Source organism: Apodemus sylvaticus, chromosome X (genome assembly GCF_947179515.1).
Source record: "Apodemus sylvaticus chromosome X, mApoSyl1.1, whole genome shotgun sequence".
Classification (NCBI taxonomy): domain Eukaryota; kingdom Metazoa; phylum Chordata; class Mammalia; order Rodentia; family Muridae; genus Apodemus; species Apodemus sylvaticus.
Genome location: NC_067495.1, coordinates 54,950,641 through 55,022,545, shown reverse-complemented (window position 1 = coordinate 55,022,545; position 71,905 = coordinate 54,950,641). Strand labels below are relative to the sequence as shown.

Below are 71,905 nucleotides of genomic sequence, written 5' to 3'. Positions count from 1 at the left end.
CCTGGGAGGGAGGAGAGAGTCAGTATCCAGATTTGCTCCAGTGTCTCTAAAACATCCAGTTGTCAACAACAAAGAACAAAACATGCAAAAAACAAAGTGCAAGCATGCGTGTGCACACGTGCACACACAATGGGACCCATGTCCAGTAAATTAAAACAGGCATTAGAAAATTGCCGTTGAGGATTTGCCTTACTCTGTTTTCTTTTCTTATAATGAAAAACCAGAAAGTAGATAATTTACAAAGAGCAAAAGGTTATTTGGCTTCTACTCATAGAAGGTGGGGGGGGGGGGGGCCTGTTCAGGACCATCTGTTGAGGACCTTCTTGTAAAATCCGGTGGCAGTGAGCCTCACATGACAAGACAGAAATAGGTGTCAGCTTAAGCTATTCTAACTCTGATGGGAGGCCTACCCTGATGACTTCAACTAATGCTGATTGACTCCCAGATCATGTGTTCAGGCATTGGATTTCCAGGACAGAAGCACATTGGCAACGCAGGGCCCCCAGAAACAGTGCTTTGCTCCTGCTTTACAGGGTGTCCCCCCCTTGTAACGAAAAAAAGTCAGCAAATGTAGCTACGTGCAGGTAGTTAGGTCTTCCTGGAGTGTCAAGACTTTCCTTCTGCAGATACCATGTTCTGAAGCTCAGGGCTCCCTTCTTTGCAGCCCGCCACCTTTCCTGCTCTGAACTGGAACAACAAGTGCCCCTATCTAAGCTGGCGCCAGCTCTGTATTCTCAGTATCGTTCATCTCTTTCAGAATTCTCTCCCCTCTACCTCTGAAGGCTGCGGGTCCTCGGGGCCTGGCCTTGGGCGAGAGTGCGCAATCATCCCTGGATTGGTGGACTCCGTGTGCTGAGTCCAACATTCCGGAGTCTCTGTGGCTCAGGGGAGGAAGATAAGCTGCCCCAGGCTGCCTGAGGGAAGGGGTTCTGGCCAATGATCTGACTCCCATTATCTCTGTGGCAGCAGCTGCTGCCGGCAGGTAACTGCAATGTGTGACTCACCTGTGACAGGACTCCATGCTTGGGTGGGGTGGGAAGAAAGCCAAAGTGGGGGGGTCCCAGAACCAGCTGCTGCAGCAAGCTGGGGCCTCTCCCTGGGAGATGGCCACCAGGGCAGACCCACACTTAGGCCCAAACCTGGACCCTGTCTGCATTGAAGGAAGCGTGTTTGCAGCAGCCCGCCATTGTGTGAGCATCTAAGTGTCAGAAACTCTGCTCTGGAGCCCAGGCTCCGTGATGTTCTCTTCCTAATCCTTGTTTGTCCACCCAGCCAGTTATCTCACAGTAAAATCTCCAAGTGCCTCCAAAGACCAAGCCATGGACTGCTCGGGTCTCTCTCTCTCTCTCTCTCTCTCTCTCTCTCTCTCTCTTGATTTTCATGTGAACTGCCCCCCCCCAACCCCAACAAGGTGGCACTAACAAAATGCCCAGTTGCCAGGCACCTAGGACTTTTGTATGCAATTCAGACTTCATTGAAATTGTAATTTTGGTCTGTCAGACTCCTGCTGTGTCCTTGGCTTGCCTCACCTTTGCCAGAATTACAAAACTTTTCCACAGTCCTGCCAGCTGTGTCTTCCTGTTTTGTTCTCAGTTTAGGGGTGTTTATTTCTTTTGCTTGATGTCTGTATGCTAAAAGAAAGAAATAAGCAGAAAACATTTGTGGTTCATTCAACACCAGGGCACCATCCAAATTTGTTCCATATGATAGTGCCTAAGAACTCCTGTGTCTTGTAATTAGTGACTTTTTTTGGTCTTAAAGTGTAATGTTTAATCATCACTTATTTTATCCTTAAAAAAAAAAAAAACCCGGAAGCCGGGTGGTGGCGGCAGCGCAGGCCTGTAATCCCAGCACCCTGGGAGGCAGAGGCAGGCAGATCTCTGAGTTCGAGACCAGCCTGGTCTACAGAGTGAGTTCCACGACAGCCAAGGCTATACAGAGAAACCCTGTCTCGAAAAAACCAAATCCAAAGAACCAAAACAAAAAACAAAAAAAAAAAAACCCCAACAAACAAACAAACAAAAACCCCGGGTGTATGTAGCCCTAGCTGTCTTGGAATATGATATGTGTGTAGACCTCTAACTCAACAGAGGTTCATCTGCCTGTCTCTGTTTCTGGGATGAAAGGTATGTGTTGCCCACAGTGCTTTACATGCTGGACTTTATTTTAGCATATTTATTCACTACATCTGATGCCGGGATGGAGGGGTCTTTGTTTAAAGCCCATTTGAATTTTCAAGACCTGATTGGGCCAAAGTTGTTAACAGAAGGGCCGGTATGTGAGTTAGTTAAGCATTATGCTATGCTATGTGCCCCATACAAAGCAATACTCTTATTACCTGTGTAGTTTCTGCAGCAGTCCCAGACACTGGATTCCTTGTTACTAGCATGTGACAAGATGAAAACAGAAAGTGAGATGTCTTTAAAAACTTATTTATTTTAAAGAATTCCCGCTGACCTCAAACTCAGATTCCCCTGGAGTGATATTATATTCAGGAGGTACTTGGTCTCCCCCAATACTGTCTTATAGAATTTGATAAATATTTTATACTGCCATCTCTAATAGTAAAAATTTGACCATTTTCCCCCCAAAATTGAAGTTACTAGTTTACTCTCTGTGTTTTCAGTTATACATATCAAGGGTGCTCAAAAAAGCACAGCATTTGTCCCCCCCAGTCAAGCACTTAAACTCCTGGGTGGTGAATTCCTTGGGAGAACCATAGGTAACATAACAAATGGAATCCTTGGAATCACGCCAACCTAATTTTTGAAAAATGTCATTTGAAAATATTACCTTTCGGGCTAGAGAGATGGCTCAGGGGCTAAGAGCACTGGCTGCTCTTCCAGAGGATCCGGGTTCAATTCCCAGCACCCACGTGGCAGCTCACATCTGTCTGTACCTCTAGTTTCAGTGACCCTAAGTTCCTCACACAGACATATATGCTGGCAAAACATAAATGTATATAAAATGAAAACAAATAAATCATTATACTTTATAAAATATTACTTCTCAAGAATTTAAACTAATGAAAAGTAAATAAGAAAATATTTGCTGGGCAGTGGTGACGCACACCTTTAATCCCAGCACTTGGGAGGCAGAGGCAGGTGGATTTCTGAGTTTGAGGCCAGCCTGGTCTACAGAGTGAGTTCCAGGACAGCCAGGGCTACACAGAGAAACCCTGTCTTGAAAAAAAATCCAAAAACAAAATATTTGCACTCTGGTCAAAACTAATTTATCTTGAGGCTGGAGAGATGGCTCAGCAGTTAAGAACACTTACTGCTCTTGCAGGGGACCCAAATCCAGTTCCCAACACCCACTAGGTGGCTCACAAGCATCCACACCTCCTGTTAGAGGATCTGACACCTTCTTCTAATCTCCATACCAGGCACATATGTTGCACACATACACACATTCAGGCAAAACACTCATACACACAAAAATGAAATAAATATTTTAAAAATTACCTAAACATGCCGGGCGGTGGTGGCGCACGCCTGTATTTCCAGCACTCTGGGAGGCAGAGGCAGGCGGATTTCTGAGTTCGAGGCCAGCCTGGTCTCCAGAGTGAGTTCCAGGACAGCCAGGGTTATACAGAGAAACCCTGTCTCAAAAAAAACCAAAAATCAAAAAAAAAATTACCTAAATGATAACTTTTCCAAAAGTTTATATATTCTATTTTATACAAATCGTGTCTAGTAGATTGGGCTTTTATTTTTTGTGAGAAGACTGACCTAGAACTTGCTACACTTCTTCTACCTCAGCCTCCTGGGATTACAGGCATGATATATCAGACACAGTTTAGATTGGAGTCTGTCTGTCTGTCTATCTATCTATCTATCTTTCCATCCATCCATCCATTTCATCCACCTACCTATCTTTGAGACTAGGTGTCTTAGTCACTGTTGTATTGCTATGAAGAAACTAAGAATTCGAATATATGAGCCTGTGTGGATCATTCTTCTTTAAAGCACCACATTCTCCTCCCTCGCCCCCATAGGCTTGTAGCCACGTCATAACATAGAAATGCATTAAGCTTAACTTCGTAAGTACTCACAGTCTATCACAGTCTCAACCTTGTTTAAAAGTTCAGTCTCTTCTGAGACTCAAGACAATCTCTATACAATATGTAAAATCAAAAAGCACATCACATACTTTAAACATACCCTGGCACAGAATACACATTACCATTCCGAAAGGGAGGAAAGGGAACAGTGAGGAAATAGTGGACCAAAGCAAGACCGAAAACCAGTTGGACAAACTCCTTGTCTGATGCCAAAGCTCTCTTCATATCTGTAACTCCTTTCAGCTTTGTTGATTGCAACATACCTCTCTCTCAAGGGTTGTTTCCAGACTCCGTTAGTAGCTTTCCTCAACAGGTATCCCACAACTCTGGCATCTCCAACATCTTCGGGTCTCCAAGGCAAAAATCACCCTTATAGCTTCATGCAAATGGCTCTCTGGGCTTTCTGAAAGGATTCTCCTGACCCACACCTGGCCTCAGGGGCTTTCCTTAGTCATGGAGGGAGATTTCATAACTTCTTGCTCGCATCCTGGATTCCAAAGCCAAAACCACATGGCCAAACCTTCCCAGTTCTGCTGCTTGCTGGGGTGGAACTTGACCCCTTCCTTTGATTACATCTGCACCAGCTTTCTGCTGTTGATGGTTTCCTTCACTTCTGAAGCTTTCCTCAAATTCTTTCTAACAAGGAATTAAAGGGAATATAATAAGGAATTTCCTTAGCTGGGCGGGCTCTTGGCCTAATGTCACCACCATCTCTTTATTCTATTTAACATCCAGATTTTGTTGTTCTTGTTTTTGATTTTTCGAGACAGGGTTTCTCTGTGTAGCTGTGGCTGTCCTGGAACTCACTCTGTAGACCAGGTTGGCCAAGAACTCAGACATCAGCCTGCCTCTGCCTCCCAAGTGCTGGGATTACAGGCGTGCGCCACCACCGCCCAGCTGGCATCCAGCTTTTCTTTAAACTGTTCATCTCCTTGAGTACTGGACATAAGCTCTATTACATTTCCTGGTGTTCGTTTTGCTCCCCCAAACTATCCATTTTATATTTTTCCTTGTTCAGCTCACTGCTTTTCATTATAAATCTGCATAAGAGCGATCACTAATAACCACATGACACAGTCAATATTAGCCTGTCTTGAAATCCCTGCCAGCATTATTAGTTCAGAACTCTTCAATTTAGCCTCAGATTTTTTAGGACAAGGGCAAAAGGCAGCTGTATTTTCTGCCAGAATATGACAAGAACGATCTCTAGGCCATTTACTAATATTCTTCCCCTCTGAAATCTCTTGAGCTGGGACCATCATAACCTGCATCGCTCTCAGTGTAGTGACAATTTTGTAATTTTGGTTTCTTAAAAAAAGGTGTGTTATATGTTTTAGGTTTTTTTTTTTTTTGGATTTGCTTTTTTTAATCTCAGGTGTGGGATATGGGGCTGCTTCAGATTGTGCACAACATCTGTGATTTGTCTTGTGCTCTAGCAGAAGCATGATTTTTGCCAGCTGCAGATAGTTTCTGTGATTGTGTGACATTTGTGATTCTGAGAACTTTTTCAGAGGGTTTATAAACGCTAGGGCCCTGAGAGGCAGGTGGTCATTAGTTATTGTTGCTTACTGTTGGTCACAGTTTGTTAAGGTATTGTAGTTGCTCAAAAAATTTGATATTCTGACAGTGCTCAAACTTGCCTTAAGGAACTCAGTGCCCCTATCAGCAGGAAGTAGTCTAATGATAATGTCACCCCTTTGTGACCCCTGACTTAATTCAGGAATCTCTCTCCTTTCCTCTCTATCCCCTTTTCTCTGTTTTCTAGGATTAGGGATTGATTAGCATCATCAGGCCTAGCACAGCAATAGCCCAGTCCCTAGTACGACTTCTGCCTTGCTGGAAGGAGACACCGTGACTAAGACAACTTTTATAAAAGAAAGCTTAGTCCATTTCAGAGGCAGGGAGCATGGCAGCCATGGTGCTGGAGAAATAGTTGAAGGGTACAGAGAGAGAGAGAGACAGAGACAGAGACAGAGACAGAGAGAGAAACACAACAGAAACACAGACAGAAACAGACTGACTGGGCCTGGCATGGGCTTTTGAAACCTCAGGAACCCATGCCCAGTGACACACCTCCTCCAACAAGTTCACACCTCACCTCCTAATCCTTAAAATCCCTTCAAAGACTTCCATTCCAGAAGCCTAAGCTTTGACCCTACGGGGGCCATTGTTATTCAAACCGCCACCCAAAGTATCACTGCTATCCCTGCCTGGGCTGAAACTAGTTCTAAAGGCCAGGCAGGCCTTGTTCTCCCAGAGAAATGCCAGCCTGCTTCTGCTACCTGAACTCTAGGATTAAAGGCTGTGCTATCTCCCCTGAGTGAAACAAACAATATAAAACAAAATAAAAAGCCCAGACTTTCACTTAAGATGGTTTGAGCCGGGCAGTGGTAGCGCACGCCTTTAATCCCAGCATTTGGGGGACAGAGGCAGGTGGATTTCTGAGTTCGAGGCCAGCCTGGTCTACAGAGTGAGTTCCAGGACAGCCAGGGCTACGCAAAGAAACCCTGTCTCAGGAAAAAAAAATGGTTTGGTAGCCAATGTGCCAAGTACAATCTTTGGTTCAGAAAAATAAATCATATTTGATATGAGCAATATAAAAACAACCTTGCCCTCCTCTGTTGGGCTCTCTTCCTCCCCACTCTTCCTCTGCTCCGTTCTCCCCTCCCCCACCCTCCCCCTCCCCAGGATCTCTTAATGTTAAACTACTGGGTTCAAGCTATCCTTTGGTTCCAGATTCTCCAGTCTTTGTAATGACATTCATGACATACATATTCTACCATATCTGGATTCTTAGGGACATTTTAAAGCACTTCTAAAGAATGACCAGGTTTTTTAAAAAAAAGAAAGGAAAAAGTTGAGGGGTTCTGTGAGGTGGCTCAGCAAGTAAAGGTGCTTGCCACCAATCGTGACAACTGGAGTTCAATCCTGGGACCTACACAGGGGAAGAAGAGAGCCAACTCCCGCAAGCAAGTTGTCCCGTGGGCTTCCACATTTGTGCTATGGTGTGCATGAGTCTGTCTGTCTCTCCCTGTCCCTTGTCTCTCACATATATACACCCAACACACACACACACACACACACACACACACACACAGAGAAAGAGAGAGAGAGAGAGAGAGAGAGAGAGAGAGAGTTAATTAAACCAAGAAAAAAATTAAAATGTTTAGCACTTGACAGCAACAAAACCCTGTCAAAACCTGAGTGCTGCAGGCGGCTACTAAGGAGGAAGTTACAGTTTTACGTGTGTATTTTAAAGAAGAGAAAGCATTTAGAACATATGATCTGACTGGTCAGAACAAGATGAAATGGTAAGGCTCAGTACTTTTCTCAACGAGTTCTCAAAACCCAGAAATTGAATGCGATTTAACTGTATCCCCATCCCGCAAAGGAATCCTGGGGTGGGGGAAGGTCGGGGTTGGCAGGAATCCATGCCAAACTTGACTGGAGCCTCTTATCTGCATAGCCCAAGTAGCACTGTCAGCCTGCTGTCACGTCTACGCCATCAGGCAATGGAAAAGGTCCCAAGAGAGTGCAGACATCATGTTTTAAAGGGCCCTGAAGAGGCACTTAAGCTGTCTTCCTGGTTCTGTGGGTCCGAGCTTGGTCGGGGAAGGCTGAAGGCCTGCATTCTCAGGCCTCTCAACCTCACAGGCCAAGGAGCTGTGATAAGAATTGAATCTTGAAGTTGTGCTTTATTCGGAGAGCCAGAGATCTGAGAAGGCAGAAGATCAACATGTTTTAAAAAAAAACACACAACCAAACCACATCAACCCCTGCCTTCTATCTCATCTTCAGCCAGCACTGGGTTATAGCGGGGAGGGGAGGCCAAAGGGAGTCAGCAAATCTCTGCAGACCTCAGTTCTGGCCTTCTATTCAGGGGCTTAGCCTCGCTTCTGAGACTCACGCTGTCTGCCCATGCTTCCCTCCTTACCAAGCTGTGTTCTCTTCCCTCAGCCTGTGGATGTCTGGGCACAGGCACTTGAAAGGCTGGGTCTAGCTAGGTTCTGCTGATATCAACCTGGTGCCCCTCCCAGGACATCTGGGTTGGGGGAGGGGGTAATGCAAAGTAAGCCAACAATTAACAGTGCATACTTTCTAAGCTATTAATAACATGTACGTGCAGATTCCTTTTTGTAATATCGAGTACAAATGTTTCTTTATAATACAGAATAGAGCAATGCCCCATCCTTCCCTCCTGCACTATATTAATGTGGTGACAGCTAGTGGCAAAGGGGATCAGGAAGTGTATATTTTAGCTGCAAAGCCCTGGGTCTAATTAAAATTCCCTCATTGTGAAGGAAAAGGAGAAATACTTTGGGGAATAATTTCCATGCATCCATATTCAGAGTATCAAACTCAGACAAGATTGAATAAAAGCACAAGATTGGGGCTAGAGAGACAAATGTTTGAGAGGTTCAGTTCCCAGAGTCAGCTCCCAGCATCCTCCCGGAGCTCACAACCACCTGTAGCTCCAGATCCGCCCGTGGGAGCCGACACCCTTCTCTGGCCTCCTAGTACTCTAGACATAGGCATGGTGAAAAAACACACATGCAGGCAAAACACCCATAAAAAACACACATAAAAAATCCAGTAATAAAAACAATTAAGTTGGAGGCTGGAGAGATGGCTCAGCAGTTAAGAGCACTGGCTGTTCTACCAGAGGACCCAGGTTCAATTCCCAGCAACCACGTGGCAGCTCACAACTGTCTGTTACTCCAGTTCCAGGGGCTCCGACACCCTCTCACAGAAATACATGTAAGCAAAATACCAATGCACATAAAAAATAAATCCTTTAAAAAAAGAATTAAATCAGACCTCGATCCTCTTTCTTACCTTCAGGGTACGTACAACACAGAGAGACTAAAGATGAGTCAAGCCTAAATAATTCCCTCAAGGGTTCTTTTTCTCACAAAGGTCATGTGTGTCTGAGCTTTGGAGCAAAGGAGCAGATTAAGGATCAGATGAGAACAAGGTGTGTGTGCATGGGGGCGTTGCTTTTTGGGAAGCATCTGTGTAAAACAATGGAAACCCACCCGGCTGCCAACTGTCTCCACTCTCCCAGCTCCCGTTTGTATGAAACATATATTAAAGAGAAGAATAAGTCAGGCGGTGGTGGGGCATGCCTGTGATTCCAACACTTGGGAGGCAGAGGCAGGCGGGTTTCCTAGTTCGAGGCCAGCCTGGTCTACAGAGTGAGTTCCAGGACAGCCAGGACTACACAGAGAAACCCTATTTAAAAAAAACAAAACAAAACAAAACACAAAAACAAAAACAAATCCAAAAAAAAAAAAAAAAGAATAGCTAGATGATTAAGTAGATCATGGAAAAACTAGTAGTTTGAGTTTATTCCTTTCAGAGTTTTGAGACCCAGGCTGCCATCCAACTTGCTAGGGAGTTTAGGATGATCTAGAGCTCCTGACCTTGCTGCCTCTACCTTCTGAGAGCTGGAATTATAGGCATGTACCACCATACCTGGCTCACACAGTGTGAAAATTCTAAGTAGTCTACACATTCAATACAGTTTAAAAGGGGGGGGGGGCGGAGCAATCGGGGCTGGAGCGAGCAGGGGCCAGAACAAGATGGAGAAAGGGCAGGGGGGGAAACGGGAAAAAAAATGTATATACCATCCAAGCCAAAGGGTGGTGCACACCTCTAAACCGAGTGAATGGAGATGATACTACAGCGAAAACCTGTATCATTAGTGGAAGTCCAGCAGGGCCTCGAGGGCACCCCAGATCCCTGAAAGCATTTGGCAACCCCAGCCTTGAGTGATTAAGGACCAGACATTCCGCACCTACAGCCTGTCTAGCCTCAGTACTTTTGAGGATTGTTTTAGTGTTAGGATTGATACAACCCTGGGCAAAGGGAACAACAAAGATCAGGTGTGTGCCCTTGGCAATGCCGATGAGGAGGTTGGGGAACAGAAAAAAAGAAATTATTCTTGAAGGTCTGGCATGTTGCTCAAACTGGCAGTTGAGCACGTGAGGACATGAGGCCTGGTGGTGGTGGTGGTGGTGGTGGTGGTGGTGGTGGTGGTGGTGGTGGTGGAGGTATGCATCTTTAATCACAGCCCTGAGGAGAGGATGAGGCAGGAAGATCAGGAATTTTTTGCCAACTTGGGCAAAATTCAGGGCAAAAACTAAGGAGACCCTTGTCTGTCTCCACAAACCAAACCAAACCAAATTATAAGCCCTGAAAAAACTCATCAGGCTGAACTGAAAATTGGATGAGGTATTTTAGTTTATGTGTTTGGGTGTTTGCACCCAAATGCCCCTCAGAGGAGGAATGGATACAGAAAATGTGGTATATTTACACAATGGAATACTACTCAGCAATTAGAAACAGTGAATTCACAAAATTTTTAGGCAAATGGTTTGATCTGGAAAATATCATCCTAAGTGAGGTAACCCAATCACAAAAGAATACACATGGAATGCAATCTCTGATAAGTGGATATTAATTAGCCCAGAAGCTCTGAATACCCAAGGCACAAATCACATAACAAATGATGCCCATGAAGAAGTATGGAGAGGGTCCTGATCCTGGAAAGGATTGATCTAGCATTGGAGGGGAATATAAGGACAGAGAAAAAGGGGGGAGGTGATTGGAGAAGGGATGGAGAGAAGAAGGTTTATGGGACATATGGGGAGGGGGGATCCGGGAAAGGGGAAATCATTTGGAATGTAAACAAAGAATATAGAAAATAAAAATATTAAAAAAAAAAGAAGAAAATTGGATGAGGTATTTTAGTTTATGTGTTTGGGTGTTTGCATGTCTATGCACCATAGGTGTCCAAATCTCGTAGCGGCCAGAAGAGGGCGTGATGTCTCCCACCCCCACCCCCCACCCCACCCCTCCCACTCCCCATCCCCACCCCCCACCCCCCACCTGGAATTATATAGTACAGGTTGTTGTGAGTTTCCATGTATGTGCTGGGAACTGAACCCAGTCTTCTGGAAAAGCAACCAGTACTCTTAACCAGTGAACCATCTCTGCATGTATTTGTTTGGTGATCTGCTTCTACCTCTGAAGTGCTTCAAGTATGAATTCTTCCTTCCTTTTTTTTTTTTTTTTTTTTTTGAGACAAGGTCTTACTATGTAGCCTTGGCTGGCTGGAACTAGGTATGCAGATCAGTCTGACCTCAAGCTCAAGGAGATCCACTGTCTCTCTGTCCCCCCTCCATGCTGAGATTAAAGGCATGCACTACTATACAAGGGTAGATTAGAATTTCTAATGAGACCCTGTCTCAAAAAAAAAAAGCCAAAGTAAAACAAATTTGGAAGCTGGGGACCCAGTGAACTGGGTGAAGTGCTTGTCTAGCGTGTCTGTGAGATGGGCCCCAGGCCCTTCTTCCTCTTTACTGAAGTGATCTCTTACACATTTGGAAAACATTACTGTTTCCTGCCTTCCCTTTTCCTTCCTTCCTTTTTGTTGTGTCTGTGTGGGAGCTTGAACCCAGGGTTTCATGCATTATTGGCATGATAGGCAAGCTTATCATTACTAACTGTGTGCCCATGACTAATGGCTTGCTTAGTAATAAGTAGTACAGTTTTAGTAACTTAACTGCTTGATCACAATGTTCATATGGTCCACAGAAAAGTGAGAAAGGAAGCCATTATATATGTGATGCTTTGCCTACCTCAAAGATGCTTTGAAAGTGGAAGCTAACCCTTTTCTTTGTATACATATGCATAGAGGGTTTAAGTTTTCCATAGCCTCTACCTCCTGGGTGCTGGTTACCTGATTGATTTTTCTCTTCAATTGTTTATAATTTGTTTGTAGACGAAAGTGGACCACTTGTTTTCTAGACTTTCTCAATGATTCCATGTTGTTGGTACATCGCTGGCTTTTCGTCGTTCTATTTCTTTGTCCTCTGTGCTTCCTGTGAATTGGCAGTGGATCTCTCTGGCATGGGGTATACATCTGGTAGGTCTTTTGCTTAGCAGCCATTTACTATTGTTGCCAAGATTTATTATTAGCCTGGTAGTTACAAAATGGTGATAGTCTGATTTTATCATGTATTCTTTGAATATTAGTGGGAATATCTCTAGTTAAAGAGTTCCCTAGCAAAGCATTTGGTTAATTTGAGGAATAGTTCTTATGGGGCAAGTGTTTCCTTTTTCCCTTCACTAGCTTTCAAAATAATGAGTGGGTCCCTTAGCAGTCTCCAAACATGATCATTTTAAAAAAGAAAGATATAATTTGCATACCATCAAAATCACCATTTTAGGGTGGTGAACTTGATAGATAGCATAACCCAGGAGGTAAAGGCAGGCAGGTTGTTAAGTTCCAGGTTAGCCTGGGCTACATAGTGGAACTCTATCTCAAACAAACAAACAAACAAAAAACAAAAGCAAAACAGGGGCTGGGGATGTAGCTGAATTGCAGAATTTACTAGTTCTTTACACTTATACCAAGTTGTGAAAGCATTGCCATTAGCTGATTTTCTGTAAGACATCATGAATTCATGAACATATCCAGTACATTTCAATCAGTAGAAGTTAGTATCCTTCAGATGTTCACATTTTCTGAACTTTAGCCAGTTGGAATCTTTGAACTGGTCCTCTGGACCTTTTCTGCACACAATTATTCAACTCGGCCACTTTCTTTTCTTGCTTTCCTGTAGAAGGTGTTCTGGCTCATCGTGTGCCTTTCTAGTCTTTAGTCATTTCTCTGAGGAGCCCTGAGTTCTTCAGTGGAGGACAGTGGAGGTTGACGGCTGGCACCAGGGTGTTCCTGATTACTGCTGTTTGTTTCTCGGCCACTGTATTGATTTTTCCCTCTTCAGTGGAGCTACTTGGTCTGCTGTGTCCTGTTATTTATAATCCCTGAGGTAGAATTTGGTCATTGGTGAGTTTTGGGAATTATACAATATCTTAATCAACTAAAGATTCATATGAAAAACATTGTTTGAAACATCATTTACTTTTCAATCATTAGTTTACAATTATTTTCCTTGGGGAAGGTACACAACTTGGAGACTTAAAAATTCTTTTTTTTGTTTTGTTTTGATTTTTCGAGACAGGGTTTCTCTGTGTAGCCCTGGCTGTCCTGGAACTCACTCTGTAGACCAGGCTGGCCTCGAACTCAGAAATCTACCTGCCTCTACCTCCCAAGTGCTGGGATCAAAGGCATGCACCACCACTGCCTGGCCAGACAAATGGTTAATTTTAATAGGGCATGCTCAGGTAAAGAGCATTTCCCCCAGGGGAAATTTTAAAAACTTTAAATGTTGGGATACAAAATAAATGCATCATCACAACTTTATTCCAGAAAGTCTATTTTCTTATAAGCCAGAAATATATCATCTTGTTTGGATTCCTACTAGTGACAGTTGTGGAGTGCAAATCTCTTTGCACTAATCTTTTTCTGAGGAATGATCAAAAGGCCTCATGTGGCTTCTGGTTCAAGCACCTATAACTATGTCAGAAATTCTGTTATTGAAACAACCAAAATATGACTGGACATTTTTTTAACATACATGAACAGCTCTGAAGGAACAAATACATTTCAACATACCATCAAAATTCTAATAACTGCTTTGAAATAGTCTGCTCTCAGTTTCTCCAGATAAAATTTCCTCTTATTTTGTTTTTATTTAGCTGAGAAAAATGAAAGCAGTTTAAGACTATATTTTTGTGTTAGGCAATGGTGGCACACTTTGATCCCAGCACTTGGGAGGCAGAGGCAGGCGAATTTCTGAGTTCGAGGCCAGTCTGGTCTACAGAGTGAGTTCCAGGACAGCCAGGGCTATATCACAGTTGAGTTTTCAGGAATGTTTTTGTCATCGTACACAGCCTCCTTTTTACAAGTTCTGCAAGCCAGGCAGTGGTGGCTTGCACCTTTAATCCCAGTGCTCTGGAGGCAGAGGCAGGTGGATTTATCTCTGTGATTTTGGAGCCAGCCTGGTTTAAGAAGCAGGTTCTAGGACAGCCAGGGCTACACAGAGAAACCCTGTCTCGAACAAACGAACAGAAAAGCAATAACAAAAATGTTTTGCCAGGGAAACCTTTGTATCCTTGTTCCTTCTTTTCACCAAGGTTCTCCACAGCATCTTAGGCAGAAGGCAGAGGTGATACCCAAAGCTCTATAGTCACTATTAGAAATGAACTACAAGGTGTCTAAGGCTTAATCATCCAAGGCTCGATTAAGAAATGCTTTTCAGTAATCTCAGGCACGCTAAAGGTTTGAGTACACTTTTGTAAGTGATGCAGTTTTTGGTTTTTTTTAATGATACTTCACTTTCTCTTCCTCCTTTTTGGGTGCAGTGCTGGCTTCCAGATCCAGGGCCTTGTGCATGATAGGCACATTGAACTAGATGCCTGCTCGCTCCCTTTCCTGTTTTGAAAATTTAAAGTAAAAATACAGTTGACTCTATTTGTGTAATCATCAATAGGACTCACATTGCACTTTAGTAGAAATATATCTAATTTAAGCATCAGAAATAGGCCATCCTTTCCCTTTTCCCGTCAGTTTCTTTATATACGACAAGTAATCACATTGGGCTCTTTGACACTCAATACCCAATAACTTGTGTGATCTTGTAAATTGAGGCAGCATCTTTTTTCTTTATTCTCTTTTCTTAAGTGCTTAGCAACTGCTAGAGTAGTTGGTGGTTAAGGAGGGAAGACCTGACTAGAGTGCTGACATTTGGTCTTTCTGTTTGGAACCTGCTGTTTATGGTTGTGTGGCTGATGTACCGTCCCTTCTGGGCAAACCTAGTATTAAGTAGAGGCCCTTAGAAAGTACTTTAATCACAGGTTATCGTTAAAAAAACTGTATTAATATGACTCCATAACTCCCCCCCCCCCATGCTTTTCCGAGGTGAGGCTGGTCTTCAAGATTTAAACTGAAAAGAATCCCTTCCTTCTCAGTTTCTAGAACATGGAAAAATGCAGTGCCTGTGTGCCAACTTTTTTTCCAAGTTTTTTGAGATGGCCTTCCGGTGCAGTCCAGGCTGGCCTGAGCTTTGATTTTCGTGCTTCAGCCTCCTGGGGGCTGAGATTAAAGGCATGTGCCACCCCTGAGCGTTTCTCATTTCCAGACTTGAAGTAATCTTGCTTAGTTTTATTTTTATGTCAATACAGCCTATATCATAGCCTGAATTTCCTATAAATGATGAAGATCCCATTTGTATTTGAAAGAATTTTTTTTGATGGCAGGGAGCTAAAACCCCAACAAGAAAGTGACTATCTGATTACTAGATAGATCTATTAGATATCTAGTAGCTCCTCAGGGGAAAATGATGGACTGCTTTACAGCTTTATGACATCCTCTCCCAGGGACCATGCTAATTTCTGTTCCAATCTAGTATAGATTTTATCTAAGAGAGCCCCCGCTATGTGTGTGTGTGTGTGTGTATGTGTGTGAATCTCACTCAGTAGCACAGTATGGCCTGAAACTTGCCAAAAAAATCCTTTTTGGATTGTGGGGATTACAAGCTTGAGTTATGCCTGTCTCCCTTTTAAAAGCAATTTTATGATTATAAGATGTCTGATGCAACAATTTACATTCTTGGAAATAAAACACATAATTTCCATGTTTAAAGACATTTCACCCCAGTTTGCTATTTGCTTTATCATGTTTGTTGTTACAGTGTCTTAACTATGGGAAAACAGCTATCAACAGTGGCTCTGCTAATAAGTCGAGTTGGGTGTGCAAGCATGTGTCTGTGATCCCAGCACTTGGGAGGCTGAGGCAAGGAATTCAGTCAGCCTGGACTATATCCCCACATAGTCACTGTTTTACATCCCCCAGTATACCACAATAAGTTAGTATGTTAGCGTCTACATTAATGTACAAACTACATGATTTAATGTTTTCCTAGTAACTTTTAATATTGTTTTAGACCTCAATTCAGTGTAGAAATGTAACATACTTGGGCGGTAGTGGCATATGCCTTTAATCTTAGTGTTTGGGAGGCAGAGGCAGGTAGATCTCTTTGAGTTCAGCCTTGTGTACAAAGTAAGTTTCAGGATTGCTAGGACTATACAGAGAAACCCTGTCTCGGGGAAAAAAATGTAATATAGTAATCTGGACTAAGGAAAACACAAAATTCATATTTTTAAGTTTATAAATATTTGTTGAAGCGGATATTTTCTCTTCTCTATCTTAAAGTTTAAGCAACTTAAGGATTTTATGAAAAAAACTTCCTAGATAACTGTAGAATGTATACATAAGTTAGGATTCATATACTTCCAGTGTAACACGTGTAGTTTCTATACCACTAAAAATTTCTATTCCTTGCAGTGTGCTAAAGTCTTCAAAATGTACCCCCAATCCCCTCCCCCCCAAAAGTGACCAATTTGGCTTCCTGACAGAAAGCTTATTCATAGAAAAAAAATTGCCGGGTTTGGTTGTTATTCTAGGTACCCCCCCCCAACACTTTGCCTGCACCATTCAAATTGGCAAGCCCATTTTCATTTTGTTTCAAAGTTGTTTTTTTTTTGTTTGTTTGTTTTGTGTTTTTTTTTTAAGGGAAAGCAGGGGACGGCGAGGGTTGCTAAATTTATCTTCATCCCCAGGCACCGGGGATGAAAACACACACACACATCACACACACATCACACACACACATCACACACACACACATTTACGGCGGGAGGGGGGGGTCTGAGGGCCTGCAAACAACTCGAGCCACTGCCTCAGGCCAGGACCCTCGCGGAGAGGCGGTAGGTCTCCCCGGAGGCCCCCGGGGGTGGTTGCGGCCCACAAACATGGTGGGGGGTGACTTGGGCCTCCCGCCTCTCGACGGGGTCGGCGGACCACGGCCTCGTGCGGACTTTACAGCTGAGGCGGCAGTGGCAGCGGCGTGTGTGTGGCGGCGGTGGCGGGCGGGAGCGCGGAGGTGGAAAGAAGGGGGGCGCTGTCACGGAAACTCAGGCCGCCGGAGACCCCGCTGCAGCGAGGCCACTGGGCTTCCCGGTTGCGGGGCGTGAACGGCACCAACCCGGGGCGTCAGAGGGACCCACCGGGCGGAGGAGGGGGCCCATCTATCCTTCCGCATTTTCCTGGGTCTCTCTCCCCGGCGGTGACGTGACGTGCTGACGGCGGGCCCGTGCCGGGGAGCTGGGCCGCTTTTTGTCAGCTCCGAGCTCGGCCCCTCCTCCCTCCCTCCGCCCGCCCCACCAGCCGGAGCCCGGCCCAGTGCTCCAGAGAAAGGCCGGCCTGCAGCACCCGCCACCGTCGCCGACCGCCGCACGACTGTCCGGTGAGTCCAGGGTGCCACTGCGGCCGTAGGGCCTAGTGCGCGCGCGGCGGCCTGGTCTCGGCCTGGTCGGCGGCCCACAAGGCGCCCTCCCGCGCTAGGCCAGGCGGCGTGGCGCGCGACGCTGAGCAGGCCCTGAGGAGGCCGCAGTTAGGCCCGGGGTGGCGCCCGGGTGTTCAGAACGGCGGTTGAGGCGCGCTCTGTAAACGGGCGGGGGCCGGGGCAGTGTTGCCCGGCGGTTGGGGAGGCGGTTGAGGGGTCCTGGGAGGGCGACGCGGCCGACCCGGAGCACCGTGCGGGGGCGAGGCCTGGCGAAAAGGCTAAGGCTGCAGGCATGAGGTGAAGGCCGCAGGCCGGCCCGGCCGATTTTCGCTATGTAAATATCGGCGAGGGGGGGGAGAGGGACGGGGGACAAGATGGCGGACGATCGGCGCCTGCTGCAGGGTACGACTGAGGGGGTTGCCGGGAGGGGGAGCCGCCATCTTGAAGGCGGCGTCTGAGGAGAAAATTCCGCTACAGCCCGTGAGGGGGTGTGTGAGAGCGGGCAGCGGCGGCGCTGCCTACGGGTACCGGAGCCCGGGCGCGGCGTCGAGTGTGCGCGCAGGGGCGTGTTCGCTCCCCATGGCGGCCATTGCCCTCGTCGCCATGATGAGCACTTGGATTCCAGGCGCTTGGCGGCAGCGCCACCTTCCTGCCCAGCCTCCCACAGCCCCGTGACTGGCTGCTGTTTCCGCTGTGTTTCAGTTCAGCTGCCGCAGGCGGCCATCGCGGCTGTCTGGGCGCCGGAGCCACCTCATCTGTATTGCCCCGGGGCTTCGAGCCTTTCCCTGCCGCACTTCAGGGTGATCTGCAGCGGTGGCAGTAGTGAAGCCGGAGACATTTTATTATTACTTTATTTTCTCAGAGGTAGACATGGCTGTAGGGTGACCCTGGTGCGGTTGTTCTCCGCCAATCGTTGCTTTCACGAGTCTGTGAATAAAGAAAAGTGATGGGAAAGTTCTCACCACTTTTTTGACCAATAGGGGGGGAAAGGTATCCTACGAAAGCGGAAGACTAACTATCGGAGGGAAGTTTTTGTGTTCCTTTTTGTGGAAACAAGTTTCTTGAGAGGCTGCGTTTAAATTTTGGTATATGGCTTTTTTTTAATTGAGGAAAATTAATGGGCAGCAAGCTATTTTTTTATCGAACAATGTAATGTGTGTGACGTATTGTGTAGCGATCGTTTATTCACTGTGGTAGATCGTTTGTGAGGTTTTTAGAGTGGAATTCCACCCCGTGAAAGTTCTTTCGATCTCACCCCGCACAACTTTTCTGGTAATCTCGGCGCCCCGTTCTAGCCGCGCTGGGTGCTAAGAAAGAGTAAGGAGGTTCTTGTGGCTGTGGGCGGTTTGTTGTTCAGAAGTAGACGAGCAAATGCTGAGATGTAAGAAGTGCCGCGCGAAAGCTGCATCCGAGTTGCTGTGGGGTTTCGGAGGAGGCATGGTTTCCATCTGAAGCATCGGGAATGAGTTCCTGAAATAGGTGGCATTTTGAGGTTACAAGCCTGATGTTTTTAGGTGGTGGCCCAGACAGGCAAAGGGCGTTTCAAGGGTGAAGTTTCTTTAGAGAACGGCAAGTATTTACTGTTTGGCTGAAATGGATAGTATAGGTAAAGGCTTGCAAAGGTGGGTTGCGGTGTGAATGGTAAGTTAAGAGCTTCTGCTCTGTGGGAAGCAGTGCGGGAGCCCTCAGATTCGAAGGATGACGACACCCGGATCTGTGCTTGATAGCTATCAGCTCGGTTGAGCTAGGATAAGTTTGAGAGAAGTAGGTTGTATGGTAGGCTGACCAGTGTTTTCATAGTGATGCTAATTACAAAGAGTGGTCAGAAGCCTGATTTTATTACCCCTTTAAAAATGGTTTATTGCGTTTTTTGAATGATCCATTTTTGTTAGACAGCTGGTCCTTTTTTCTATACTCTGCTGTAAATGACGTTTTGCTCAGAGTTGTTGATATTTCTGTGGTAAACAGAGTTTCTTGTGATTTCATTTACCACTGGTGCTCCTTGAAGAAGATAAATGAACCTACAAGTCTTCCCGTGGTGTCTTTTAGGAAGTCAGTTTTGAAAAGTAGTTTGGAAGGATGGTTATTAAAAAGCAGTGGCCTTCAGCTGCCCTTTGCAATCTGTTTTTCTCCCTGCTGAGAGTTTTGTTTGAGAGGCTAACTAAGGTTATTTGCTAAGCAAGCCTTCCTGCATGTTTTGATTAATATTTGACTTATCTAGGTGCTTATGTGGGAAATGTGTTTCACAGTTATATAGTTATTCACTCTCAGTGTCTTCTCTTTCATAGACAGCAACAGGTTGGAAATATTGCTCCTGGAGAGTGGTTTTCCTAGAGGCCATGGCAAGCTTTAATTAAAGAAGTTTTTTTTAAGCTGGGCGGTGGTGGCACATGCCTTTCACCCCAGCATTCAGAGGCAGATGCAGGGGGATTTTTTGTGAGTTTGAGGCCATCCTACATACTGAGACCAAGTCTCAAAAATAAAAGGTCACAAACGCTGATAGTCTGGAGAATTGACTGGTGGCGCACCATTGCTACCTTGTCAGTCTCGGGGAAACAAGATACTAGTTTTTGATTGATGTCCACTTTCTAGGTAGATGGTGATTTCTTTCTTTTGCAGTTTTCTTTTTTCAAAAATCATGCTCATAGATTCTTTCAAAGACATTTCCCCTTCCATTGCTTGAAAATGTTGTCTTCTGACATTGTTGCTGATAGTGTGTTAATTATGTTTATGCAAAGTGGCAATTCATTTTTAAGCTTAAAAAACAATTAGCAGGCTCCTGAAATCCTTCACCCTCATCAAAGATAATAATTTGTGTTTGTTTTGAGACCCAGTCACATTAAGCAGCCTGGCTAGCTTCAGTCCCCTAATTCTCCTGCCTCAGCCTCCTGAGGCATGCGTATCAGCACAGCAGGCTTAGATTCCTTCTTTTATTTTTTATTAACCTAACTGAAAGTCTAAGCAGTTATCTGGTTGTCGGTGTCTCTTCCTATTCTTGATTTTATTTCCGTGTAGGCTTTTCCTGTTGCCTTTTGTCTCTAAGGATTGCCCTATCTCTGTCTAGTCTTGCTGTCTTCACAAACGTTGGCCTGCCTCCTTTGGGATGGAGTTCTGTCGATTCTTTTTGGTTAGTTTGAGACAGAGTGTCCTGGCTGTCCTGGAACTCATTATAGTAGACCAGGCTGACCTCACCTCTGAGTGAAGGGATTAACCTTGCCTAATTTGATCTCCTGCAACTTTGCTGGTTCCTTTCCCTGTCCTTACAGGTATTCTTCAATTTACTTATTGTACAGAAACTTCACCTGTCTTGTCTTTGCTTTAATTTTCCACGTCACCTTTTACTAAATCCAGTAATACCCAAGTCAGGACATTTCTACCACATGCTAATGTTGTCAAGTAAGTGTTCTGTTTCACACTCTGTGCCTTTTCTATCTCCAATGGTAGGATTTCCCTCAAGATTTATCTGCTGGCATCTCTCTCTGGAATCTTCTGTTAGTTCAGTGTCTCTTACCTACTGTCTAATTCAGCATTGGAAGTGTCTAATGTATCATAACATAGCTGAGAACAAACTTATCCAGCACATAGATGATCAGTATTATTTATAGGATTATTTTTAAAGCTCAGGGTCCTCAAACAATTCTCCGTTTCTTACTCTTTTCTGTTGTTAACACCATCAATGTCCCTGAGTTTTTATTTTTTGTTCCATGGAACAATGTGGACATCTTTAGCATTTAATCTTCCGTGTTTTAACGTATGTTTTTATTTTTTGTCTTCTAAATGGAATGTAGACACTAGTTCTCGTTTGTCTTTGTCCCCAAGCAATACCTGGCATGATCATCAACTTCCTAGACAATTATCTAAATTATTGGGCTCAGTAAATTTGATTTAGTTGAATAATTTCCAGCTATTCAAATTCAGTTATCTATCCAGTATGTTCTTTGACCAAGGGATATTCATTTTAAGGCGCACCTATCTTGTTAGGACAGCAGGTCAAACCCAGGTGCTGAGTAACTATCCTTGCCCCATATCTGATTGGAATCGGGCCAGCCTGCTCTTATTCATGCCAAATTGTTTATCCAGACAGCATTTTTAAAAATCCAGGTAATCTTAAAATCTTTTTTTTCTCAGCAGGAAGTACACTTTAAAGAAACTAAATGGCCTTAATGTATATAGCCATTTGTTTAAAGTTTTAAATTATTAAGTATTTCGCTTACTGCTTAAGGATGTCCCTTCAGCCCCATTCCTCTTTTCCACATGCAGCCATTGTTCTGATATGTATGTAACTAAAGTGTTATCAGGTATTGCCTTATGCGTCTTAACTGTATCTATTGTGCATTGTTGTGCATATTGAACATGTTAGGTTTGCTTGTTTTTTTGGTTTTTATTTATTTCTGTTTTTTGAGAGGATTTCTCTATGCAGCTCTGGTTATCCTATAGCTTGATCTGTAGGCCAGGCTGGCCTCAGACTCCCAGATATGCCTGCTTGCTTCTGCCTCCTGAGTGCTGGGATTAAAGGGGGTGTGTCGCCGCCTCCCGCCTACCAAACAATTTATTGGTTTTCCAGTGTGCTACAGGGATTCTTTTGGATTCTTAATGGTCTTATAGGAGGTTGCTGAGGCCAGAATTATCTTCATAGTGCTGTCATTTGCCCTTTTCATCCACTTTCACCTGCATAATATTCAGGTATTAGAGAATACATGATTCATGATGTCATAATTGAGTAAGTGCAGAAACATTTGGGATTTATCTTTCCTCTATGAAGCGAGTCATTAGATTTGCAGAAATAGAAAATAGTTGCAATTTAAAAAAAGTAACATTCTAAAATGTCATTCATGCTTTATATATAATAATATTTTGTTTGTTTTTTTTTCCGAGACGGGGTTTCACTGTATAGCCCCGGCTGTCCTGGAACTCACTCTGTAGACCAGGCTGGCCTCGAACTCAGAAATCCACCTGCCTCTGCCTCCCAGAGTGCTGGGATTACAGGCATGCCCCACCACTGCCAGGCTAATAATATTTTTAATACATTAATTTTTTTAGTTTTTCGAGACAGGGTTTCTCTGTATAGCCCTGACTGTCCTGGAACTCACTCTGTAGACCAGGCTGGCCTTGCACTCAGAAATCTGCCTGCCTCTGCCTCCCGAGTGCTGGGATTAAAGGAGTGTGCCACCACTGCCCGGCATAAATTAATATTTTTAAATATTAAAAAAGACAAGATCTTGCTCTAGTTCCAGAGGAGCCTGAAACTTGTCAGTGTGCTTTTAACCTCTTAAGTCCTTAGATGACTGGACTCTTAATTTAAATTTCTCTAAGTATGAGTAACATAAAAACTTCTTATGCTCCTATATTTTTGAAAGCTTAAGAGTCCTGAAACTAAAAAGTTTGAAAACTACTGTTCATTCATATTATTTGTGGGGCAAGTAGTGGAGCAAGGTCCTTTTGGGTGCTAAGCAAGCTCTCACTACTAATACTGTATTTTAGTATATAAAAACACTGATTATTTTTATGGGGGACACATTAGGCTGTTTGCAGTTTTCACAATTTCCAGCAGTGCTGCCATGAGCATCCTCAAACAGTTCTCCCTCTTGAGATTGTAGTAGGAGTGCAGTTGTTGTGTTGAGGAAGTCTATGCATTGTCAGTTTTACTGGGAATTGCCAAAATGCCAAATTGCATTTCATTTGACACTCTCACCAGCTGTTTCTAAACTTGATTCTCTAGATCATTGCCAAAAGATTAGATTTTGCTGTTTTCTCGATCTGTTGGGTATAAATGCAATCCCCTTGCTGTGTTTATTTTCCATTTCTTTGGTTACTATTGGAGTTGGCTGAATCTCTTCCCTCCAAATTTACTGGCCATTTGAATTTTCTGGGAATTGTTTGTGCATAAGTCCTCGATTAACTTCAGTGTTGGACTATTGCCTTTTTCTTAATATTTGTGGATATTTTTATATTGTAGATCTTAAAGATTTGTAATTATATATGTTGAAAGTATCTTCCTACTCTGTAGCTTTTCTTGTAGCTTTGTTTACTTTTTGTGTTGGAAGTTTTAATGTGAAGGATGCCAGTCTGTGCACTTGGTGCCCCCCGCCCTGTGCGTGCGTGTGCGTGCGTGTGCGTGTGTGTGTGTGTGTGTGTGTGTGTGTGTGTGTGTGTGTGTGTGTGTGTGTGTGTGGTCTCTAGAAATTCTTTGCTTAAGGTAATGATACCGTTCTCTCTCTCTCTCTCTCTCTTTTTTTTTTTTTTTCCTCGAGACAGGGTTTCTCTGTGTAGCCCTGGCTGTCCTGGAACCGACTCTGTAGACCAGGCTGGCCTCGAACTCAGAAATCCGCCTGCCTCTGTCTCCCAGTGTGTGCGCTCACTAGTGCCTGGCTTTGTGCTTTTTCATACACAGTTTATGTGGAATTCTTTCTCTGCTGGGTGATGTAGGGATCTCATTTACTTCGGCATTTCTCAGCTAGTTCAGTCTGTCTCCCTGAGTTATCCATCTGTACATGCTTTATTTGCTTAAACCTTAATTATATTATTTATTTCTGTGTGTATGTGTGGGGATGTGTCAGGAGTCCGCTCTCTCCACCATGTGGCTCCTGGGGATTGAATTCAGGTTGTTATGCTCACCCGCTGAGCCACCTCATTGGCTCCACATCTGCTTTTAGTTTCTGTTTCTGTTTTTATTGACCTGTTGGGCTAGTTCTATCACTGCCGCTTTAATTTCATGACAATAGCTTGCTCACTTTTAAAGGATTATTTTTGTTGTTTTTGTTTCTACTTATTTTAGGGTTAGATTTTTAATTTCTTAGAAAAATGATTGGATTTGTATTTGCCTTTATCTCTATTGGAAACACTAATCTCAATTTATAATCTTTTTTGGCAGTGTGTGTGTGTGTATGTGTGTGTGCGCGCGTGTGTGTTGGTTTCCAGACAGGGTTTCTGTCTGTGTAGTCCTGGCTGTCCTGGAACTGCCTGGCATTCAATTTGTAATCTTTGTTGCCATTGTAAACCAAGTTTTCTTTTCCTTTCTTCTCTGTCCTACCATGAACCCCCTTTGGTGCTACAAGGGATTAAACTCAGTGGTTAATATATGCTAGTATTCTTCTGCCAAGCTGTCACTGTCTCTCTCCCTCCTTTCCTCCCCTTCATATGTCCTAGGCTATTCCCAAACTAGCCATATGTAGCCAAGAATAACTCTTGACCTTTTGATCCTCCAGCTTGTCCTCCAGCCTCTGTATCCATAATGCTAAGATTATAGACATGGACCATTACACCAAGTTCTTTAGATAGCCCTCTTCTCTGCGATGCTTGGGATTGAACCTAGGACGCTAGACCAGGAGACTGACTACATCTCTCCTTAGCCTCTTCAGTCCTGGTTTCTTAATTGTTAATTTTTCCCCACATAGTTGCCCATGTTGGCCTTGGATCATGTTGGCCTTTGATTCACGCTTTAGTCCAGGCTGTACTAGATTTTCATATTTTTCTGCCTTCAACCTCTGGAATTATAAGCCAGTTGTGTGCTACCTGTCAATCCGTAATCTTGTGCATGCTAGGTAGACAAGTGCTCTGCAGCTGTATAAAATACTTATACAAGTTTTCTACCTTTTTGGTTGTGGGGATTCGAGACAGGGTTTCTCTGTGTAGCCCTGGCTGTCCTGGAACTCACTCTGTAGACCAGGCTGGCCTCGAACTCAGAAATGCGCCTGCCTCTGCCTCCCAAGTGCTGGGATTAAAGGCATGTGCCACCACTGCCCAGCGCATAATTATGTTTTGCCATCACTATAAAGAATATGTGCGCTTTGCATATTAATTATTTCTTGCCAAACAGTACAACAGAACACAGAATTGCAAAATGGTTGCCTGCCTTGAGAGAAAAATCCTACAGATAATAAATAGTAAAGCATATTATAAGCACATGCTGAGAGAATAGTTTTGTTAGAAACAATTGAACAAGCTTGAGTTAGAATAGCACCTTACCTTAGAACCCTGAATGTAAATTAGGAATACTCTACTAATTCTTTTATATATAGGTGTGTGCATGCATATGTGTATTAAACTATAAAACCCTCCCCAAATAATTCCAAAAGTTATTTTGGTAAGTCTAAATGAAAGTTTAAGATGATGACCTAGGATATCCTATTAATTGTTTTTTTTTCTCTCTCTCTCCAGGTGCGTATAACTGTGCCCAGCTAACCTTGTAAGATGAATTGGGGAGCATTCCCTCTTTTTTGAAACAGGTCTGTTGCATAGAGTCTGATCATTGAAAGGTAGACAGACTCCATCTGTAAAACTCTACTTGGTTTCTTTTTTGTAGATTGTGGATTCGAATTATTAATAGTTCCCTTTCTCCTGTGGTATATCCATTTGATTTTGAGTTTGTTTTTGTTGGGAGGGGATAATTTATACAAAATAAAGTTTTCTAGAAAAGTATAAATTCTCAAATATTCTGACATAAAATATAAGTTGGGTTTTTCTTGTTGTTGTTCTTGTTTTTTTTTTCCCCTGAGACAGGGTTTCTCTGTGTATCCCTGGCTGTCCTGGAACTCACTCTGTAAACCAGGCTGGCCTCGAACTAGAAATTCACCTGCCTCTGCCTCCCAAGTGCTAGGATCAAAGGCGTGCACCACCACTGACCGGCTACAAGTTTTCTTGATGATTAGAAAAATGACTTTTTTAATTTACATTTTTCTTATGTGTTGTCAGTAACTAGCCTGTGCTAATCAGATTTTTCAAAGTGTTCATTTTATGGATGTTTGGTGTTTCTATTCTTGTCCCTATTATGCCTTTCCTTCTACTTTGTTTCTGTGTGATCTGACATTTAAAAAGAATTAAGTTGGAGGCTTGCTCACTAGTATTTAACCGTATATCTGAACTACATGTATTAAAATTTGGATTTTTTTCCTCTGATAACTAAATCCTATGACCTCAGACTTGCTGCTAGCCGTAACTCTTGATCCTTTTGCTTCTGTCTCCCCTAAGTGTTGACTTTACAGACATGTACACTGTGCCTCGTTCTGGCTTTTCTAACTTTATTGCATCATAGTTGGGGAACATTGACTAATAACAAAACTCAGTTGTAGTTATACCAATAGCAAGCAACTTAAATCAAATTTAGGACAAGGATAATTTATAATAAGATCAAATAACATAGAATAAATTTTAGTAAATCCAAACCACACTGTAACTTTTGTTTTGGTTTTTTTTTTTTTTTTTTTTTTCCTTTCTCTTCCAAGACGGGGTTTCTCTGTGTAGCCCTGGCTGTCTTGGAACTTGCTCTGTAGATCATGCTGGCCTTGAACCCTTGAACCTGCCTCTGCCTCCCAAGTGCTGGGATAAAAGGCCAGGGCCACCACACTTGGCATTCTTCCCTTTTTGATTAAATTTAGCCATTATTTGGCTCCTTCCTTTAGCACTGTAATGATTATATTGTGTTAATGTCTCTCTCTGTGTGTGGTGCATATATACTATAGTGGCTACTTTTTTTTTTTTGAGATAGAGTCTTACTAGGTAGCCCTGGCTGTCCTGCAACTTACTATGCAGACCAGGCTGGCCTTGAACTCAGAAATCACCTGCCTCTTCCTATCCTGTGCTGAGATTAAAGGTGTGCACCATCAAGCACAGCACTATTATTTTTTTTATATGATGGGTCTTATTTACAAATATTTGTAGTTCAAAATAGCAAAGTTTCTAGTTTGGTTAAATTGTTTTATGGTTTTGTTTTAAATGGGAAATTTTGTAGAAATAATGGGTAAAGCTTTGTGTAAATACAGTTTAGGAAAGGTGGGATTTTTTTGAAAGGGTTGCATATAACAATTTTATTTTTAAAAATTTTGTAATTATTAAATTGATTTTCCCTCCCCTTCCTCTCCCTTTCCCCAGTGCTAGGGCTGAGTACTAGGTCCTAGGTCCTCCACATGAGAGGAAGCGCTTCCACACAGCTACTGCCGCCGCTCTGTGCCTGCCACAGTGCTGGGCATTCACATGTCCCCCAGTTGACTTACAGTGTTCTTACAAGTGTTTCCATATTTTTTTGTATTAGCTCCCCATACTTTAATCATTATGTTTTATTGTCTTCATACTTTTAGGGGAAAAACCCTTAGATTATTCCTTCCTTAAAATAGTTGATTCTTTAGTGTAGTTCCAGGGAAAGATTGTACAGTTTAAAAACACTTGTTGACAGTCAGCTCGGAGTATGTTTGTTGCTGGCCTTGTATGGTACATCCAGACTGCTCCTTGTTTAATGACTCAAGGATTTATGAAATTATATATTGCAAAGCCTATTGCTAACTGTATTAATAAAACATCAGTATAGAAACAGACTCTACAGTTCTGCAACTGCCAATTCAAAAACATTGTTCTAGTTATAGAAAGGCCCAGTGTTATATTCTTGCCAATGTTTTTTGATGCGCAGAGACCATTACTTTGTTAGTATAATGTGTTTAGGAATAGCAGTAATAGAAATCATATGTTTATGTAGGTAAGGTCTAATGTGCAGTCACTATTAGTTACTTTTTTTTTTTTTTTTTTTTTGGTTTTTTTTTTGGTTTTTTTTTGGTTTTTTGAAACGGTTTCTCTGTGTAGTCCTGGCTGTCCTGGAACTCACTCTGTAGACCAGGCTGACCTTGAACTCAGAAATCCTCCTGCTTCTGCCTTTCACGTGCTGGGTGCTGGGATTACACGCCCGGCTTTATGTAGGTATTTATACTGGTGTTAGTAGGTAGGACAGTGATAGCAACAGTGTTTATAGTTAGTTTGACATGATGGCACATGACTTTATAGCACTGGGGAGGCAGAAGCAGTTAGATCTCTAGTTCAAGACCAACCTGGTCTGTATAGGAGTTAGAGCCACATAGAGATACCGTTTCTCAGAAACTCAATTAAAAATAATAAATGAAAACATAAATGTTCATGGTTTATATCTGTGATATTGAGTGTAGAACCCAGTTTCAAACATAATAGGTAGCCACTCTGCCACTGAACTATACCCCCAATTCTTAGTTTATAAATATTGATTTTTTTTTTTTTTTTTTTTTTTTTTGGTTTTTAGAGACAGGGTTTCTCTGTGTAGCCCTGGCTGACTTGGAACTCACTCTTTAGCCCAGGCTGGCCTCAAACTCAGAGGAATCCGCCTACCTCTGCCTCCCAAGTGCTGGGATTAGAGGCATGCGCCACCACTGCCTGGCCTATTTTGAATGTTTTAAAAAAAGTACAAAGTGACAATTTGATTTTTAAAACTAGTTACCAGACAATTAAGAAAATAATTAGTTTTAATAAAGTAATTGAAAGTTAGACTACATTAAACTAAAACTGTAAGATAGATATAGTAGTTAGCACCTGTAATTTCAGTACTCAGGAACCTGAGGCAAGAGGATTGCTGTTAGTTCACGGGCAGCCTGGGCTACTGAATTATGAGACCCTTTTCAAAAATTCAAAACCTGCAGTGGTAAATGACTTACCTGGTAAGGATGGCTGCTGCTAAGCCAGAGAACCTGGGTTCAGTTCCTGGAACCACATGGTATAAATAGAGGGCTGACCCAGGCTGCTCGACTTCCTGGAGAATGTGGGTCTTGAATGTGCACGCGTGTGCATGTACTCATAAACAAATAATTATAATAAAAAATTTGAAAACAAAATCAACGAACAACTCAAAGTCCTTTTAAGTTCTAATGTATTGGAAGGGATTTTATTTAGTTTTATTTTGAGAGAGAGGTCCTGGCTGTCTTTGAACTGTAGACCAAATTCAGAGATCCTCCTGCCTCTGCCTCTCCAGTGCTAGATTTAAAGGCATGTGCCATCACTTAGCCTAACTTGTTGGTTTGTTTTTATTTTTTCAAGACAGTTTCTTAGTGTAGCCCTGACTATCCTGGAACTGTTCAGGTTGACTTCAAACCCACAGAGATCTGCCTGCCTGTCCTTCTTTGTTGGGATTAAAGGCAGGGTATATATCACTCATTGAGAGAAGAAATCTGTAAGAAAGGTATTCACCTAACAACTACTGAAATGACTAGGCCAGTGATTAATTAAATGCTTGGTTTGGGAAAAGATTGGCAGAGATTACAGGAACAAAACAAGTGTAAGGGAACCCTTTTTAAATAAAACCGTTTCTTTATCCTGCATTGTATTTGATGGAAAGTGACTTTCTAAAAATTCCACCTATGATAGTTTTATTTCACATATTCGTGTCTAATGTAACTTAAATTCATCTCCACTCTATGTTAGGTTTACATACTGTCTTTATCCTCCTTCTATACACTCCACTCCAGCACACCTACAGCTAAAAACAGACACGTGAGTAGGATTTTCCGTTGAAAATCTCAGAAACATCAGAAAGCAACTTAAAAATCAGTCACTATGAAGTCAAAAAGGGTCAGAGTCATTATATTCATTCCATTATGATAAACAGTAGAATGTTATATGATAACAGTGGATTGATCAGTTACTGTGTACATTTAAAGGACAGTGGTTTTATAAAGAAGAGCTTATTGCTTTATATATCTGAAAACAAGTGCAAAGCCTGTTCCTACCATCAGACTAATCTTAAAAACATCTAACATAGTGTGGAATTGCTAGCCTACAAATATAGCTAAACTCAGAGGATATTTTTGGCAGCTCTTAATCTGAACAGGAATAGGGGCTTTGGAAAAGTAAGGGTTTTAGGTTTGTCATTTTAGGGCCAATTTTTAATAGATTGTGAAAGTTCAGACTCTTTAAGCAAACAGAACCTTGCAATTACCAGTTGGCACAGTATGGTTTTATGGAAAAACTAGTCTGTAACAAAAACTTGGACTTAGTTCCCGAGTGAAACATACAGAAGTTCCAAGAGGTGCAGGCCAAGGAAGGAGGCCCCGCAGCAGGCCTCTGAGGCAGGTGTTGGCTCACACAGAGGAGGGTGTGGGATTGTTTGAAAGTGATGGAATCTGCTTTAATCTGTTCTTAGGGACTAGGGTTTGAACTGATGAGTTACTTATGTCTAAGAATGTTTATTCTGTTGAGTGTTGTATTATAGCGTGTTACTAGTGATTCAGTTTTTTTAAAATGTCTGCCTCCTAGATGCTTTTGTTTTGTTTTATTTACACATTTCCATGCTTTTTGCTTTTTTTCCCCGGTTTTTCAAGACAGAGTTTCCATTTTTTTCCAGCATTCCATATTTTCTATGGTACATATTTTCCAGAGTTTCCAGCATTTCCATATTTTCTATGGTACATTAAAAATCATGGCTTTAAGCCGGGCAGTGGTGGCGCACGCCTGTAATCCCAGCACTTGGGAGGCAGAGACAGGCAGATTTCTGAGTTCGAGGTCAGCCTGGTCTACAGAGTGAGTTCCAGGACAGCCAGGGCTACACAAAGAAACCCTGTCTCGAAAACAAAAAAATTAAAAAAAAAAATCATGACTTTAAATTTAACATAGAATAAATACCAAATACCTTTGCTCTTTTCTTTCAAGATCATATTGAGGAAAAGAAGTAGAAATCCAGAGCCAAGGAATCCTGAAACATACTTTTATTTTATGTGTCTCTTCAGACACACCAGAAGAGGGTATCAGGGATCCCATGTGGGTGCTAGGATTTGAACTCAGGACCTCTGGAAGAACAGTCAGTGCTCTTTTTTTTGGGGGGGGGGGGGTTAAGACAGGGTTTTTCTGTATAGCCCTGGCTGTCCTGGAACTTAGTCTGTAGACCAGGCTCTCCTCGAACTCAGAAATCTGCCTGCCTCTGCCTCTCAAGTGCTGGGATTGCAGGCGTGCACCACCACCACCGCCTGGCTTTACAGTCAGTGCTTTTAACCACTGAACCACCTCTCCAGTCCCTGAAACATACTTTTCATCAGAATATTTTGTCCTTGAATGAAGGAATTTAGAATCTGTCAGGGGATAAAAGCAAAGAGAGTTAGTGAATCTGTGGTCGTATACCAGAAACTGGCATCTTATAAAGGCATTAATGTCCAAAGCACAAAGGGCATAGGAGAAAGAACAAAGCCATGGATGTGGTCAAGTGATTAAAGCTGAGCCGTTTCCCTATCAGTGTAGGTAGGTCTACCTCTGGTGGTCTTGTAGCAGGAAATGATTAAGTTATCTGAGTTATCCGTGGATTTACAAAACAGGTGCTGTGGCAAGAAAGGTCTGGGTAGTGTTTGTTTTGTGATACTGTAGATTGGGCATAGGATCTTCTATGCTAGTTCTGAGCTATGTTCCAAGCCCTCTTTTTGTTTTAATTTTATTTCATTTTTTTTCTAGGTAGGGTTTTCTGTGTAACCCAGGCTGTCCTGGAACTTGCTCTGTAGACCAGGTTGTCCTTGAACTCACAGAGATCCATCTGCCTCTGCCTCCCAGGTGCTGGGATTAATGATGTGCACTACCCTCTTTCTTTTTTTATTTTTTGAGGCCGAATTTGCTTTGTAGCACAGTCAGGCCTCAATGTCCCAGTAGGTGGGATTAGGCTTGTGCCACCAGACCCAGCCAAGGGGGAGCATTTAAGGTGGCTTATAGTCATTCTACAGGGTATGACACTGTACCTGGAAAGTGTAATACTTTTCCACCATTAAAGGAAAGCCTGGCTGATTACAGATTTTGTCTTGTGTACTCATACTAGAAAGGATGTGTGTGGCTGTTAGAACACAAGTTCATTTCTTGGCAAAGCAGAGATTTTCACTGGGGCCTGAGGAAAGTCTCTCAGCTGTCAGTGTAACTAATTTAGCAACTTGTTTGTAAATGTGGACAAGCCAAAGGAACAATGCTTTTGAGGAAAAGCAGCAGTTTGGACGAGGCGTCCAAAACATCCAACTGAGAAATGAAACACTAGGGAAGACAATATAATGTTTGGTATAGACTAACCATTGGGATCTCAGAAGTATCTGGGAAGGCATCTTGTCTACCTCCAAAATTGAATGATTGCTATGGAAAAAACCCTAAGTTATTAGGGACCAAAACAGGATCTCTTGCGGGGTGTGGTGACATATGCCTTTAATCCAGGTGCATCTCTAGGGAGGACAGGCAGAAATAACATAATAGAGAGACCTTGTCTCCAAAAGATCAGATTTGTGATGATGATCAAATTAGCTAGTATAGAAAAGTTAGCAGAAAGGTAAATACACAAAGAGGAAAGTCAGGGGTTGGAGAGCGCTCCATGGTTAAGAGTCCGTCCGATTTACCGAGGACTGGAATTGAGTTCCCACAATGGGTAGATCATTCCCACCTGTAACTTCAGCTACAGAAGACACCCAGCTTCAGTGGGTACCTACACTCACGTGCTCATATCCATGCACAGAAATACATAATTCAAAAGCAAATAAGAGGAAAGTAGTGATAATAGAGGACAGATTTAGGGGTACTTAACTTGTAATAGAAATTCTAATGAGTGATACAGAAGCCACCAGAATGCACTTAGGAGTTTGAGATAGAATTGTCACCAGTTTGAGGCCAGCCTAGCCTGCATGAGTTAAAAGCTAGCCTTTGCTACTCTTGTTTCAAAAAACAAAACGATGGACTACAGAAAATAGAAGGAGCTGGGGTCAAAGCTCAGTGGTAGAGCACTTAACCCTACATGGACTAGTTCTAGCTAGGGTCAGTCTCTGGTTCTGAAGAAATAAAGTATATTGGCAATGTCTGAGAAAAGATAAGAAAATACCTAAGGTGCACTGACTTAGTTGGACCTTATGACATAGATATGTGTCTTAGATAGGGTTTTACTGCTGTGAACAGACACCATGACCAAGGCAAGTCATATAAAGCACAACATTTAGTTGGGTCTGGCTTACAGGTTCAGAGGTTCAGTTCATTATCATTAAGGTGAGAACATGGCATCATCCAGGCAGGCATGGTGCAGGAGGAGCTGAGGGTTCTACATCTTCATCTGAAGGCTGCTAGCAGAAAACTGACTTCCAGGCAGCTAGGGTGACAAAGCCTACACTCAACAGTGACACACCTACTCCCAACAGGGCCACACCTTCTAATAGTGCCACTCCCTGGGCTGAACATACACATTATATAATGCCAGCCACTAGGAAGACTGAGAGGCAGGAGGATAGACAGTTAAAGGTCTGCCTGACATGACAGGGTGGGTACCTTAAAGGCTGGTGTGGACAACTTAGTGAAAGTGCTTCAAGAGGTGAAAAAGAGGGCTGAGATTCAACTCAGTGGTAGGACAGCCTGGTCTACAGAGTGAGTTCCAGGACAGCCAGGGCTACATAGTTCACTGTCTCAAAAATTAAAAAAAAATAGCTGACTTTGAGGGTTAACCTGAGAGAAATGAAAATATTTGGAGCAATGATGGCTGTATATTATTGAACAACACGGCAAGATTTGGAAACACAGTCTAACTTCAGAGAGAAGATATTAATAGCTGTAAATTTCCACCAGTTTAAATTTCTGAAAAAAAAATCTAGATTTTTTTTTTTTTGCTTTTCTTGCTCTTAGTCAAGTTTGAAGCATCTTATCTACCATATATAATACAAATTAGTTCTCTTGAGTGTGGCCGTGAAAAGACTAGTCAGCCATAACATTTTATTAAATCAAGGTTTTTGGAGGACCATAAACAAAAGAAAAAGTGGTTTTGCATATTAGCAATGTAAATATCTAAGAATCCTGTTAATTTGTCTAAGAGTAGTCAAGGAATTGTGGAGGTATACAAAAACAGAGCACAGCCACCTGTTTTGAGTCTAGTCTGGACTGTATTGCAAGACTGTCCTTTTCTTTCCAGAAAGAAAACTAAAGAAATATAAAACAAGTAAATTATCCCAAATACCTAATTTAAGACTTGAAGTCTTGAAGACTTAAATTGCTTTTCCTATTGACTTGGTGGGGGTGTTTATGTTGCCCTGTTTCAAAGATTGGAAGAAAGGAAGTTTGGGGGACATTTCCTGGGTTTCACCTAGTTCAGTATTTCTCTTGTTTGTTTGGTTTTTTGGATTTGGTTTTTCGAGACAGGGTTTCTCTGTGTAGCCCTGGCTGTCCTGGAACTCACTCTGTAGACCAGGCTGTCCTTGAACTCGGAAATCCACCTGCCTCTGCTTCCCAGAGTGCTGGGATTACAGGCTTTCACCACCACCGCAGAGGCAGGCAGATTTCTAAGTTCGAGGCCAGCCTGGTCTATAGAGTGAGTTTCAGGACAGCCAGGGCTACACAGAGAAACCCTGTCTCAAAAATACCAAATCAAAAAAAAATTTTTTTTCCATTCTGAATTCTTTCAGAATCATGACTTTTGTACCGGGAAGGGGATATTTTTCCAAATTGGGGTGACAGCCTCAGAGGTGTTTGAGAGTGTTTATGAAAGGTACTAATAGTCGGGCAGTGGTGGCGCACACCTAGTTCGAGGCCAGCCTGGTCTACCGAGTGAGTTCCAGGACAGCCAAGGCTATACAGAGAAACCCTGTCTCGACAAACCAAATCCAAAAAAAAAAAAAAAAAAGAAAAGAAAAAGAAAAAAAAAAGAAAAAAGAAAGGCACTAACAATGATATTTTTTCATCTATTTCATTGTGGTACTCTGAACCGTTCTATTTGTCTTGCTTTGGGGGGTGTTGGTTCCTGCTCCCCGGTGCACACACTTCTGTATCATTGTTGGCCCACCCCTTTTAACCACTCTTACATGATCCCATTTTTCTAAGTAGTTTCCATTCTAACTGCACAGTTTGATTTTCATTATCAGAGGGAATTAACAAATCTAACCCCAGAGGGATTGCAAAGCCCTAGGTTTAGTCATAAGTACAAATTGTGTTCCAAACTTGACTGAGTTTTGTAATGGCCCTCTTCCATGTTTGCTAGAATGTTAGATTATGATAAGAAGATGAGAATAACAACAATTCTGTCCTGGCATACTGGGTTTCTGTTGTCGAGCCCCTGAATGTTGGGGAGCTGCTAAAGTATTCTGAGCCCAGGGGAGTGCCCTGATCAAAGTGCAGTAGGAGGAGGATTAGTCTTCCACAGATAGCTGTAATGCCTCAGACCTTGCCACCAGCTCTTAGTTGTTCTGAGTACCTAGTCATTTGTCGTGGGAGTGGCAGAAAGAGCAAGACCACTTAAGAGGCTATTTTCATGCCTTAGGGATCAGGAAGTATGAAGCTGAGAGACACAATAAGATTAGAGATAATAAAGACTGGGATGGGTTGCTGAGGAGTCCTGTGGAGTAGTTGACAAGTGAGGAAGAGTGGCCCAAAGAGTCTTAAGTCTTGTGGAAGCAGAGGTGCTGCTCTTAGCATGGAGATTTTGGTGGTCTGTACACACGATACTTGAAACTAGGGGAGTGGAGAGAAAATGGTAAGAGAAAGAAGTAAGCATACCAGGCTGAGGTCTGGCTCTGTTGTAATGTGAAGGGAGTCAGGGCAATTACTGTATAGGGAAGGAGAAGGGAGGCGGGGAGGCCTGCCTGTCTCTGTGTGTGTCTGTCTGTCTGTCTGTCTATCTATCTATCTATCTATCTATCTATCTATCTATCAATCAATCAGTCTTGTTGTGTAGCCAGGTTAGCTTAGAATTTGGCAATCCTCCTGTCTTTGAGTAGTAGATGCTTTAGAGAAATTACATTTGTGTAGTAGAATTACTGATGGCCCTAGTGTGCTGGGGAAGGGTTGTGAATGTGTGGTGGTGAGAGGTATTTGGGAGAAAGTTGGAGGAGACAGCAATGGTGGTTTGAAGGTAGAATTTAAGATAGTATGAGCTTGAACCTTCTTTGAACAGAGAAACGATGCTTTAGAGAAATTACATTTGTGTTAAAATTATCACAAGTGTATAGTATTTACTAACAAAGAATTAAAAGCCAAAAGAAGATGTGTCTAGTAGTTCCATTTAGTTTGGATTAGAAAGTAGAGGCCAAGAAACCAATGAAAAGGTTTCTGCAGTATTTAGAACATGGGCAAAATCTGTGATGTCTCATCAAATAATATTAGGTGGTACCTTACTTGCTATGGTAAGGATTTGTTTGTTTTTGGCTAACATGGAGGCCTTAGGAAGTTCTATGTTCAGGATCCAGAAATCTGTTGCTAAACTTCCTCTTCCTGCTTCATCCATTTTTCTCAGGGCATTAAGTTGATTTTCTTTGTTTCTAAACTTTATTTTACTAGTCTAAGCCAAAGTGGGAAAATGACCTTCCTCAGTTCCTATGTTAGCGGCCTAGACTTGAGAGATGGAGGCAGGCCGAGAGTGAGAGGGATGGTGAAAGGAACAGAGGACTGGGTTTTGCTCATGATTTCAGATTTTCGAGGGTAGAAATTTTATTTTCTTAGACTAAAAATGAACTTACTGTTTTTTTTAAGCCCCCCCCCCCCTTGGTTTTTCAAGACAAGGTTTCTCTGTATAGCCCTGGCTGTCTTGGAACTCTCTCTGTAGACCAGGCTGGCCTAGAAACTCAGAACTCTTGCTTGCCTCCGCCTCCCAAGTGCTGGGATTAAAGGCGTGCGCCACCACTGCTAAGTTTTAAACCATTTCATAGCTAGTGCAAATCACCTTTGGCTAAAAGAGTTAAATACACTGTGAAAATTGAACTTGTATAAATCAGGGGGTTAAGAAAAGTGCTTACTACAATTGTGTTTACTATAATCATGTACTGCACAAAACTTGCGAAGAAATTTTCCATGACAGAATGAATTTGGTTGAACCTTTAAAAAAAAATCAGTTGCTGGGCAGTAGTCATTTATTACCTTTAATCCCAGCACTTGGGAGGCAGAGTCAGGCAGATCTCTGAGTTCAAGGCCAGCATGGTCTACATAGTGAGTTCCAGGACAGGCAGAGCTACAAAACAAGTAGTTAAGTAATCCTGTGAAAGGATGATGCCACTACTCAGATGACAGTGCTAAGGTCCTGAAAATGCTCTATATCTTAATCCTAGGTGGTGACTAAAGGCTTTTGGGGAAGGAGAGGAAAACACATAAAAATCCTGTTAAGTAGCCCAGTTTGGCCTTGAATATTTAGGGATCCTCCTGAATTCTGGGATTACAGGCATGTACCATTACAACTAGGATGAAGGTTTTCCATATATGTGAACGTTTACCAATATGTGTGCATTTAGAACTGTAGCAGTGACTCAGTGGTTAAGATTATTGGTATTTTTCCTTTTCATGATGGGTTGCCCTGATCTGGGCAGTGGTGGCACACGCCTGTAATCCCAGCACTCTAGGAGGCAGAAGCAGGTGGATTTCTGAGTTCGAGGCCAGCCTCGTCTACAGAGTGAGTTCCAGGACAGCCAGGGCTATACAGAGAAACCCTGTCTCGAAGAAAAACAACAACAACAACAACAAAAAAAAAACCAAAAACCCCCAAAACCAAGACAAGTTGCCCTGACTGTCCTAGAACTTACTTTGTAGACCAGGCTGGCCTCAAACACAGAAATCTGTCTACCTCTGCCTCTGGAGCACTAGGTTTTAAGACATGTACCACTACTACACAGCTCTGAATTTATCTTTTATTTATTTAAGGCAGGGCCTCACTAGACATGGTCTTATCATGTAGCTGAGACTTTGTGTAAACCTTTCTGGAACGTTTGTGTAGTCCAGATTGCTCTTGAATTTGTGAGTCTCCTGTCTCAGCCTCCCAAATATTATGATTATAGGTGTGTACTTGGCATGTATCTCAATTTAAAATGAGCCTGAATAAGGCGATCCTTTTGATTTATGTGTTTATGTTAGATAGATGTTCATTTGCTGTATAACTCAAGTTCTTCAGAAATGAAAATGTGATATTAAAAAGGATACCAAAACTAATACTGGCTTCCCTTGATTTAGGTATTCTGGCTGATGAGAATTTAAAGGCCATGGATGAAGATGGACTTGAATTACAACCACAAGCACCAAACTCATTTTTTGATGCAACAGGTATACTTGTATTGCTGTACTTTTTATCTACCAAATTGGGAGGTTGTTATGGCTCCAACTGCTAAACGCTCACATTGTTAGTCATGTTTGGATTTCAGAATCTACAAATGGAAAATGAGCATATTATCACCCCCTTCTTAAAAACTGGGCCTTTTCATAAGGAGCTTTAATACTCTTGTCAGTATAAATTGAGTATCCTTAATCTGAAAATTCCAAATGCTCCAAAACTTAAAAGAGTACTGCCATGATACCACACTAGAAAGAAAACTCTACACCTCAACCTCACGTTATGTCATGGGTTAAAGTAATGGCATGTGCATATGAACAAGCACTGTGTAAAATGACCTTTAGGCCATATATGTAAAGTGTGTATGAAAAAATGAATATCACATTTCTACTTGGATCTCTACCAATGATATGTAATGAATGTGTGAATATTTTTAAAAGTCTGCTATGCTAAACACACCTCAAGCATTTTGTTTTAGTTTTTTGAGACAGTGTCTACAATCCAGGTTGAGCTTGAATTCTACCTCAGCCTCCGGAGTTCTAAGACTACGGGTGTGTGCTATTTGCCTGGCCTGGCCTGGTCTCAAGCATTTTACATAAGGAATACTCAGCCTCAGACAACAGTAATAATAACCTCTTAGTGTTTGTTTTCTTTAGTTATTATCTTCTTGCTCAGTTATCCAGTGAATTCTGTTCTTTGTCTCTTTGAAAAAAAATATTCCTTGACTACATCATCGCCTCTTGATTCTCCTGTTACATAGTCTCTTGTCTCATTATTAGTTGGTAGTGACATCCAGCCCACCAATCAGAATATGTGTCATACATGTAGATTGTGTGTTCTCTCTCACCCAACTGGTAGGAAAAGTCTAGCCCAGGGTCCTCCTCATCCTGACACTGGCCTCCTTTCCCAGCCTTCTTATAGGTTCCCTCAAAGAGTCTTGCTTCAGGAAGACAGTTGTGCTTCACTGCCCAGGATACATAAGGGGAATTAGTAACATTGAAGTGGGTACAGCTGAACTGTATTAGAATTAGTCAGGGTTCTCTAGAGACACGAACTTATGGGTAGTTTCTATATAGTAAGGGAATTTGTTAGTGACTTACAGTCTGTAGTCCAACTCTCAACAACGGTCAGCAGCAGTTGTGAATATTCCAAGGATCTTGCAGTTGCTCAGTCCCATAAGGCAAGCAGTCGAAGAAGAGAATGAACCTTCTTTCTTCCAATGTCTTTATGTAGGTCTCTAGTAGAAGGTGTGGCCCAGATTAAAGGCTTGTGCCACCATGCCTGGATCTGGGACTTGCTTTGTCCCAGGTGACCTTGAACTCAGGGATCTCCCTGTCTTAATCTGGGATTCTTAGCCACTCTGCCTCAAGATCTCCATGCCAAGATCCAGGTCAGAGTTCATTCCAGATACAGTCAAGTTGACAACCAGGAATAGCCACCACAGAAAATATTGACATATTTTTCATTTGTTTCTCAATGATCAGGTTGCAGTATATTAAATAACAATTTTATCAAAAAGTTAAATATTTAGTAGGGACATCATTTTTCATAGGATAGTCTTTCAAGTTTGGTGATTTCATTTTGATAAGGATAGTTTATAATTCTTTATTAGAACATGAAGCATAATTATTGTTCTTGGAAGAGAAACTAAACTCAGGAGAAAAATCTACAGTGTGTATTTGCTCTTACTTTTGACAAGGAAACCTATGAAAGCCTGTTTCATTTTGTTTCTGATTAACACATAAGGTATTTGTTTATTTTAGCAAGTCACTAAATCTGTCAGGGCCTCTGTGTTTATGTCATGATCATAATGAAATATCTCATTATAGTTTTTCAGAACATTGCCCATATGCTCCCCATGGTCACAGTCATGTAAAGTATGCATGGCACATGCTATTCTCATTTTCCTGATAAGGAAATAGAAACTCAGAGGTTCAGCTACTTGCTCAAGGTCACAAAACTATTCATTGTTGTCTAACCCTCATCTGTGATTTACATTTTTTTGCTTGTTTGGTTGATTTTTTTTTTTTTCCTGAGACAGGGTTTCTCTGTGTAGCCCTGGCTGGAACTCACTCTATAGACCAGGCTAGCCTCGAAATCAGAAATCTGCCTGCCTCTGCCTCCCTAGCCCTAGGATTAAAGGCGTGTGCCACCAGTGCCCTGTTTGGTTTTTGGTTTTTTTTTTCTTTTTAATTTGTTCCCCCACCCCCACCCCCAGACAGGGTTTCTCTGTATAGCCCTGGCTGTCCTGGAACTCACTCTGTAGACCAGGCTGGCCTCGAGCTCAGAAATCTGCCTGCCTCTGCCTCCTAGAGTGCTGGGATTACAGGCGTGCGCCACCACCACCTGGCTTGGTTTTGGTTTTTTGAGACAGGGTTTCTTTTTGTGTCTGAGAACAGCTTTGGCCGATCTACCTGTCTCTGCCTCTTGAGTGCTGGGACTATAAAGGGGTGGACCTCCACCAAAGCTATGCAATTTTTTTGTTTGTTTTGTTTTTCTTGTTTTGTTTTGTTATTGAGTGTTTGGGTAGAGATATAGTGATTGAATTAGGTACCTACTTGGTATTAGCTTGTTCTGAAAACCAAGCAGAAGCGTTGATTTACTGAAGAGTGAGTGAGTGAGTGAGTGAGTTAGTTAGTTAGTTAGTTAGTTTCTTGAGACTTGTAAAACTTTCTTTGTTTTCTGGACTGGCAGCCATGATACTGGATTTGTTTTATTTTATTTTGTGTTTCTCATAAGGATGTATAATTTGTTCCATTTGAAGCATTTGTTGAGAGCAATATTAACTGCACATCTTACACTATGCAAACTATGATCTTGGTTAAGTCATTTAATCTTTTTAGACAAAAATTTATTTCATCTTCTGTCACTCTTTTAACTAAGATGGACTCTGGTAGAGTTTCTTGTACTGTGAGGGGCTGCTTTGAGGAGTGAGGGCAGCGAAGTGGCTAGAAAGAATCCAATAGTCTGCTGAGGTTGTGGCTAGGTTCCTTTTACTACCTACCTTTACCCACTGCCGCTCAGCAGTGACACTTCAGTACACTATCTGCCCACAGACATAGACCAAATTTTCTGGTCTTTTTGTTTATGCCCTGGTCTTCTTATGTTCCAGAATAGAGATCAAATTTTAAAATTCTGTAGTCCTACATAGAGAATGTTCATGATGCCGGGCGGTGGTGGCGCACGCCTGTAATCCCAGCACTCTGGGAGGCAGAGGCAGGCGGATTTCTGAGTTCAAGGACAGCCTGGTCTACAGAGTGAGTTCCAGGACAGCCAGGGCTACACAGAGAAACCCTGTCTCGGAAAAACCAAAATCCAAAAAAAAAAAAAAAAAAGAGAGAATGTTCATGATACTGGAGCAAAAGGAGAAGGATGTGAAGGAAATTAAGGGGAAAAAAATGGAGTCATGGGAAAGATGGAAATAAAAAAAAAACAAACAAGTTCAGGGAAGGGAGGTAGAACAAGGAAAGAGGCATCATGAACAAGGCAACTCTTAAATTGGGGACTTGTTGATAGTTACAGAGGTTTAGTCTAGTCGCATCACGGTGGCAGGTGCTGAAGTAGCCAAGAGCTACATCCTGATCCATAGGCTATCCATAGGCAGAGGGTTAGGAGGGTGAGAGACACACATGTGCACGCTTGAATGCACACTAGGCCTGGTGCTTGGCATGGGCTTTTGAAACCTCAAAGCCCACCCCTAGTGACACACACCCTCCAATCTGTTCAAACACTTCTGGTGACTAAACATTCAAATAAATGAGCTTTTAGGAGCTATTCTTTTCAAACTGCCATAGTTATTTATAAGTTCATTTATTTTTTAGGAGCTGGTGCTACACACATGGATGGTAATCAAATTGTTGTGGAAGTACAAGAAACGGTTTATGTGTCAGATGTTGTGGATTCAGACATAACCGTACATAACTATGTTCCTGATGACCCAGACTCAGTTGTAATCCAAGATGTTATTGAGGATGTTGTTATAGAAGATGTCCAGTGTACAGATATCATGGACGAAGCAGACGTATCTGAAACCGTCATCATCCCTGAACAAGTACTGGATTCAGATGTAACCGAAGAAGTTTCTTTAACACATTGCACAGTTCCAGATGATGTTTTAGCTTCTGATATTACTTCAGCTTCAATATCTATGCCTGAACATGTCTTGACAAGTGAATCTATACATGTGTCTGACGTTGGTCATGTTGAACATGTGGTTCACGATAGTGTAGTAGAAGCAGAAATCGTCACAGATCCTCTGGCCGCTGATGTTGTCTCGGAAGAAGTGTTGGTAGCAGACTGTGCCTCTGAAGCAGTCATAGATGCCAATGGAGTCCCTGTGAACCAGCAGGAGGAAGACAAAAACAACTGTGAGGACTACCTTATGATCTCTTGTAAGTTTGGGGGTATAGTGTTTTTCACAGGTACTTCTGAAGGCTGTTTATCTAACTTAAACCAGGGGTGAAACTTTTAAATGTCTATTAAAATGAAATGTATAAAAGTACCTTGTCCAGGTGTGATGATGCACACCTTTAATCCATCACTTGGGAAGCAGAGGCAGGCAGGTCTCTGAGTTTGAAGCCAGCCTGGTCTATATAGTGAGTTCCAGGACAGCTGAGGCTATACATAGTGAGACCCTGTCTCAAACAAAATAAAACAACATACATCTCTGTAAAATGAGTTACTTTAGAGTCTGTAAGGTAACTGAAAATGGTGAAGAGTGAAATAGTTGACTTGTTTCTATATAAAGGTGTGATACAAAGAGGCTTTCTTCAGTTATAGACAGACTGTAACGTTGAAATCATGAAGAATGTCTTTAGGCTATTACCAGCCTTCCTTAGTGTCCTTCAACAACATGGAAAGACACATGACCAAACTACTTATATTCTTATATACTTAGGTATAGGAAACGAACTACTGGTCAGAGAAAGCCTGAAGTCTGAACTTAGGTTCTTGGATGTACATTACTACTTAATAAAGTGCTGTTTATGGAACAAAATGGGAAAGTACATAGTACTACAGCATGATTTCAAGCATGATGAATTTATTAGAGCACTGGGGCAAACTAAGGTGTTTTGGGGACATACCTCCAAATGTTTTAAGTTGTCATCTGGAAGAATAGTTGTCTTCTTATAACATTTCTTGGTACTACTTTCAGATATCAAGTTCTAGCTTAGGTAGACTACAGTTCTAACCCAGTATAAATTCTTACTCATTAAGGCACTAAACTCCCATAAATAAGAACTGGTTAATTATTTATAAATTTGCCTAGTTGTTTTCATATATAAGATTAATATACTATATAATGGAGTCCACCAGCATTTTATAGGAAACCATCTTTTTTTTAAAGTTATTGAGATATTCTCATCCTCCTGTGGTACATGCATACCTGTAATCTCAGCGCTAAACAGGCTGAGGAAAGAGGACTTTACAAGTTTGAAGTAAGCCTGGGCTATAAAATAAAGTACCATCTCAACAAGTTATGATAGGACTTTTGAAATAAATGGTCTTTGTAAAAAGGAAACCTTTATTCAGCATGTATTTACTTGTATTTAACATTATTTATTTGTATGTGTTTACATTGCTTGTAGGTGCTCCAGTTATTGATAAGTCCTAAATACATAAAGTAGAGAAAGCCATTGTTCCTAGGGGGGTGGGGAGGGGCTTATAGTCTACTGTAGGAGGGAGGTTACAGAGTGATGTAGAATTGAGACTGAATTCTTGTGGAGACTGGAGTAGTCCACCTTTGTTAAGGATGAATTTTAGTTTTATGAGATGAAAGAAAGGGTATGGGTGAATGAAAGACATTATGTTTTACAAAGCATTTGGGGACTGAAGGGGGATGTCTCATTGGATTAGTATTTGCTATGTGAGTGTGGGGATGGAGTTTAGAGCCTCAGAAACCGTGTAAAAGCCAGGTAAGCATGGTGGCCACCAGTGATCTTAGATAAGAGGCAAAGAAGCAGGTTCCTTGGGAGCAAGCTGTCTAAGTAGATTAGTGGGATTGAGTGAGCTCCAGATTCAGCAAGATATAAATAAGGTAGATAGCAGTCAGAGGAACATACCTGATACCAACTTTGTGTCTCCACACACATGTGCATCTGCACACACACACTCAACTCACACACTCACTCGCATACATGCACTCATGCACATCACATGTATTATAAAAAAGTAGCTATGTTTCTTTGTGTGCCTATGTTTATTCATGGTATGGTTTCCATCTTGGCCTTTCCTAGAAACTTAAGATGTGCTGACATCTCTACTTCATTCCTTGTAATGAATTTCCAGAAATAGAATTACTGGGTTATATAAATTATATACATTTAGGACCAGTGACATGACACAGCAGGCAAAAGTGTTTGTGTCTTGCTGTACAAGCCCGATGGTGAGCTGAGTTCAGTCCCTGGAAGCCACAGTGGAAGGAGAGAACTGAGTTCCCAAAATTTCCCTCTCTTCCATACATGTGCTCCCTACACATAAACACAGACATACAGACAATAATAAAGATTTAGAAAAGATTATGCATATTTACAAGATTGGTTATATTACCTCAATGTTTTGTTTAATATAAGTCCTCCTGTGTTATGAGATTATCTATTTCAATATTCTAACCAACACAAGGCACTATTTTTCTTTTTAAGTTTTTGCTGGTCTGCAAGGGAATGTGTGATGTAGTTTATTTCAATTTTTAAATTTATTTTGTAAGATAATCCTTGTAGCAGTAGAGATTGAGACTAAGTGAACAAGAGACTAGGGATAAACAGTAGTTGAAGTGGTTCATATATAAGAAAGAGTACCTCAAGTTGGGGTGTGTTAGTGTAGTTATGTAATCCCAGTACTTAGGAAGATTGAGTTCTAGGGCCAGGAAGACCTGTCTCAGAAACAAAACAATAAATATCCCAAAGACTTTAATAGTAAAGAAGATTGAGGAGGCTGGGCAGTGGTTGGTGCACGCCTGTAATCCCAGCACTCTGGGAGGCAGAGGCAGGCAGATTTCTGAGTTCGAGGACAGCCAGGGCTACACAGAGAAATCCTGTCTCGGGGGAAAAAAAAAAAACAAATCCAAAAAGCAGAAACAAACAAAAAAGATCGAGGAGAGCTGAACTCAAGATTAGAAAGTAAAATGGATAAGATTTAGTCTCAAATGAGCTAGGTAGGACTTGGATGGAGAAAGATAATGCAAAGATAATGGGTGTTTGACCCTAAGATTTTTAGATTGTAAGATTGGGTCATGATAATCAAGAAAGGCAGTAGGTTTGGGGGGGGGGATAGGAATGATTTAGGATTTGCTAAAAATATGAGGTGCTTCCTTGTTAGAGACAGGCTTATGCTTGTTTTCTTGTCAGTTGAGAATATAAATTTAACATTTTAAAGAGAGGAGAAATGGGTGAGGTAACAGGAAGATAGGAAGTATCTCATAGAAGTAGTTGGTGTTTTCCAGAGAATGCTTGCAAAAAAAAGTGGTATACATATATAGTGGTAGGTCTTCAGCTGAGAGAAGAATAATTGCAGGGAATTGTATAAAGCTAGAGATTATCTTGTTAAGAGAACTAGGTCAGATTTAGACAAATAACTATGTTTTCTCTCATGCTGACATTACAGATGGAAATTTGTGTGTGGAGTAGATTGTAGGTCATAAAAGTAGAAAGGGAAGGGGTTGGAGAGATGGCTCAGTGGTTAAGAGCACTGACTGCTCTTCCAGAGGTCCCGAGTTCAACTCCCAGCAACCACGTGGTGGCTCACAACCATCTGTAATGGGATCTGATGCCCTCTTCTGGCATGCAGGTGTACATGCAGACAGGGCGCTCATAAATAAAAGGAATAAATAAAAAAGTAGAAAGGGACCATGATAGAATGGGTGGAGGGAAGAGGGCTTAGGGAACTTATGGGAAAAGGGGAACCTGGAAAGGGAAAATCATTTGGAATGTAAACATAGAATATAGAAAAAAAAGGGGGGGACCATGAGAAGGGAGGAAGAACTTTTGTGTGTGATAGGGTCTTTCTGTGTAACCCTGGCTGTTCTGAAGCTGAAACTGTTTAGGATAGACTTAAACTCAGATATCCTGCCTCTGCCTCCTGAGTGCCTGGATCAAAGGTGTGAGCCTCCACACTGATAGGGAGGAAGAACATCTTTTTTTTTTAAGATTTATTTTATGTGTATGACTGTTTTGCCTGCATGTATGTATGTGTAACACATGCCCATAGAAGTCAGAAGAAGGTATATTGGTTCAAATGATTGTGAGCCACTGTGGGTGTTGAGAATTGAACTTGGTTCCTCTTTAAGAACAACCAGTGCTCTTAACTGCTGACCCATCTTTCCAGCCCCAAGGAAGAATTCTTTCGGGAAAGGAAAGGGAGAGGAAAAAATGGAATACATATGTCTTGAAAGCAGAAGTGGGGACTACTTGGAGAGGGGAAGGCAGCTAGGAACAGTTATGAGGGTTATGAGGGAGTGGGGTGAATAACAGTATTATACAGGAGTATGAAATGCCATAAAGAAACCCATTGGTTTGTATGCTAACTTGAAAACAAAGTGTCAGTATAGCTCTTTTGTCTATAAAATGATGTAGGCATTTGAATTTAGCTTAGGCTGCACTGTAAGGTGAGACAAGGTTTCATTAGAAAGAAGAGGAGGGGAGGTGAAATAAAAATTGAAGGTTTGCAGAAGATAATGTAGCAGACTGAGTCTTTTAACACTATGCCTTAAATGAGAAGAAAGACTTTTGGTGGGCAATAAGGATATCGTGGTATTTAGATTAGTTTCAGTAAGTGGGTAGGAGATGGAAGAATTGAACTATAATGGGTTGAGAAATCAGTGAATGTGAAATTAGGGGGAAACCCTTTGTATAAGCCATTATGGTTAGTCAAGGGACAGGAGGTAAGGGACAGGAGGTATGGCTCTTGTTTAGCAAACTGGTGAATGTATCTCAGACATGCTTATGGGTACAGGGACAAACCAATGGACAGGGCCAGTTTCACAATAGAGAAAGGAAGGCTAATAGGCCGAATAAGATGCAGAGAAGAGAAAGGGACTTGTGTTTAAGGTCATAGTAGATAGATATTAGTTGCGTCGTAGGCAGAGAGATAAAATGTTAGTAGAAATGAGAATCTGTTTGAATGTCACAGCTGTTTTCCCTTTGGAACATCTTCATCTTAGGGTTTTACTGCTGTGAGCAGACACCATGACCAATGCAAGTCTTATAAAGGACAACATTTAATTGGGGCTGGCTTACAGGTTCAGAGGTTCATCAGTCCATTATCATCAAGGTGGGAACATGGCAGCATCCACACAGGCATGGTGCAGGAGGAGCTGAGGGTTTTACATCTTCATCTGAAGGCTGCTAGCAGAATACTGACTTCCAGGCAGCTAGGATGAGGGTCTTATAGCCCACACCCACAGTGACACACCTACTCCACCAGAGCCACACCTTCTTATAGTGTCACTCCCTGGGCCTAGCATATGTAAACAATCACATCTACCAATACAGAATAAGAATAAGCCAAAGGATAGAGATAAAGGGTTGATGGACATGGGCTAGTTTAAGAAGCTTAGGTAAATACCTAAGATAGATGGAAGTGAGTTGAGCAGCCAGCTGAAGAGTGAAGATTTCAGTTCACTAGTAAAAGATTCTAGTATAAAAATAATGCTTTTATTTCTTAAGTCTTAGATTTATTTATATTTTATGAGTATTTTGTCTGCGTGTACATGTATGTTGTACACCATGTATGTGCTTGGTACCCACTCTGGTCAGAAGAGGGCATCAGGCTCCTGGTGGGTTGCTGGTAGTATGCGGGGAGCTGAACATGGATTCTATTTGAGATCAAGAAGTACTCAACTGCTGAGCCATCTCTCCAGCCCCTTTATTTTAGTTTTAAAAATATATTTTTTGTGTGTAAACATGTGCTTGTGCCATGGTGTCTGTGTAGAGGTCAGAGGATATCTAGTGGAAGTCTGTTCTTTTCTCTAAAAATATCTTTTATTTGCCTGGTGTTTTGTCATCTGGGAGGCTTACTGCCCCTTTTGGCTAACCTAGGCCTAGTCCTAGAAGCTTCCAGCCTCCATACAATCTAATCTAGGCCTAGGAGTTTTCAGCCTCTGAGATGTACTGCTGAATAAACTCACCCTTTCTAGCTCTTTCTGAGCTCTGACTGGCTGGTCAACTCAGCTGTTCTGGTTCAAAACTCCTCCATGCTGATTCAGTCTGGCTTCTTTCTCTTGCCCTCTCCTGAGTGACTCCATTTGGCCTCATACTAACTTTAGCAATCTGTTCTAATCTTCTGGCTCCTTCTCGTTGTCTGGCTCCTTCTGTCTTCACCTGTTTCTAGCTTGTTCTCTCTTCAGTCTCTGTACAACTGTCTCCTTCTCCCTCTCTGGACTGCTCTATTCTCCCTCTCAGCTTTACCATATATTCTCCGTGAACTCGACTGTATCCTGGACTGGACTCTCTCCTTCCTGTACTGTCTGTCTCCCCTTGAGTAGCTTCCCTTTCCTCTCTCTCTTCTCTTGAATGTTGGGCAGATCCTGTTCTGTCAAATCTTTCTCTGATTTGTCACTTAATCTGCCACTCAATTGGACATTACTTTCAAACATGGGTGCTTCTTTCTAGAAACTAACTTTACCTTCATTGTTTGGGATTAAGGGTGTGCCTGTATTCCAGCTAGAGGGATTAAAGGTGTATGCTGAGGGCTGAGTCCTAACCGGAAATAGGCTCCAATATCCTGTAACAATTATTATTGTGCAGGTTCCAAGCAGAGAGCATGGATTGTTTGTCTTGATGGTAGCCTTTGCCCATTAAGCCATCTTGGCCCAAAATGCTATGTTAAAATGCCAATACCTGATTTTTCTATAACAAGACTAGACAACTCAGCACCAAGGTTAGAGGAAATAGTTGGCTAGCTCCCAGATTGTGAAGGAGACAGCACTCTGGCTTCTTTCTGCCCTTCTTGCTTTCACCCTTCTAGCCTTCTAAGGGTTTACTAAAGAGTAAGGCTTGGCCTTTATTGCTCTTCTAGAAGAACACCTTTAGAAGACAAATTTTAAAATAGATAAGTTTAGTAGTGATTGAGACCAGCTTATCAAGTGTGGTATTGCACAATCCAGACTTTTAAAAAAATCTTATTTATATTTACCTGTCTTTTACGTCCTAGGGTTCTGATTGAAGTCAATATTCATGGCCCTGAAAAAGTAAATATGGGCAGAAATAAATGTATTTTAATATATTTTGGCATATTTTAATGTTTTTTTAATATACACACACATACTAAATATATTCAATATTCACTCTAGTCTTGTTAAAAAAATACATGTTCAAAGAAAGTAAAGGTACATTTAGTTTAAACAGCTATCTAGGCTCATGTTCCTGTCCTATTGCTATAATGAGGTAGTTAGGTTGTTTTAAAATTAGATTAGTGGCTTTGGTTGTGGCTTTTTTGTTCTCTAATGTACAGGCAGTTTTGAACTTTTCTCCCTTCTCATCATCTCTTCTCTTCAAAGTAAAGAGAGATAATATTAAACAATCCACTTTTGGAATCAAACCATTGTAGCATGTTGGAAATTGTTAGTATTTTTTTTTCTTGGTTTCTACCTTCTAGCAAAGATGGCTCATAAAGCTATATTTTAACATAAAATTTATATTGACTCCAGACCTTTAAGAATGGCAAAGGTTTTGTAGTAAGTCAGTAGAGGAACTGTGGAATGGTCACAGTGAACAGTAAAGTTGTATTGCTCTACATATTGATTTTCTTTGTTTTGATAAAACTTAAAATCTATTTCTTTAGTGATTTTCAAGTATACAGAACATTGTTATTATAATCACCTTAAAACTTCATCTTTAAAGCTTGTTCAGAGTTTCTTTTTTCTTTATTTTGTTGCCCCATCTGAAATTGTTTCCATGGATGAAATTCATGGGTAGAGCTGGTCCTAAGTTGCATCGTTGCATCTCTATAAAGAAATACACACGCATTCATATTCTCTCTCTCTCTCTCTCTCTCTCTCTCTCTCTCTCTCTCTCTCTCTCTCTCTCTCTCGGAGAGAGAATATTGTGTAGGCATTCTAAAAATGGATTATGGACTTTAGTGTACTGTAATTTTAGATGGCATAGTATCTCTTGTCCCTGTGAGTAATCCTTTCCTAGTTTTCATTCTTCAAATGGGTTTACTGAGGCTTCCTTGGGCCTGTAGAAAGCATGCTTATATTTGCTATAGTTTTGTTATTAGTAATGAGATTGTTCCCCATATTTTTATTTCAGTTTTTAGGTCAAATGCTGGGCAAGATGGGAAGATGATTTGCTAGTTTCAATTTTTAGAATAGAAAAAAAAATACAAAAAAGTGAGAGAATTCCTGTGTGGCTTGGGATTATTGATAATTGTTTTAAATACTGAATTTCAGACACTAAACATTTTTCTGTATCTACTAGGAGATATAAAGACCTGAGTTCTAAAGACAGGCATGTATCTTTCACTAGCTAACTGACTTTGACCAAGTTATACACCATCTCAGAACCTTGGTTTCTTTATCTGGGAAATGAAGCAAAAAAACTTACATAGAAACATGAAAGAAATAGCAAGATGCAATGCAAATCAATGGTAGTTATTATTAGAAGTAATTTTAATTTAAGAAAATTATGCACTTCTATTTTGAAGAAGCCTTATTCTAAAGTACTAGTTCTCATGACTGCTAAAGAAGACACTTAGGCAGAAATCATACACAGGGTGATTCAACCTCATCGAACCTTTCTTTGTTGTTAGAAATTACATTTTTAATAGTAGCTTTAAAATTACAGTGAAATTCTGAGTACTTAACATGACCATCAAAGTGTGCTTTAAAAAAATCTCTTCTGTAATATTTTATATTCAGAATAATTTCACAGGCTGAGTAGGTAGGGCAAGTTCTCAAGGTGAAAATCTGAAGGTAAATTCTACTTTTGTATAATAATAGAAATAGCTGTTATCTGGGAAGTCAGTGTATTTGAAATGCATCTTCATATCTATTTATGAAAGCAAACAGGTTTTTTAAACTCTTATAAGAGAGGTGAGTATATGGCATTTTGCATGTTGTAAGGTTTTATAAGGGTCCTGACAAACAAGCTAACATGTCAAAACAGCAAGCTTGGCCTTGGTCGTTGGAACTAGAAGGATGTTTGACGTTTTAGTACCAGTTGGGGTTTTTGTTGTTGCTTATTTTTTTAACATTTGACATCTATTAAATGTGTGTGTGTGTGTGTGTGTGTGTGTGTGTGTGTGTGTGTGTGTGTGTGTGTGTCTGGGTCTGGGTCTGGGTCTGGGTCTGGGTCTGGGTGCATGTTACTTACGTGCTAGGACAGAAGAGGGTGTTGGGTCCTCTGAAGCTAGGGTTACAGGCAGTTGTGAGCTGCCTGACATGGGTGCTAGGAATCAAACGTGTGTCTCATAGAGTTGCTGCAATTGCTCTTAACTACCAGGCCGTTTCTCCTGCCCATTTTTTTGTGGTTTTGATTTTCGAGAGAGTTTTGCAGCTATGTAGCTTTAGCTTTCTTTTTTTGTTTTGTTTTGTTTTTTGTTTTTTCGAGACAGGGTTTCTCTGTGTAGCCCTGGCTGTCCTGGAACTCACTCTGTAGAACAGGCTGGCCTCGAACTCAGAAATCCGCCTGCCAGTGCCTCCCAAGTGCTGGGATTACAGGCGTTTACCACCACCGCCCGACTTTTTTTTTTTTTTTTTTTTAAGCTTTAGCTTTAGCTTTCTGAGTGTCTTGCTTAGTATAGGTTTGCAAAACTTGGCTCAAGGTTTTCAAGGTTTAGGTCAACTTCATCAATCTTGAACTGTGTAAAAATAAGTGCCCCGATGATGATACTCATGTATTTCTGGTCTCCTCTACTGGTGAGATTTCTGGGGCTACCCAGTGTTTGAAATTTGAAAATGGCCATTGGGTTCAGTTATCTAGAGTGTGAGAATATTTAAAATCATCTTGGTTTGTTGTGTTTTGTTTTTGAGACACGAGTTTCTCCTGTAGCCCCCCTCCCCCACATAGCGCATGCATACTGTCGTCCTCTTGATTCACTCTATAGACCAGGATGGCCTCACCTGCCTCTGCCTCCCAAGTGCTGAGATTAAAGGTGTCCACTACCGCTCTACAAGAATACTTAAATTCTTACTACTTTAAAGTAATTACACTATTCACTGCTGAGTATGTTGACACATGCTTTTATTTATTTATTTTTTGAAATTCTATTTCTCTGTTTGTGTCTGGGTGCATGTACATATAGTGTACCACAATATGAGGACTACTTGGCAGGAGTTGGTTCTTTCCTTTCAGGGATCAAAATCAGGCTTGGTGGCAAGCATCTTTACCTGCTGAGCCATCTTGATAGCCTAGCACTTTTAATGCCAGTACTTTTGAGGGTGAGGCAGGAGGGATGCCTCAAATTCAAGGCCAGCTTGGGCCATATCAAGACTTCCATACCCAGCTGGGCTACAGAGTAAGAACCTGTCTTAAACAAATAAATAAAAAGAGATCCTTCCTTTTCCTCTTTTCTGTTACATTCTCACCCACTCACAATCAAATTCCTGACTTGGTTCCTTTGTCATATTCTTCTCGACGTAGCATACTAGCCATGGCAATCCCCAAGTCCTGCTTATCCCAAGTAGGTGTCCAACCTAGCCTTCTTCCTTCTTCCTACTATCTGTTGTTTTTTTGAAGGCCTTGTTGCCTGTCATCTGCTACAGCAGACTAATAAGTGCTCTCTGTGCTTTGTGTCTTAATAGAGTTCAGCCCATCCACGTTTTCAAGGTTAGCAAGAGGTATAGTAATGAGACTCTGATCTCACCATTGCTTAAAGATGTCTCATCACTTATAGCAGATGCTCTCACACCTCTGGTCAGGGTTAGGGCTTTAGGGTACCTCTAAATCAATCTCCCCTTTTCTTCCCTTTCTAGGCCCTATGTCTCTACATTTAGATTATGTTATGTAGAATTGCTTGGCTAGAGGCTCACCCCTGCCCTCAAGTTCCCTAAGAGATTTACTATCTGACATGATTGGAACACTTCCAGCTTTCCAGGATCAAGTCTGAACATCTCTGCCCTGTGCAGGAGGCCCTTTGTGATCTGACTTCATTCAGTTCAGCAGTAGGCGATATCCCCATCATGTCTTGTCCCACTTTGCCCCGCCCTTCCATACAATTTCTTGTCTCTGTACCTGTATTCATAGTTTGTCCTTTACCTAAATGAAGTAAGTCCCCTTCTCCTTTTTTCAGTCTTGAGGGGGATATCTTTTCTTTGTCTACATAGAACCTCTTAGTGTACAGTGAAACACTATTATTTTGGATGCTGATCCTCTTTCATGTTCTATATGAATTTCTTATTAAAGATGGCATCAGAGAACTTAGTGTCTGTTTCCTCCTATATATAATGTGAGTTAACATATTGCCTTTTCTCTATAAAGCACCTTCATTTTCAGTTACATTAAATGGTTTTGAACCTGATGGAAAACATGACAGGACTTTTTGACACCACAACCATGAGTTGTGTCTTACTTTAATTAATATTGGTTGTAAACAACAACAACAAAAAGAGATGATCCAGAATTTAAAATGTTAAAAGTGATCAGAACCACCAAGGAAAAGCAAAATAATTTACCAATAAATAAGATACACAAAAATGGGCTGGCTCAGTGGTTAAGAGCACTGGCTGCTCTTCCAGAGGTCCTGACTTCAATTCCCAGCAACCACACGTGGTGGCTCATAATCATCTGCAATGGGATCCAGTGCTGTCTTCTGGTGTGTCTGAAGAGAGCAATGATGAATACATAAAATTAAAAAATGCACATAAATATGTATTTTAGTCATTTTTGAGACAGGGTCTCACATATAACTCTGGTTGTCTTTGCTTTTTTTTTTTTTTTTTTTTAATAGATTTTCTTTGTGTAGCCCTGGCTGTCCTGGATCTACCTTTGTAGACCAGGCTGGCCTTAAACTTAGAGGTCCACCTGCCTCTGCCTCTGATTCATGAGTGCTGGGAAGAAAGTAAAGGCATGTACCAACATGCCTAGCCTGTTTTGTTAAAGAGATCCCTTTTTTAAAGATTTTTTTTTTTAAAATTTGGTCTTAATTCTAGGTAAGTCAGAAATCAGGTTGACAAATTGTCAGTATATCTTGCCTTGTTTGAATTTTTATTTCTGTTTTGTTGTGTGCGTGTCTGTATATCTATAAGAATTTTGCTTAGGTAAATGCAGGTTTTGAACCTGATGGAGAACATGACAGGACTTTTTGACACCACAACCATGAGTTGTGTCTTGCTTTAATTAATATTGATTGTAAACAATAAAAAAGATGATCCAGAATTTAAAATGTTAAAAGTGATCAGAACCACCACCCTCTAGTCTCGCTTGCAGTACTAACTGCCTAAAGAGTAAATATGTAAATATGTAAATCTCATTTCTGGTCAAAAGAAAACATCTTCAGGTAGTTGCACCATTCACTAGTTTAATGTAATTGCTTTTGCCAATATCCATCTCAAACTCTAGAGACCAAAAGTTAACAGACACAGACTGTGACTCATGTGGTTTGAGATTTAAATTCGGTGTAACTACAAATACTCAACCTTTCTAGACTTCTATTGGCTGTGATGTAAAATGTCAACAGTACTGTACTCTGCTTCACAAGGTTGTTATAAATAGTACTTAGTCAATAAACAGTAGATACATTTATTATTGCTCCAGTTAAAATAATCATCTGACTACTTGTCTGCTTTCTCACTGGAGAACAGACTTACTTATTTCCCAATACCTAATCTAAAGTCTTAATGATGTACAATTACAATTCACCATTTGATGAATTGAGTAAAACAAAATGTCCAGCCAGAAAGAGAACTGATATATGTGGGAGAACACCAGGAAGAGAACTAAAAGAGAAAGGGCAAGCTTGTCGATACCCTTAAGGTCTCTCTCTAGACCTTGCACTTGGACTTGGTTCCCTTCACGTGGGATGAGCGAGGCCACTAGGGCTGGGTGAGCAGTTTTATGGTTTGTTCTCCCTCCCTCCCTCTTTTCTTTTCCTTTTTTTTTTTTTTTTTTTTTGGAGACAGGGTTTTTCTGTACAGCCCCCTGGCTGTCATGGAACTTGCTCTGGATCATTTTGGCCTCAAACTCACAGGGATCTGCCTGTCTCTGTCTCCCCAGTACTGGGATTAAAGACTTGTGCAACCACTTCCAGGTCATGTGTCTCTTTAATAGAGTTAACATTGATATTTAAATTTTTATGATAAATTGTCCTAGGTGCTGAGTTTTTATTAACCTTTACCACACTTTCTGTGTTGCCAGAGATGCCTCTAAATAATGTCTGATATAAGGCAACTTATAATGGCAATTACATTTTTGGCCATTTTTTTTTTTTCAGAACTAGAGTGTGTTTGACATCATTTTTCTTGTGTTTTATTTTCCAAATCATATACAACACCGATTACTTTGGTGACTTCTATCAAGCTTTGTTTTTGTAAAGATGTATTTATTTTATGTAAGGGCACACTGTTGCTCTCTTCAGACACACCCGAAGAGGGCGTCAGATCCTATTACAGATGGCTGTGAGCCATCATGTGGTTGCTGGGAATTGAACTCAGGACCTTCAGAATTGCAGTCAGTGCTCTTAACCACTGAGCCATCTCTCCAGCCCTTTATCAAGCGTTTAAAAGTGTAGTTTGCTGTTTAACACTTTCCCGTCTTCTACCTTCTTTCCTTTGTTTCTCACTAATCTTTTTCTTATGGCCTCTCTTTTTTTGTCTTTCAAGAGGACAGATATGCATATCAGAGTGTGTTTGAATTTATATATTGCAGTATTGCAGTATTTACCACCAAGGACCTTGACTTAAAGCCACAAGTTAGACTTGTATATACGCGTTCTTACATAAGATATGTATTATAAGGTTTTTGTTTGTTTGGGTTTTTGCTTTTGTTTTTTTGGAGGGTGGGGTGGGGTGGGGACAAGGTTTCCCTATGTAGACCAAGTTGGCCTTGGAACTCATAGAGACCTGCCTGCCTTCAGCTCCTGATGCTAGGGTTAAAGGTATGTGCCATTGAGCCCAGTGTTCGATAAGTTTTAAGCAGATTGAATTAGAATTTCCATTCTCCATCCTTTCTGGCAGTCATGCTTTCTTTATTTTTAAATGTATTATTCTGATGAAAATAGATCACATCATATCAAATAATATTTAAGCGTAGTAACCATGAAGTAGAGTGTATGAAATATTCATATGAAGACCGTGCTTTTTCATTTTACTACTAGAAGATTTTTTTAAGGTCTTCACGTTAAATATTAAAAGATTATTTTAAATGTAGGAGTGCTTTTACTTGTGTTTAGCAAAGGCTAAATACATCATTTTACTTGCAGTTTTTAGGCTACCACGCAATTTTTTTCTGTGAGTAATACTTTTTTAAATATCTGATCTCAATTTTAAAAGTCTTTAGAAAGGTATTTATTGAACCGTCTACTTGTCTAGGTTAAAATCATCCAATTTTATGTGACTCAAGTGAAAGAGAATGTTTGTTAGCAGAACTCAAACAGTAACTTTCTGTTTAAGCATTTTCTATTATTACTTGAGATGTATTTTCTGCTTGCTTAGTGGATGATGCTGGTAAAATAGAACATGATGGTTCATCTGGACTGACTATGGACAACGAAACAGAAATTGATCCTTGTAAAGTGGATGGCACTTGCCCTGAAGTCATCAAGGTGTACATTTTTAAAGCTGATCCTGGAGAAGATGACTTAGGTGAGCAGTGCTGAGCAGTACTTCAGTCTAATTGTTTTTGGGTTACTTAGACTGAGAAGATGTGAAGTCTTTTCTGAAGATAAAATAAGTTTAGCATAGTATCAGAGAAATATGTTTGAAAAAGGAAGAAGTGGAAATGAGATTTTAAAATAAATACTTAAGCAGCTGTTTTCCTTGATAGGCGGAACTGTAGACATCGTGGAAAGCGAGCCTGAGAACGAGCATGGCGTTGAACTACTTGATCCAAACAATAGTATTCGCGTTCCCAGGGAAAAGATGGTTTATATGGCTGTTAACGACTCCCAGCAAGAAGAAGAAGAATTGAGTAAGTACATGGTCTTTCTGTGGGAGAAAATCTGTTCCTGAGTGTTTCCTCTGTCTCTTTCTAATGGTCAGTACTTGAAGGAAGTGGCATCCTTTTAGAAATTACTGTGCCACCTTGTTCTCAGGGAATCATTATTCACTCGCGTATGTTTAGCACGTTTGCCTCTTTAAAAGTAAATTATAGTGAAAATCAAGAAAAGAGTTATTCAGCAAGTGTTTATTTTACAAAAACTGTCTTCTAGGTAATGTTTAGCCTTCTTTCCATTTGCATATTAGCTGAATTCAAATGAAAGTATCTTTCCTATGAGCTCTGAGAACTGGGTCAGAGAAGTTCATCTAATTTTGTACTTAGATGTTGCTGAGATTGCCGATGAAGTTTATATGGAGGTGATAGTTGGGGAGGAAGATGCTGCCGCCGCTGCTGCCGCCGCTGCCGCGGTACATGAACAGCAAGTGGAGGACAATGAGATGAAAACCTTCATGCCGATCGCGTGGGCAGCTGCTTACGGTAAGGCACACAGCAGCTCTTTGGACATGAATTTGTGATTGTAAAGTAGTTTTTGTGGTTTTAGGTTTAGAAATCTGAAGTACTAGTACTGTGTAAGGATTATGTGATTCAACAAGAGCAGAGGAGGATTATAAAGCCTACTTTTTGTCCTGACTTTAAACAGGCATTTCCTCCTGTTTACATTATATAGAAGGAAATACACTGTATGAAGTGCACAGGCTTTCAAGGTAGAACATTTCAGAAGTCTTACTGTATCAGGTCCATGGCTTTAAAATCTTGAGAGAGAGCATGAGACCCACAAGGGAATATTCTGAAGCATGGTTTAGCTTTGGAAGCTAGGCATTTCCAGTGTTCTTACTGTAGTGAGTGTGCCCATAAAACTCTATAGAGTGGGGTATATCTGTCATTCATGAGTATCATGGCTTTTCATTGTTGTAGTTAATAAAGAATTCCTAATTCTTTATAATTTTTTATAATACTGTATGATTTTGTTTTTTTTTTTAATACACATTGTTAGGTAATAATTCAGATGGAATTGAAAACCGGAATGGCACTGCAAGTGCCCTCTTGCACATAGATGAGTCTGCTGGCCTCGGCAGACTGGCTAAACAAAAACCAAAGAAAAGGAGAAGACCTGATTCCAGGCAGTACCAAACAGGTGAGGGCGCGCGCGCGAGTCCCACAGTGCGGCGTGCTCCGCTCCGCAAGCTCTCGGGAAATAACTGCTAGTGTGCATCCACGGGGGTGTTGTGATGGCATTCTAGAGGCTAGACTCTTTGTAGCTTTTATGTATTAAATTTCAGAATTCAGTGATATTCATGAATGATTTTAATGATTTAAAAGGAGTGGGAAATGGGTCAAAGAAGGATGAAAATGTTCAAAACTTGAATTATGTGAAAATGAAAGGGAATCCTTTCATCCATGTTGGCAGTTGTTCATTTTTGAAAAAATATTAAAGTTAAAGAATGATTATTTCAACATAAAATGGTCGTGATTGACAGAGCAACACATTAAGTACTTGAGTTTGTGTGATGTAGCTTATTTCTTTTTAAAAGATTTATTTATTATTATATGTAAGCACACTGTAGCTGTCTTTAGACACACCTGAAGAGGGCATCAGATCTCATTACAGATGGTTGTGAGCCACCACGTGGTTGCTGGGATTGGAACTCAGGACCTTGGGAAGAGCAGTCAGTGCTCTTACCTGCTGAACCATCTCTCCAGCCCCGTAGCTTATTTCTTATATACCAATTTGCACATTAAGACTTCTTTTGGTATATTTAAGCTTTATTATAAGTTTTTTATTTTATTATAGTGTTTTTTAATAAAGCAGGAGTTCTAACTAAAAAACTTATGACTAATTCCCACAGGTTTCTAAATTGATGAGGCGTACTCACTTTTCAATAGAAATTGCATATTTATTAATCAATTTTGTTAAAATACTCACTTTTCAATAGAAATTGCATAATTATTAATCAATTTTGTTAAAATGGAAAAGACTAGTTTAATGCAGTCCAAGTTCTTAGGGCCAGGTTGTTGTGTACCATAGACTGAATAAGAGAAAAGAATGTGTAGCGGGTAGACAAGCGAGGAGCCCTTGACTGTAGTGTTCAGAGCACACATTCAGACTTTTGAAGAAACCAAATCAGCACGTTTTGATCACTTATGCTCCTTTCCTTTCTTAGCAATAATTATTGGCCCAGATGGACATCCTCTGACTGTCTACCCTTGCATGATTTGTGGCAAGAAGTTTAAATCAAGAGGTTTCTTGAAAAGACACATGAAAAACCACCCTGAACACCTCGCCAAGAAAAAGTACCGCTGTACTGACTGTGATTACACTACCAACAAGAAGATAAGTTTACACAATCACCTGGAGAGCCACAAGCTAACCAGCAAGACAGAGAAAGCCATAGAATGCGATGAGTGTGGCAAGCATTTCTCTCATGCTGGGGCTTTGTTTACTCATAAAATGGTGCATAAGGAAAAAGGAGCCAACAAAATGCACAAGTGTAAGTTCTGTGAATACGAAACAGCTGAACAAGGCCTATTGAATCGCCACCTTTTGGCAGTCCACAGCAAGAATTTTCCTCACATTTGTGTAGAGTGTGGCAAAGGTTTCCGTCATCCGTCAGAGCTCAAAAAGCACATGCGAATCCATACTGGAGAGAAGCCCTATGAATGCCAGTACTGCGAATACAGGTCTGCAGATTCTTCTAACTTGAAAACACATGTAAAAACTAAGCATAGTAAAGAGATGCCATTCAAGTGTGACATTTGTCTTCTGACTTTCTCAGATACCAAAGAGGTGCAACAGCATGCTCTTATCCATCAGGAGAGCAAAACTCATCAGTGTTTGCATTGTGACCACAAGAGTTCCAACTCAAGTGATTTGAAACGACACATAATTTCAGTTCACACAAAGGACTATCCTCACAAGTGTGACATGTGCGATAAAGGCTTTCACAGGCCTTCAGAACTCAAGAAACATGTGGCTGCCCACAAGGGTAAAAAAATGCACCAGTGTAGACATTGTGACTTTAAGATTGCAGATCCGTTTGTACTAAGTCGCCATATTCTCTCGGTTCATACAAAGGACCTTCCATTTAGGTGTAAGAGATGCAGAAAGGGATTTCGGCAACAAAGTGAGCTTAAAAAGCATATGAAGACCCACAGTGGCCGGAAAGTGTATCAGTGTGAGTACTGTGAATATAGCACTACGGATGCCTCGGGCTTTAAGCGGCACGTTATCTCCATTCATACGAAAGACTATCCTCACCGCTGTGAGTACTGCAAGAAAGGATTCCGGAGACCCTCGGAAAAGAACCAGCACATAATGCGACATCATAAAGAGGTTGGCCTGCCCTAACAGTACTCTTCACAGTTCTTTGTAGAGAAACTGGCCTTCAACAGAAAATTCATTTAAAAGCCAATCAGTCTTGTTCTCATAACAATACTGTATATTGATTTATGCTGTGTACAAATAGGATTATTGCTTCTAGTTGACTGTTTTTACGTTTTGTTCAATAGTGTGTTCTGAATTCTATTCAGTTTGTTTAATACGTGGGAAAAAGCAGCAACAAGTTAGTTGCTTTTACTAAAGTAATCCCTGATTCTATACTGAAGTTTTCTATCTTAGAAGTTTTATATTTATTTTAAAATATTTACCTTGCTTACCTTGATGGTACTCTTGTAAGACCAGTTAACTCATGGTAACTCTGCATTGGTAACTGAAAGGATTCATGTGGACTTTTGTCTCACAAATTTCTCACAAATGGTCAGAGACATCTAATGGAAGGGGAGATTTTTGTATGGTGAGGTCTCATGCTCGTAACATGGAAGTCATTTACTTGTCTTGCTTAGTATTGTAGACTGTATGACAATGAAAGTTTTCATAGGAACTTTTGTGTCCCTGGCATCGCTGTGTAGAAGAACAGTGGCTGGGTTTGTGTTTACTTTTCTTTCTGATTTTTTTTTCCTTTTTAGTGGAGAAACTATACTTTTTTTTTTCTTTAGACTCTTTACATCTTTTGTCAGTGTAGTAAACTTTTAGAAAACCTTGTTGGAAATTTTTGCTTGATCTTGTTGTATTTTGATTATTTTATCTGTGCTGCTTTGTCTTGGAATGGTTGTGTGCTCCAAATGAAATTTAACTGAAGACTGCATTTTGGAATCTCCTAGGGGTAACTTGTGGCTCATAGGATCTTTTGCAACTTTATATATGTAAATGTACCCTGAATTATATATATCTATCTATATATACACATATATATGTAACATGTATCTGTGTGTATTGCTTATTTTACATACTTATACACACAACCCCCAGTAGTAGTTCTTTAAAATCTATAATGAAAAGTATTAAATTTACAGTAACGTGAAAGATCCAGGGATGCAAGAGAGAGCATTTTGTAAGTCTTGCTCTTCAGAGAGACTACTCAGGTGAAGAATTAGAAGGAAAATAAGGACACTAGTATTTTTAAAGAGTAAAGGTATTTTCTTTTAAATATCTTTGGTAATTGAAAAATAATTGAAAAATAGAGGTTAAGATGTTTATAGATACAATGTTTTCATACAGTTTCAACTCCATGCCTTTATATTTTTCTGAAAAGCTAATGGGTATCCAGACATGAATCCCCCAGTTCTCTCTGATAAGCCAGAGAGGGAACTCTTGTCTGACCAAGCGAGGGGGACAGAACGGGAGTGATGGCTCCGTGGACCAGAGAACGGGTGCTAAGAAAGGCTTAGACTCGGCCAGTTGAGCCTGCTCTGTTAGTTCTTAGTTAACTTGAAAAACTTAACACTCGCTTGTCTTGGATTACACGATAGAGGTGTGGTCCGAGTGTGTGAACAGTCTGAGGCCTCACTTGGATCCTTACCAAGTCTTTCACAATTTTGTTTTTGAGAGCTGGCAATTTGTAACATACAGGTCTGATCGCTGATGAAATTTGTAAAAATAAGTTGGATATTATGATTTTCGTTAAGATGTCATTTTGGAAAACAGTTTCTAGAGTCCCTGGAATTGGCTGTTGGCACACGGGTCTGGCACATCACGGGAGACTTAGAAGATTCTTCCCACTCGATAGCTGCCTTGCTGCCTCATTATGGTGCTCCATCCCTTTCGTGCCGTTAGTTTTTACCTTCCATCCTTCTCTTTGTCATCAAGATTTGTATTCAAAAGTTATATTTTTTGGGGTTAGTTGTCTTGAGTATTTGGTGTTTGGCAAACCTCTAAAGTGCTAGATTGATTTAGTCTAGTTCTAAATCAAATTCTTAAGGCTGGTATGAACTCCATCCTCAATGCCAGTCAATGCCAGGGCATGGGTTCCCTAAGTTTTCCATCTGATAGGGAATCCTTTTGCCTTTGTAGCCTCTGCAATGTGCTTTAAAAAAAATACATCACAACTATGATTTGTTTTATTGCCCTGTTATTCTTGAAAGCTGACTTTTTTTTTTTTTTTGGTGAGAACTTTTAAAATCTACTTCATTATTTTCCCCAGAAGAAATGTAATACACCTGACACTGAAATTTATGAAATTTAAAAATCATCTACAATCAGTACAGAGCGAATGATTGGACTATTTAACATATATTTTTTTAAATAAACTGAAAGATATGGGACACAACACTTTACACACTTTATATTTCTCTTTACATAATCTGGAACCACACAGTTCTTTTCTTTTTAAAGCACAATATTGAAGCCTTTAAAAGGTATTTAAGGGTTTGGTCAAGTGAATATAAAATGTGTCTGTATAAAAAGAAAATGAAGTAGTCACTGTTACGTACTGACGTTAGTTACAACCTAGTTTTAATTCTTAAAACAATTTTGATTAGCAAAGCTAAAAAAGGGTGTTTCAGTTCAATGTTTTAAAGAGGTACAGATTTTTACAAGGACACAATATAAGTTATTGTTCTGTAGAAATATCCTATTAAATATTGTATGTCCCTCCCTCTGTATACTTTGTAAAAAAAGTAAAATACATAAAAAGAAAATCATATAGGGGATGTGTGACATTATTGTAATTGTGTACTTGAGAATAACGTGCAAAAATAAAAATCAGAATATTTTCCTGTTAACGAATGTTCAGTCTATTTGATACCAGTACTAAGTTAAAGCTTTTTCTTAAGAAAGAAAATGTACAGTTTTTGTAAACCTAATAAACATCAAAAAGCAGTGGATTATTTTCATCCCCCTATTTCTTAATTCCTTTTATGCAGCAGTGGAATGCAAAATGCTTGATTGCTTTGAATTTTGTGACTTGGATGCAAATACTGGTATTTCAGTCCTGTGAATTTGCAAGTAACATTGAGAAGTTAAGAGGTGATTGGTGAGTCCTTTGATGAGCATGTCCTTGAAATTCATCTTTTCTTTTATCTTTGTAAATGGTTTGTTTTATTAGCATCTCTGATTCCTGTTACAAATTACCCATCCATAAAGTGGGTTTTGAAAGCACTTAAGATTTGTTTTTATTATCAGTTCACAGCACATTCAGTCTGAGGCCCGACCTTTTAGTTACCCATTTATGCCCAGGTTGGAGGCCTCTAGTAGACTCAAATCTTGGAGGATGGTCACTGTAGTAGTGAAAATTGCAAGTTGGGTAAAAGTCAGGAATCCTGAGACATATGCAGCACTTTTGATTTTAACAGTGAGATTCTGTAATCTAGAAACCAGTGTTGGTCTAAGACAGATGAGGTGAGAAAGAACTAAAACTTGAGGTACATGTCTATGAGAATGTGGTGGACATCAGTCAGTCATGAGTCTGAGAAAAGCTGATCTCACCCATTCTGCTAAAATAATGCTGCCCTATTGTTGCTGGGGTTCTCGGTATTAATTTCCTGCAATTAATTACATTAATTCCTTAACATTTGTGTAAGGAAATGCAAGATGAGTCGGCATCTTAAAGAGGAGCCATGTCAGAATAATGCCTGTCAGCAAAGTAGCCTGTGCTCTTAGTCCGGTCCCCAGTGAGCAGGGACGCAGCGTGAGCCCCAGCCCCGGCAGCCTGGGTTAGCGAGCTCCCCTGGTGATTCTGCTGCATGCTCAAGTTTAGTGAAAGTGACCCCAGAGCACTTGAGGAACCGAAAGATTACTTAGTGTGATGTTTTGTGTAGTAGTCGAGAAGCTCACCAAAAGCAGCTAGAGATGGCACAGTGAGAGTAAGTTAGAATCCAGAGACTTTGGTTTCATCCTGTCCCTACAAGTCTCGAGTCTTGTCAGTCGCTAAGTACACCCTTCAGTACACATCTGAACAACCTGGACCTCCTACTCTTACAGAGCCCCCAATGTTGCATTCCTCAAATGTTGGAAGACTTGATTAGTAAAGAGAAGGACTGAAAATTGTGTGTTCTTGTGTGTGTTTAATTGGCCCAGAGTTCTAAAGTAATTCATATTAAAAATGACATTTTGCTGCATTTTACAACTTTTTAGGAGGTCAAAGTTAAGTTTGCCCTATGGATTTTGTTTTTATCTTTTGTTTCATGTATATATTGTTTGCCTTTTTCATAAAATAATTCTTGGATTTGTTATATATTGTTCCTGTTATTTTTGACATCTTTGCTATTGTAAATAAATTCCTATTTTGTTTTAAGTTACCCTAGTGGAGTGTTGGCTATAGACAAGGCATACATGGACACTCAGCACACGTCACACATGTGCACACAGAAATGAGACTTGGATCACATAATCGATCCCTACCTTGTTACGTTACAAGACCAGTGTGATCCCCTTCACTTTAGTGCTTCTCACCATCAAGGAAACCACTGGTGCTTTAAGTATGACTTCTGTAACTACTTGAGTTTTATTTGGCTGGCCTGTTTGGCCAGCAAACTCCAGGATGCTCTTGACTCTGCCTCCCCATTCTTGACATTACAGGCACGTGTCATCGTGGGACCTTTACATAGGTGCTGGTGAAGAGGCACCTGGCACACTTTGTGTGATTCGTGCACAGCAGCACTTTATTGGCAGCCCTCTCCCCAGCCCTATTTGGGTTTTAAAATAGTTTTCTGACCTCTGATGGAAATACTTGATCCAATTGAGGCTGCAAATCAAGAATTATTTTCTTTTGCTTGGTTTTCCTTTCCCATTTTGTCTTGCTGGCTTTGGAGAACAGCAAGGATTTGCCTGCTGATACTGTGAGGCCACTAGGGTTCCTTGTTACCAAGACCCTTTGCATGACTTGTAGATGACATAGAGCTATGTGGACTGCCACAGAAATCTCTGTACTTTGGCTGGGATTACACAGTAGTGAACTAGACTCCTGTAAGTTCGCTCTCTAGGAGGCAGTTTCTGACTGCTTCATGTTTATATTTGATGTAATGCAGAGCCCATTTCTTTCATCTGAGATTTTTGGAAATAGTAGAGATCTATGTTGAGGTTTTGGAGGTTCTGTTAAGTCTGTCCTCCCTTCTTGAGTTCTAATTGTGTTGGGAATATGCACAAGAAACCACATGTTGGGGCTGGAGAATGTGGCTCAGTGGTTAAGCACACTTGGCGTGCTTCAAGATGACCTGAGTTCAGTTCCCCATGTCGAGCAGCTGTGACTGGGGATCTGATACCTGTTTCTGCCTTCCAAGGGCACTTAACACATACATGGCATCTATGCACACATGTACACATGCATTAAAGTCTTGAAAAATAATGAAAAGATCCAAACATTGACTGAGTGGTAATGCTGAGTTGGGAGGCTCTGAGCTTAGAAGGGTTTATCTCTAAATCTACCCGGTGGAAGCACTAACTGCGGCCACTCACCTGGAGGCATGGAATCCACCCTCTACACTGAGTCACAAACACTGGCTGACTGTCACCTACTGTGGAAACAGCATGCTCTAGCCACCTTGACTAAGGACATGAAAAGATGGAGAGAGGGTTCCCTTGTGCCATCCCTACTGTTTTTCCTCCCCTAGCACTAGCTCCTGAATAAGCAGCGTTTTCCCTTTTGGCTGTGTGTGTGTGTGTGTGTGTGTGTGTGTGTGTGTGTCCACTCTTCTAGGGGTTGTGGGTTGTGGTATGTTAAAAGCTTTAGTTCCTATTTCTCCTAAGCAGGATATTTTGTTCTTTAGAATTTTTTGTTATTGTTTGTTGAAAGAGGGACTTAACTGTTATATATCACCTAGGTTGGCTTCAATTTAAATACAATTTTATTTCATTTTGGTGGCCATGTGTGTGAACAACACATTGTATACCTGGAGATCATATATTTTCAGGACTTGGTTCTTTTCCACCTTGTGGGTCCTGGGGATCAAACTCAATATCAGGTCTAGCAGCAAGTGTTGGCTTCAAATTTAAGATCACATTGTCTCTGCTTGCTGAGTGCTAGGATTACAGACATACGATATAGTTCTCAACAGAAAAATAACCATGAAGGGCAAATTTAGGGCCGAGGATTTATTCTAGTGGTAAAACACATGCGCACACAAACACACGAGCACACCTACATGCCCACATTCACGCGCGTGCACTCGCAAAATAAGCCAAATTTAAATGTTCACACCTTTAATCTTAACATTTGGAGGCTGGAGTAGGATTGCCTGAATTAAGGCCACCCTGGTCTACATAGCCAGTGTATATCCCCCCTCCTCTCTCTCCCTGTCTCTTAAGACTGGCCTCAGCCAGGTGGTGCACGCCTTTAAGCCCAGCACTTGGGAAGCAGAGGCAGGAGGATTTCTGAGGTCAAGGCCAGCCTGGTCTACAGAGTAAGTTCAGGGACAGCCAGGGCTACACAGAGAAACCCTGTCTCGAAAAAACCAAATCCAAAAAAACAAAACAACAAAAACAAAAGGCTGGCCTCAAATGCATTCACTAGTTGAGGATAACACTGAATTACTGAATGGACCACTGTTAACTTTTCTTGTAACGTACCACCACCCACCAGAGGTAGTGGAGAAGAAAGGATATGGGGGAAGTGGACCTGTTTTTAAAGGTTCTTTAGAACAACTCCTGTCTGTCTTACCTGGAAATCAGCAGTTTCGTTCACAAGTTAGCAGGCAGTAGCAGCTCAATCCACTCACGAATACTTAATGAATATCACAGATACAGCAGCAGTCTAGTTCAGTAGAGTCAGGTTAGCAACAGTGGTGACATGACCTAGCAGGGACAGCCAGGCCTCAGCCTCCAGAATCAACCAGAGAGACTAACAACCCCAAGAAAATTTCTCAGCTGTTCCTCTCTCAGGCAAGCGAAGATCAACAAAGGCACGAGACCCATAGGAGTTACACAGCTAGCTGTGCCAACAAGCCAAACTGTCTCTGTCACTCTGAAATCTTATGTTCACCCTCCCAACATCATGCGTCCTCCACGGGCCTGGCCCCAGCACGTGCATCCAAATCAGCCCGAGTCCTCAAAAGCGACAACAAACTGCAGTACACCAAGCGAGCATGTTTTCTAGTTTCTTGCTCCATGGGCGGAGCGGCAGGTCTTTGGGGCATGCTTGCTAGATGTGGAGAGCTGGCCCTGCCCTCAGCCACCTCTGTTCCTGCAGCAGATGTGACTGGCCACATTTAGAAGGCTCTGGGTGGTGGTGGCTCACGCCTTTAATCCCAGCACTCTGGGAGGCAGAGGCAGGTGGATTTCTGAGTTCAAGGCCAGCCTGGTCTACAGAGTGAGTTCCAGGACAGCCCGGGCTATACAGAGAAACCCTGTCTTGAAAAAAAAAAAAAAAAAAAGCTCTGAGAGAGGGGTCCCAGGAGCGGTCCCAGGAGCTGTCCTGGGAGGTGGGGCGGGGCCCTGGTGAGTGATGACATATTCATGAAATTCACAAAGTTTTTTGGTGCGATTTTTTTTTCTCTGTCGTCCCGACAGATGCAATCCAATTACATAATATAAGGTGGACCAATACATGCGTGTTAACAATCTTTCATCACATGTCCTTTCACATGTTTATTTTAGCAGACCATCCTCTCTCCTGTGTCTGCTTCAGTGAAACCTTCCTTCACGAGTCTGCCTCAGTCTTTGACTCCTGTGTCCACTTTAAACTAAATGTTCCTTCACGTGTTTGCCCCAGCAAAAACCATCCAAACAACTTTCCAAAGAACCCTTAAATTTCTACTTCAGACCACCACTCCCAGTTTTATACAGTGCTCAGATCAAACCCAGAGCTCCATTTCCATATGTGCTAGGCAAATCCTCTAGACCTGTGTGCCCAGCCACCTTCTACTTTTAGACCATGACATAGATCTCTTATCAAACTTGTAAGGACAGCATTGGCTCTAGTTTATGTTCAGTAGCTTCTTCCCTTCCTCTTTCCTAGTTTTCCCTTTTCCCCTTTTCCCTTCCCCTTTTGTTTTCTTTTCCTTTGTCCCTTCCCCTTCCTTTCCTTCCCTCTTCCCCTCCCCCGTTCTCACACCCTCATTTTCTCCCCTTTCCCCTCTTCCTCCCCCTTGCCCTCTCTGCTTTCTTTTCTGAGCTGGGGGTTGAATTTAAGGCCTTAAATTTATGGACCACCATCACCATCATCACCACCACCATCACCATCATCACCACCACCACCAGCATCACCACCACCACCACCAGCATCACCACCACCATCACCACCACCACCACCAGCATCACCACCGCCATCACCACCACCACCAGCATCACCACCACCACCATCACCACCACCACCAGCATCACCACCACCACCATCACCACCACCACCACCACCACCACCACCACCACCACCACCACTGTTTGTCTAACGGTATGAGGCTGAGCATGGTGACTGACTCCTTACTTTTCTGTTTTGATCTTCCAAATGCTGGGAAGACAGCATCTTGTCTGTCTTGAGCTGAGGGTCTTGCCCATGCTCACTGAGAGCTCCATCACTGAACTACATCCTTGAGGTCTTGCTATGTTAACCCACACTCACCTTCAAACTACTGTAGTTCAGGCTAGCCTCAAACTCGATCCTAAACTGGATAGTGATGGCACGTGCCTTTAGTTCCAGCACTCGAAGGAGACAGGTGGATCTCTGAGTTCGAGGCCAACCCCGTCTATAGAGCAAGTTCAGGGCAGACAGAGCTATACAGAGAAACCCTGTCTTGAAAAACAAACAAACACTTAGGATGATATTTTCCAGATCTAACCATTTGCCTAAAAATTTCGTGAATTCATTGTTTTTAATTGCTGAGTAGTATTTCATTGTGTAAATATACCACATTTTCAGTATCCATTCCTCCATCCTAAGTGAAGTAACCCAATCACAAAAGAATACACATGGAATGCAATCTCTGATAAGTGGATATTAATTAGCCCAGAAGCCCTGAATCCCCAAGGCACAAATCGCATAACAAATGACTCCCATGAAGAAGTATGGAGAGGGTCCTGATCCTGGAAAGAATTGATCTAGCATTGGAAGGGAATATAAGGACAGAGAAAAAGGAGGGAGGTGATTGGAGAATGGAGGGAGAGAAGAGGACTTATGGGACATATGGGGAGGGGGGATCCGGGAAAGGGGAAATCATTTGGAATGTAAACAAAGAATATAGAAAATAAAACTATATAATAAAGTAATGAAAAAAAAGAATTGTAATTGAGTTGTAATTACAATTTCTTACATCACTTTGTATATTTAAAACAACTATGCTACTTTGTGGTCTGGACACATATTACATATTATAATCTTTTATTACCAAAACTTCAGTGCTGTAAAAATAATTTCTATGAATAAATAGAAATGTAAATGAATCTGTAATCAGTTTGGTTGCATTTGGTTTAAACATTTTGTATTCATAAGTACTTACACTATAAATGCCAGCCTACAGCTTTCAAGTGTTTCTGGACATAGGTATGTGTCTCCTTTGGTGAACAGATAAATTCTACCACAAACTCTAGGAAAGTCTGTGAGTATTTTCTGAAAATTTCTCCTTTCCAAATTGACTGAATAAACTTACAATTATATGAGCAACAAAAAAAAAGAAAAACAAACAAAATCCCTCATTCTCGATTCAGCCCCCCAAATGCTGGGGTAAGTGTGACCTTTCCTGACAGTGTTTTTTTTTTTTTTTTAATGTCAAACATTAAGTGCCTTTCTAAACCCACGGATTGCCTTTAGACACTTATAAGACGCACTCGTTTTGGAGAAAATACAGAAAATAACAAAGCAATGCAACAACAGAACAAAACAAACCCAACTTTGTTCCCTCAGCTCCATTACCTAAAACACAATTGTCCTTTACAAAGTGTCTCTTGCTCCGGGCAGATGGCTCAGCAGATAAAAGCACAAGCCTTACAAGCCTGGCAGCCTGAGTTTGACCCTCTGAACCCACATTTTGAAAATCTGGACACAGTGACATGTGCCTGTAACCCCAAGTCTTAGGGCAGAATCAGAGTGGAGACAGGAGAAACCCCTACACACACCGTGACGTTACATACACAGGGCAGCAGAAACATCAGAGGCTGCGCTGCTATGTCTACCCCCAGCCCCCAGAGAGAGCTCTGATCCAGTCTCATCTAATCCACGGAGATACAGGCAGGAGGAACAGGAGTGCAAGGTCATTCTTGGCTACATGGCGAGTTTGAGGCCAGCCTGAGTTGCATGGGAGCTTTTCAAAAAATGTTTAAATGTTATTGGAACAAATATTACACAATACAGAACAAGTATTAAAAATAGCTTCATGATCTTACCCCTGTGCCCCCTACAAACTGATTTCCTTGACAGAATCAGAGTGAACAGCCTGTAGATGTTGCCTTTATGCACATAGAATCTGGATAACCAAAAAAGCTTGTGGTATTTCAAGAGTTTTTAAATTGCTTGACAGTTTCCTTCCCTACTCTCTTGCCCCAAGTACTCCCACAATTTCTTGTGTTGTTGTTACTACTATTACTAATTACTCTTTTTTTTTTTTTTTTTTTTTTATGGTTTTTTGGATTTGATTTTTTTCGAGACAGGGTTTCTCTGTGTAGTCCTGGCTGTCCTGGAACTCACTCTGTAGACAAGGCTGGCCTCGAACTCAGAAATTCACCTGCCTCTGCCTCCCAGAGTGCTGGGATTGCAGGCGTGCGCCACCACCGCCCAGGACTTCTTATTCTTATTATTAGGGATTTTTGAGGCAAAGTCTTCTTGCTATATAGCCTCGGCTGGACTTGCTATGAAGGCCGGTCTGAGTCGGGCTATGGTGGCGCACGCCTGTAATGCCAGCACTCTGGGAGGCAGAGGCAGGCAGATTTCAGAGTTTGAGGCCAGCCTGGTCTACAGAGTGAGTTCCAGGACAGCCAGGGCTACACAGAGAAACCCTGTCTCGAAAAACTAAAAATGAAGACCAGTCTGGAATTCAGAGACACAGCTGCCTTTGTCTCCTGAGTGCAGGGATTAAAAGTGTGTGCCACTGTGCTTGGCTGTTTTTTTTTTTTTTGTAAACCCACGGAGTCCACCTAATGCCGCCAGTATGTTCATAAGTGTAGGACAGTCCGCTAAAGCCTGGCAGTCTCTCAGGAGACCTTACCCTCTCCCAATAAGCATGGATTGCCAGGAGCTCCTTAACCAGCTGTGGGACCTTGGGAACCCCTCCCCCATCAACCCATGGCTTTTCTCTGTCACAGGGCTTTCTTTAACTTGCATTCACATCTGCTGAGTTCGTGTGTTGACCTGTTGTCTGCAGATGCGTACATAAAAACAGTGATTTCAAGGCTTATTCATAGATTTTTTTTTAGACAGTCTTGCTTTGTAGACCTTGAACTAACACAGGTATGTACCACTGCACCCAGTTATTTCAAGGTTTTTTTTTTTTGGTCAAAATGGTTAGAAATTAT

General features: G+C 41.4%; 1 protein-coding gene across 5 annotated transcripts; it reads left to right on the top strand.

Annotated features, from left to right (window-relative positions):
• The first annotated feature begins 16,677 nt into the window (after positions 1-16,677).
• Positions 16,678-64,770, top strand: Zfx (zinc finger protein X-linked). Of its 5 annotated transcripts, none has more exons than XM_052170467.1 (9): positions 16,678-16,738; positions 25,474-25,541; positions 38,011-38,100; positions 41,929-42,498; positions 56,694-56,843; positions 57,025-57,168; positions 57,520-57,675; positions 58,193-58,333; positions 59,361-64,770. In XM_052170467.1, exons 3-9 carry the CDS (start codon positions 38,040-38,042, stop codon positions 60,542-60,544), a joined length of 2,406 nt encoding a protein of 801 aa, XP_052026427.1. In that variant the 5' UTR covers positions 16,678-16,738; positions 25,474-25,541; positions 38,011-38,039; the 3' UTR covers positions 60,545-64,770. The 5 variants fall into 5 exon arrangements, with proteins under 5 accessions (XP_052026427.1, XP_052026430.1, XP_052026425.1 ...); XM_052170465.1 differs by lacking the exon at positions 16,678-16,738 and adding an exon at positions 16,933-17,277; XM_052170468.1 differs by lacking the exon at positions 16,678-16,738 and adding an exon at positions 17,939-18,180.
• Positions 64,771-71,905: the final 7,135 nt, after the last annotated feature.

What these genes read in the sequence shown, in the direction of transcription:
- Zfx (XM_052170467.1), top strand. Translation starts at nt 38,040, where the DNA reads ATGGATGAAGATGGACTTGAATTACAACCACAAGCACCAAACTCATTT. An exon ending in GGACTACCTTATGATCTCTT is followed by an intron (nt 42,499 to 56,693) that starts GTAAGTTTGGGG and finishes CTGCTTGCTTAG; the next exon opens with TGGATGATGCTGGTAAAATA. An exon ending in CGCGTGGGCAGCTGCTTACG is followed by an intron (nt 57,676 to 58,192) that starts GTAAGGCACACA and finishes ACACATTGTTAG; the next exon opens with GTAATAATTCAGATGGAATT.